The following is a 71812-nucleotide window of genomic DNA, read 5'->3' as shown; positions in this document are numbered from 1 at the left end:
GTCTCACCAACCAAATGCTCAAATGTAACCATTCCATTCCATCTATTGTCTCAACCAAACATAAGAACGGGACCGACCCATTCTAGTGGAATGGAATGTCATGGAACCGTTACATTCCATTCCACTTCGTTCCGCAACCAAACACACCCCAAATAGTTATTCTAATCCTGGGATTAGAATAGTGCCACTCACTCTCTCTCTCTCTCTCTCTCTCTATATATATATATATAGGAGTATATAGATATATAGATATATAGTAGAAAATAGAGATAAGAGTCGAGATAGATAGTAGAGATTAGTCAATATTCTCTTTAGGCTACTCATAGTAGAAAGTGTCAGATACTAGTATCATGTGCATGATACTAGTGTATGATACGGGACTACCTTTATAGTGCCATGTATGACACAAAGTAGCATAGTATTTAACATGATATAGTATCTACCTATGTTACTCTAACCCCCTCTCTTCTTTAATTCTTTGCCACATCGGTATGTTTGCTATTCCAGTATGTTTGCCACATCAGTACCACATTACCACCACTATGGTCAGCCTTAATCATCGCATGCAATAATTTAGTGCACCTTGAAATCTGAACGCCTGTTTGACTCTCATTCTCCCTCTGGTAGTCCCACCACTCCACCCCGTGTGGAAAAAATCTGCATGCATGACTCTCCTCCCCTAGCGCTCGTCCAATCTGTTGTGACAAGCAATATTTCCACCCCTTCCCTCCCCCGTAATTTACTCCAACAAATATGCCCACGTAGTTGTTACGTTAATCATGCAACATATCTTACGGGACGCTGCTTCAGTTACTTAACTGCAGGTGCATTGGGTCACTGACATGTGGGCCCAACAGGCATCTGGCCCACATGTCAGTGACGCAACTGGACCTGCAGTTAAGTCAGTGAAGCTCAGTCCATATCTTACGTAGGTGTGCCATTGCTCGCTATAAATACTGCGCCTCCCACGACATTCGGAAGAACGCTCACGTTCATCGCTATCTCCTCCCCTTCCCTCTCACGTCGACCACCATGGCATCGCCCCTCCCAAGCCGTAGGCGCCCCTCGCTGCACCGTGCGGACGGTCACGCGTCGCCGTTCCATTCCTCGCCGCCACTAGTCGAGGAGGATGCGTTGGCGTTCCGCTCCTCGCCGCGACGCGTCGAGGTGGACGCGTCGGCGTTCCCAATCTCGCCAGCATGCGCGTCGGAGGACGCGTCGGCTCCCCGCTACGAGGAGAACGCCGCACCGCCCGCTGAGCCCCCCAGCCTTGAGGAGCTTTCGAAAGAAATGGATGTTGCCTTGTGGGAGGCTTTGCCTCCGGCAGAGCGCGCCAAAATAGAGGCAGAGAAGAAGGCCGAGGAAGAGAAGCGCGCCGCGGGGCAAGCTGCCTGACAGGCCTATGTCGCGTCCGAGAGAGTCAAGCAATTGGCTCTTTGGCAGAAGGCTCGTGCGAGGGCCGTGAGGGTGGCGGAGGACGCCCGTGCCAAAGCCCTGAGTGCAGTCGGGCCCAAGCGCCTCATCTACGCATGGCAGTACGGGTGCACGCTTCCAGCGAGGAGGAGTACCTGATGGCGCCGGATCACCACACCGGTGAGATCGCGCTCCCCCGCCGGCAAGCCGCCAATCAGCACCTCACGAGTTGCGAGGATGAGGAAGAGGCATTGTGTCGGCGCGCTGGGAAACGGCCGCGCAACAGGGTGTTGGGGAACGTAGTAATTTCAAAAAAAATCCTACGCACACGCAAGATCATGGTGATGCATAGCAACGAGAGGGGAGAGTGTTGTCCACGTACCCTCGTAGACCGACAGCGGAAGCGTTATCACAACGCGGTTGATGTAGTCGTACGTCTTCACGATCCGACCGATCAAGTACCGAACGTACGGCACCTCCGAGTTCTACACACGTTCAGCTCGATGACGTCCCTCGAACTCCGATCCAGCCGAGTGTTGAGGGAGAGTTTCGTCAGCATGACGGCGTGGTGACGATGATGATGTTCCACCGACGCAGGGCTTCGCCTAAGCTCCGCAACGGTATTATCGAGGTGTAATATGGTGGAGGGAGGCACCGCACACGGCTAAGAGATCTCAAGGATCAATTGTTGTGTCTCTGGGGTGCCCCCTGCCCCCGTATATAAAGGAGCAAGGGGGAGGCAGCCGGCCAAGAGGAGAGGCGCGCCATAGGGGGGAGTCCTACTCCCACCGGGAGTTGGACTCCTCCTTTCCTTGTGGGAGTAGGAGAAGGGAAGGGGGAAGGAGAAAGAAGGAAGGGTGCGCCCCCCTTCCCTAGTCCAATTCGGACCAGACCATGGGGAGGGGTGCGGCCACCTTTTGAGGCCTTTCTCTCCTTTCCCGTATGGCCCATTAAGGCCCAATACGAATTCCCGTAACTCTCCGGTACTCCGAAAAATACCCGAATCACTCGGAACCTTTCCGAAGTCCGAATATAGTCGTCCAATATATCGATTTTTACGTCTCGACCATTTCGAGACTCCTCGTCATATCCCCGATCTCATCCGGGACTCCGAACTCCTTCGGTACATCAAAACTCAATAAAACTGTCATCGTAACGTTAAGCGTGCGGACCCTACGGGTTCGAGAACTATGTAGACATGACCGAGACACGTCTCCGGTCAATAACCAATAGCGGGACCTGGATGCCCATATTGGCTCCCACATATTCTACGAAGATCTTAATCGGCCAGACCGCATAACAACATACGTTGTTCCCTTTGTCACCGGTATGTTACTTGCCCGAGATTTGATCGTCGGTATCTCGATACCTAGTTCAATCTCGTTACCGGCAAGTCTCTTTACTCGTTCCGTAACACATCATCCCGCAACTAACTCATTAGTCACAATGCTTGCAAGGCTATAGTGATGTGCATTACCGAGTGGGCCCAGAGATACCTCTCCGACAATTGGAGTGACAAATCCTAATCTCGAAATACGTCAACCCAACAAGTACCTTTGAAGACACCTGTAGAGCACCTTTATAATCACCCATTTACGTTGTGACGTTTGGTAGCACACAAAGTGTTCCTCCGGTAAACGGGAGTTGCATAATCTCATAGTCATAGGAACATGTATAAGTCATGAAGAAAGCAATAGCAACATACAAAACGATCGAGTGCTAAGCTAACGGAATGGGTCAAGTCAATCACGTCATTCTCCTAATGAGGTGATCTCGTTAATCAAATGACAACTTATGTCTATGGCTAGGAAACATAACCATCTTTGATTAACGAGCTAGTCAAGTAGAGGCATACTAGTGACACTCTGTTTGTCTATATATTCACACATGTATTATGTTTCCGGTTAATACAATTCTAGCATGAATAATAAACATTTATCATGATATAAGGAAATATATAATACTTTATTATTGCCTCTAGGGCATATTTCCTTCAGTCTCCCACTTGCACTAGAGTCAATAATCTAGTTCACATCGCCATGTGATTTAACATCAATAATTCACATCACCATGTGATTAACAACCATAGTTCACATCTCTATGTGACCAACACTCAAAGGGTTTACTAGAGTCAATAATCTAGTTCACATCGCTATGTGATTAACACCCAAAGAGTACTAAGGTGTGATCATGTTTTGATTGTGAGATAATTTTAGTCAACGGGTCTGTCACATTCAGATCCGTAAGTATTTTGCAAATTTCTATGTCTACAATGCTCTGCACGGAGCTACTCTAGCTAATTGCTCCCACTTTCAATATGTATCTAGACCGAGACTTAGAGTCATCTAGATTTAGTGTCAAAACTTGCATCGACGTAACCCTTTACGGCGAACCTTTTGTCACTTCCATAATCGAGAAACATATCCTTATTCCACTAAGGATAATTTTGACCGCTGTCCAGTGATCTACTCCTAGATCACTATTGTACTCCCTTGCCAAAATCAGTGTAGGGTATACAATAGATCTGGTACACAGCATGGCATACTTTATAGAACCATGGCCGAGGCATAGGGAATGACTTTCATTCTTTTTCTATCTTCTGCTGTGGTCAGGCTTTGAGTCTTACTCAATTTCACACCATGTAACACAGGCAAGAACTTTTTCTTTGACTGTTCTATTTTGAACTACTTCAAAATCTTGTTAAGGTATGTACTCATTGAAAAAAAACTTATCAAGCGTCTTGATCTATCTCTATAGATCTTGATGCTCAATATGTAAGCAGCTTCACCGAGGTCTTTCTTTGAAAAACTTCTTTCAAACACTCCTTTATGCTTTCCAGAATAATTCTACATTATTTCTGATCAACAATATGTCATTCACATATACTTGTCAGAAATGCTGTAGTGCTCCCACTCACTTTCTTGTAAATACAGGCTTCACCGCAAGTCTGTATAACACTATAACCTTTGATCAACTTATCAAAGTGTATATTCCAACTCCGAGATGCTTGCACCAGTCCATAGATGGATCGCTGGAGCTTGCATATTTTGTTAGCACTTTTAGGATTGACAAAACCTCCTGGTTGCATCATATACAACTCTTCTTTAATAAATCCATTAAGGAATGTAGTTTTGTTTATCCATTTGCCATATTTCATAAAATGCGGCAATTGCTAACATGATTCAGACAGACTTAAGCATAGATACGAGTGAGAAACTCTCATCGTAGTCAACATCTTGAACTTGTCAAAAACCTTTTTGCGACAATTCTAGCTTTGTAGATAGTGACACTACTATCAGCGTCCGTCTTCCTCTTGAAGATCCATTTATTCTCAATGACTCGCCGATCATTGGGCAAGTCAATCAAAGTCCATACTTTGTTCTTATACATGGATCTCATCTCAGATTTCATGGCCTCAAGCCATTTTGCGGAATCTGGGCTCATCATCGCTTCCTCATAGTTCGTAGGTTTGTCATGGTCTAGTAACATAACCTCCAGAACAGGATTACCGTACCACTCTGGTGCGGATCTTACTCTGGTTTACCTACGATGTTTGGTAGTAACTTGATCTGAAGTTACATGATCATCATCATTAACTTCCTCACTAATTGGTGTAGGAGTCACAGGAACAGATTTCTGTGATGAACTACTTTCCAATAAGGGAGCAGGTACAGTTACCTCATCAAGTTCTACTTTCCTCCCACTCACTTCTTTCGAGAGAAACTCCTTCTCTAGAAAGGATCCATACTAAGCAACGAATGTCTTGCCTTCGGATCTGTGATAGAAGGTGTACCCAACTTTCTCCTTTGGGTATCCTATGAAGACACATTTCTCCGATTTGGGTTTGAGCTTATCAGGATGAAACTTTTTCACATAAGCATCGCAACCCCAAATTTTAAGAAACGACAACTTTGGTTTCTTGCAAAACCTCAGTTCATAAGGAGTCGTCTCAACGGATTTTGATGGTGCCCTATTTAACGTGAATGCAGCTGTCTCTAATGCATAACCCCAAAACGATAGTGGTAGATCGGTAAGATACATCACATATCGCTCCATATCTAATAAAGTACGATTACGACGTTATGACACACCATTACACCGTGGTGTTCCAGGTGGCGTGAATTTGTGAAACTATTCCACATTGTTTTAATTGAAGACCAAACTCGTAACTCAAATATTTGTCTCCGCGATCAAATCATAGAAACCTTATTTTCTCGTCACGATGATTTTCTACTTCACTCTGAAATTCTTTGAACTTTTCAAATGCTTCAGACTTATGTTTCATCAAGTAGATATACCCATATCTGCTCAAATCATCTGTGAAGGTCAGAAAATAATGATACCTGCTACGAGCCTCAATATTCATCGGACCACATACATCTGTATGTATGATTTCCAACAAATCCGTTGCTCTCTCCATAGTTCCGGAGAACGGCGTTTTTAGTCATCTTGCCCATGAGGCACGGTTCGCAAGCATCAAGTGATTCATAATCAAGTGATTCCAAAATCCCATCAGTATGGAGTTTCTTCATGCGCTTTACACCAATATGACCTAAACGGCAGTGCCACAAATAAGTTGCACTATCATTATTAACTTTGCATCTTTTGGCTTCAATATTATGATTATGTGTATCACTACGATCGAGATCCAACAAACCATTTTCGTTGGTGTGTATGACCATAGAAGGTTTTTATTCATGTAAACAGAACAACAATTGTTCTCTAACTTAAATGAATAACCGAATTGCAAAAAACATGATCAAATCATATTCATGCTCAACGCAAACACCAAATAACACTTATTTAGTTTCAACACTAATCCCGAAAGTACAGGGAGTGTGCGATGATGATCATATCAATATTGGAACTACTTCCAACATACATCGTCACCTCGCCTTTTACTAGTCTCTGTTTATTCTGCAACTCCCGTTTTCGAGTTACTACTCTTTAGCAACTGAACCAGTATCAAATACTGAGGGGTTGCTATAAACACTAGTAAGTACACATCAATAACATGTATATCCAATATACCTTTGTTCACTTTGCCATCCTTCATATCCACCAAATACTTGGGGCAGTTCCGCCTCCAGTGACCAGTCCCTTTGCATTAGAAGCACTTAGTCTCAGGCTTAGGTACAGACTTGGGCTTCTTCACTTGAGTAGCAACTTGCTTGCCGTTCTTTTTGAAGTTCCCCTTCTTCCCTTTGCCCTTTTCTTGAAACTAGTGGTCTCGTCAACCATCAACACTTGATGTTTTTCTTGATTTCTACCTTCGTCGATTTCAGCATCACGAAGAGCTCGGGAATTACTTTCGTCATCCCTTGCATACTATAGTTCATCACGAAGTTCTACTAACTTGGTGATGGTGACTAGAGAATTCTGTCAATCACTATTTTATCTGGAAGATAAACTCCCACTTGATTCAAGCGATTGTAGTACCCAGACAATCTGAGCACATGCTCACTAGTTGAGCGATTCTCCTCCATCTTTTAGCTATAGAACTTGTTGGAGACTTCATATCTCTCAACTCGGGTATTTGCTTGAAATATTAACTTCAACTCCTGGAACATCTCATATGGTCCATGACGTTCAAAACGTCTTTGAAGTCCCGATTCTAAGCCGTTAAGCATGGTGCACTAAACTATCAAGTAGTCATCATATTGAGCTAGCCAAACGTTCATAACGTCTGCATCTGCTCCTGCAATAGGTCTGTCACCTAGCGGTGCATCAAGGACATAATTCTTCTGTGCAGCAATGAGGATAATCCTCAGATCACGGATCCAATCCGCATCTTTGCTACTAACATCTTTCAACATAATTTTTCTCTAGGAACATATCAAAAATAAACACAGGGAAGCAACAACGCGAGCTATTGATCTACAACATAATTTGCAAAAATACTATCAGGACTAACTTCATGATAAATTTAAGTTCAATTAATCATATTACTTAAGAACTCCCACTTAGATAGATATCCCTCTAATCCTCTAAGTGATCATGTGATCCATATCAACTAAACCATGTCCAATCATCACGTGAGATGGAGTAGTTTCAATGGTGAACATCACTATGTTGATCATATCTACTATATGATTCACGCTCGACCTTTCGGTCTCCGTGTTCCAGGCCATATCTGTTATATGCTAGGCTCGTCAAGTTTAACCTGAGTATTCCGCGTGTGCAACTGTTTTGCACCCGTTGTATTTGAACGTAGAGCCTATCACACCCGATCATCACGTGGTGTCTCAGCACGAAGAACTTTCGCAACGGTGCATACTCAGGGAGAACACTTATACTTTGATAATTTAGTGAAGGATCATCTTATAATGCTACCGTCAAACAAAGCAAGATAAGATGCATAAAGGATTAACATCACATGCAATCAATATAAGTGATATGATATGGCCATCATCATCTTGTGCTTGTGATTTCCATCTCCGAAGCACCGTGCTTGTGATCTCCATCTCCGAAGCACCGTCATGATCACCATCGTCACCGGCGCGACACCTTGATCTCCATCGTAGCATCATTGTCGTCTCGTCAATCTTATGCTTCTACGACTATCGCTACCGCTTAGTGATAAAGTAAAGCATTACATGGCGATTGCATTGCATACAATAAAACGACAACCATATGGCTCCTGCCAGTTGCCAATAACTCGGTTACAAAACATGATCATCTCATACAACAAATTATATCACATCATGTCTTGACCATATCACATCACAACATGCCCTGCAAAAACAAGTTAGACGTCCTCTACTTTGTTGTTGCAAGTTTTACGTGGCTGCTACGGGCTTAGCAAGAACCGTTCTTACCTACGCATCAAAACCACAACGATAGTTTGTCAAGTTGGTGCTGTTTTAACCTTCGCAAGGACCGGGCGTAGCCACACTCGGTTCAACTAAAGTGAGAGAGACAGACACCCGCCAGTCACCTTTAAGCAACGAGTGCTCGCAACGGTGAAACCAGTCTCGCGTAAGCGTACGCGTAATGTCGGTCCGGGCCGCTTCATCTCACAATACCGCTGAACCAAAGTATGACATGCTGGTAAGCAGTATGACTTATATCGCCCACAACTCACTTGTGTTCTACTCGTGCATAGCATCAACGCATAAAACCAGGCTCGGATGCCACTGTTGGGGAACGTAGTAATTTCAAAAAAATTCCTACGCACACGCAAGATCATGGTGATGCATAGCAACGAGAGGGGAGAGTGTTGTCCACGTACCCTCGTAGACCGACAGCGGAAGCGTTATCACAACGCGGTTGATGTAGTCGTACGTCTTCACGATCCGACCGATCAAGTACCGAACGTACGGCACCTCCGAGTTCTACACACGTTTAGCTCGATGACGTCCCTCGAACTCCGATCCAGCCGAGTGTTGAGGGAGAGTTTCGTCAGCACGACGGCGTGGTGACGATGATGATGTTCCACCGACGCAGGGCTTCGCCTAAGCTCCGCAACGGTATTATCGAGGTGTAATATGGTGGAGGGGGGCACCGCACACGGCTAAGAGATCTCAAGGATCAATTGTTGTGTCTCTGGGGTGCCCCCCTGCCCCCGTATATAAAGGAGCAAGGGGGAGGCAGCCGGCCAAGAGGAGAGGCGCGCCATAGGGGGGAGTCCTACTCCCACCGGGAGTAGGACTCCTCCTTTCCTTGTGGGAGTAGGAGAAGGGAAGGGGGAAGGAGAAAGAAGGAAGGGTGCGCCCCCCTTCCCTAGTCCAATTCGGACCAGACCATGGGGAGGGGTGCGGCCACCTTTTGAGGCCTTTCTCTCCTTTCCCGTATGGCCCATTAAGGCCCAATACGAATTCCCGTAACTCTCCGGTACTCCGAAAAATACCCGAATCACTCGGAACCTTTCCGAAGTCCGAATATAGTCGTCCAATATATCGATTTTTACGTCTCGACCATTTCGAGACTCCTCGTCATATCCCCGATCTCATCCGGGACTCCGAACTCCTTCGGTACATCAAAACTCAATAAAACTGTCATCGTAACGTTAAGCGTGCGGACCCTACGGGTTCGAGAACTATGTAGACATGACCGAGACACGTCTCCGGTCAATAACCAATAGCGGGACCTGGATGCCCATATTGGCTCCCACACATTCTACGAAGATCTTAATCGGTCAGACCGCATAACAACATACGTTGTTCCCTTTGTCACCGGTATGTTACTTGCCCGAGATTTGATCGTCGGTATCTCGATACCTAGTTCAATCTCGTTACCGGCAAGTCTCTTTACTCGTTCCGTAACACATCATCCCGCAACTAACTCATTAGTCACAATGCTTGCAAGGCTTATAGTGATGTGCATTACCGAGTGGGCCCAGAGATACCTCTCCGACAATTGGAGTGACAAATCCTAATCTCGAAATACGCCAACCCAACAAGTACCTTTGGAGACACCTGTAGAGCACCTTTATAATCACCCATTTACGTTGTGACGTTTGGTAGCACACAAAGTGTTCCTCCGGTAAACGGGAGTTGCATAATCTCATAGTCATAGGAACATGTATAAGTCATGAAGAAAGCAATAGCAACATACTAAACGATCGAGTGCTAAGCTAACGGAATGGGTCAAGTCAATCACGTCATTCTCCTAATGAGGTGATCTCGTTAATCAAATGACAACTTATGTCTATGGCTAGGAAACATAACCATCTTTGATTAACGAGCTAGTCAAGTAGAGGCATACTAGTGACACTCTGTTTGTCTATATATTCACACATGTATTATGTTTCCGGTTAATACAATTCTAGCATGAATAATAAACATTTATCATGATATAAGGAAATATATAATACTTTATTATTTCCTCTAGGGCATATTTCCTTCACGGGGCACTCGTGGTGCGCCGTAAGCGCTCCTGCGAGCGTCGTGGCTTTTATTAGGAATATAATTTAGTTTCGTAAGGCGATCTCATTAGTTTTGGGACGCAAATGATAAATCCGGAACGTTCGGTAATTATTAGCGTCCTTAATTAAGTATGTAAAAGCAAAAATTTGGAAACCTTGTGTATCCGTACACATTTTCTAAGTACGTGCATATAGCACAAACTTTACTATATACTATCGCACTACACATCTCTCTCTATATATGCTTGCAGACTGTGCTACTCCCTCCGTCCAGGTGAATAAGTCATCTTTGGTTGTGCACCGTGACCAAGAAGGAGGGAAGACTTATAAACCTAGACGGAGGGATTACTACTATTACTTATGTACGTGCAAATGCATGTTTTAAAATTACGATGCGGTTTTTGTAAAAGTAAAAAAACAGCACTAGTCAAGCTTGTGAAATGATTCAATGCAAAACAAATGCAAAAATGCTCGTTTGATTGTTTACTTTTAGCTTCCTTCTCTGTGGTTATTTCTATCTTATTTTGTACGGAGTATCTCACTGGTCGGGAAGGCATGCAAATTCCCAAACCGCTTCCTACACCGTGTATCAAATTTTTTGCCTAACAAGTTGTGTCGTGCAATTGGAATTCCAACTTGAGTACTATTACTAGGAGTACCAGGGGCCAGTTCTTTTGGCTTCTAGATTACTTCCCATAACTACTACCTTCGTCCTAGTTTATTGGTCCCCATTGTAATCCGTGTCAAATTTTGACCATAAAATTAACTAATGAAATGTTTGTGCATGTCACATGTACTAACATTTTATCAGTTAAATCTTTGGTCAAAATTTAGCTCAAATTACAATGGTGATGAATAAACTAGGACGGAGGTACTAGTAGTTTAGAAGCCCAAATAAATGAGTGAGGCGCCTTAATGTTACTTTCCACTGTGACTAGTCTTATGAGAAAAGCTGGGGAAGAGACGGCTTATTTTTTAAGCCGCCAAAAGAACTGGCCCTAGGAGTAGTAGCTAGGGATACTAGGTGTAGTACTCCCTCCTTCCCAGTTTATAGGGATTATCTCAAAAAATTTGGTTTCCCGTTTTATAAGTCTCAGTTTGATTGTCTCCCATCACATGCTCAGATTTCAAGGTGCATTAATTCATTGCATGCAAGGATTATGAGAAACTTGACCAATGCATGTACTTCATGCATGCATGCATTGCAATTAATGCACCGGTAAACACAATTCTTTGAGGAAAACGAGGGCATTAATTGAGAGATTTTACAAACCACGAAAATTATTCCACCACTCATCATCTACCTTGGTTGGTGAGATTTTTGAATTGGGCCCTATAAGGGCATCTCCAACAGTTTGTATGTTAGCTTGTTGGTAAAATATGCCATGTCATCAACCAACACCTTAACATACAACAACTCCAATAGGTTGTATCTAGTTTGCCCAATAGGATGTGAGATAATAAATAAGGTGCTCTCTCATTCTACATTTGAGCTTGTGCAAGGGGTGTTGGTTCATGTACATACAACCTTCCTCTCTTTCCTCATTTATTGTATGACACATCATCAAAAATCATATGTGGCAAAATCTACCAACAACTATCTTACAACCATTGGAGATGCCCTAAACCGGAAAGGGGGTAGTAGCTAGGGATCGAGTGTGTGAGATGAACCGGAGAAAGTAAATGCAGAGAGATGAAATGCAAAAAAGACGGAGGGATGTGATGGTTGCTTGTCCATTTATTTTACCAAGCCATTTATTACTGGGAGTGGTGGGGTTTTCTGATATGATGTCTTTACTGCCGCGCCATGAGCGGGGTGAGACTCATGTGCAGCGCCGCCCTCTACACTAGTACTACATCGGTTGTGGTTTATTAGTTCCCCATTGAATTTGATTGAAGATTTAACTGACAAAATGTTAGTGCATGTCAACAAAAACTATATCGTTGGATTTGTATTTGAACATAGTTTTCAATGATATAATTTTAGATGACATGCATGAGCATTTATCGTACTATATATAATGTTAGTTAAATTTTTGGTCATACTAATATATAGTAAGGTGCCCGTGCGTTACACGGAACAGTGAAATGCATTGATCGGGGAGTTGTTTATTTTGACAAAGGATGTGCGGGTCATCTCATGTGTAACGGGTATCGATAGGTTTCTTCGGATATTATTTCATCTCTAGAGCTCACAAACATCCGGGTGAAATAGATAAAAAAGTATCTTTTGCAAACAAAAGCGTTCAACTATTCAACCTGTATCCAAAACTTGTGAAGAAATAACACTTATTGTGCTTTGAAAGAAATGATCTTTAAGAATTAGTTTTTGAGTATCGATCGTTATACATGTTGGCTACAGATGACATGGCACTTTCTTATAGTCAACAGTTGGCTATACTATTAAGTATTAACCATGCTCTTATACACCTAGACGGAGGGATTAAATCAGGATGACTTGGAAGGGGGCAGAGGAGATGTAAGAAATGGTTCATCATAAGTCTTTCACCAGTACTGTAGTAAAAATTCTCAGTTAATCTCATAAATGGCAAGCGAGAACTCCAATGGAGCAAAAGCATACATGGAAGATTCTAGACTAAACCATAAATGGATAAACTTTTATTCAAGTGCGATACTCTAATAGAGCAAGATCATGCATGGAAGGTTATATACTATATAAATAAGAAGTCTCCACATGCTTAGACAGGGGATTACATTGAGCGAAGACTAATGATCATCATTTAACTTGGTAATGCATATGTCCAGGTGAACCTCCTTGGAGTCCCCGTGCACCATGTTGGGGGGGGGGGGGGCATACCATGCGTCTTCCATGTCCACATCGGCGAGAAGGTCCCAGGTCGGCACAGTCCTAGTCAGCGTCATGGAGTTGGTGTGGGCGCCCACGTACCTCTGAGGGGCAGTAACAGTGAGCACGCACCCATACATTGGCCTCGTGTCAGTGTCAGCGTTAGTGGCGTTGCCCCTGACGCACACTACAGAGACGGGGCGGCGGCCTGCGCGGGCCTCGCCGATGCCCACGATCAAGAGGAAGACGATGTCGTCCTCCTCCGAGACTAGCAGGTGGCGGTGATCCTCCAGCGACTCCGGCATGGTGAACGGATAGCACGTCTCGTACTTGATGCTCTTCGCCGCGGGCCAGTAGTGATAGACGGACGCTTGCGTGAGGTGATGCACGATGCTCGCCGGCGAGCCCCAAAACGGCAATGGGCACTCATAGCAGTAGACGAAGGGCTCCTTGGTGGCATCGACCAAGCCATCCATGAAACGGGAGTGGCTATAGGGGACGTTGCGCTAGTTGAATATATGAGCAAGTTACTATGAGATTTAATCCGAATAAGCACAAAATAAATCATGACGGCTATAACAGAGATTAAACTAATCATGTGGACTAGCATAGTAGATTAACAGATCGAATCTAGGACACAGACTAGAAACATGAATTCTACGACGATTTCAACAAGGAAGGACATAAACACATATGGTGCAATGGGAGCAACACTATTGGCGTTGAGGTTGTCGCCCATGTCATTGAGGAAGAGGTTGGCGAGGTTGGGGAAGAAGTCATCATCATGAAGTCGTCGCTGCCAGCATTGCGCGAGTGCGCTCCCCAAATTTCAACAGCGCTCGCCGAATGGAGCGCAGGAGGGAGTGGCTGTAGGGGAGGTTGTGGCCGCCGAAGGGAGCGCAGGAGTAGCACACAAATCAGTAGATGGTGCTCCTCCCTAGTCTCTATCTTTACTCTTATCTCTATCTCTACTACTCATCTTTGTTTTTTATAATATACTAGTACCTATCAAATCGAATAGTACTGCGCCACCCGCTGCACGCCCGGCTGAACACGCCTCCTCGCCTCCGTTAAACCCGCATGCAAACCGAGAAACCTACTCCATCCCGCGGGAGGAAATTTTCCGGTTGCCGTTGGAGAATAATAGAGTCATGCACGTCCAATCCATTCGAGTTAATTGCATGTATGATTCTCCCTCTATAAAAAGTTAATTGCATCCTTAATCTTGTATTCTAAGTACTCTGTGGGTTCTACTGTCAGTACAGTGTACATGACTTGTAGGCTGGCTACAGATTCGTACAGAAAGTTAAAAAGAAACAAATCCATCCTTAATCTTGTATTCTAAGTACTCTATGGGTTCCACTGCCAATACAGTAGCGAAAGAAGTATATATTAAAAAAAATCTAAAGTTTAGGACAGAATTCGAACTCAAGTCATCGCGCTGCGAGCATCCGGCCCAGACCAGTACACCAAGTGTTCATTGCGGACGATGCAAGAGATAAACCTTTATAGCAATGAGCCCATTCGTTGCAACGGATCCAAAGTAGAATAATACATATTCACAAATTTGAAAGAAAACAGTTTAGTTTTGATATACATATCACTAAAAATATCTTATGTTTCACTCCAAATATGTTCTTTGGGCTGTTTTGATGAGGTAAGGGAGGAATGTGGTTGTTTTCAAGATACTAAGGGGTTATGTGTAAACTAGAGCAGAGAAGTGGGAATTGTTCCAAAAGGCCACAACTTACATCACAGTCGTTAGATGCAGATCTAATGGTCAGAAATGGCGGATGGCAGACACACCATCATCACCAACTGAGTCTTTTATAGGAGTAGGAGTAGAGAAAAAACCGAGTTGGTGATGATGGTGTGCCTGCCATCTTATAATATAGACCGTCCGATCTATATCTGACGGATAGAAAGCAAACTATGACAATTTTACAAAAGATACCCGCACCTCTCTCCATGTTTATCGATAAGGCCTTGCCTCGTTCATCCTTATCTCCCACAACCTCATTGATGAGCAATTAAAAAAGGAAGTCTCTGGAACAATCTAGCATGGTGGCCGCTGCCGGCGCCGTCCATCCCCATGCGTCCGCCCAGTCCGACCACCAGTCACCACCACGCCCCACTCCTCCTCACCTTATCTATCATCTTTCTCGAGATATCATTTTTTCGATGAAATGGTCGAGATACCATTTTTCTGATAAAATTCTCGAGATATCATTACTTTTTACACATGGGATTACTCCTGCATGGGTCAATCACAACAGGTGTTTTGTAAAAAAATGCATCTTGATGTTCTGTGCAATGCACGGGGATCTTGCTATTTTTTGCATATAATTCAAAACACCACGTAGACACGGCCTTTGACCATTTTACAACTATGTTAGTATCATTGTTAGTGGCCAGCCGGTGCAAGTTATAGCCCCGGGTGTTTTAACCTTTTTTTAGTAATGATATCTGGCGATTGTTCGCCACGAGCTCAATCCTGGCGAATCCCACGTAACTGTTAGATTTCCATCCGACGGTGGCCTATTTTTAAGCCATAGTATTTGACAAAACCGCCACCCTTACACACGTATTGTAACTGCGTCGCGGGCGTTTGCAACTGCCATGTCTCCCAGCGAACATTTGCTGGGGATTGGAGTTAGCACCGATGGCGGTTCGTAGTCATTCCATGCTCGGGCATTGAAGTTTGTAACTATTTTAGATTAGAATATACTACTCCTCCGGTGCTAGTAGTAGAGCAGAGTCCTACTCCACTACTACTCTACAATATGCAAACTAGGGCATAGTAGTAGGTACTGTAGGGAGTACCAGTACTGTGATCACTCAAGCAAGTTATCTGGCATCGATATGACCCTACGCTGCTGGTATGTGTCTAGTAAGTCAAGCGGCGTGCTGTAGTCATCATCACCTGTCCACTTCCCGCAGCACATATTCGCTTCTCCATCTTTGTCCGCACATAATCGTCCAATCTTCCATCCCCGCTAAGGCGCATCCGCCCTTGTCGGGGGGATGAACCCCAGGCAGGAAACGAAACCCGGATCCTTTTCAAAAACAACGGGGCCAGCACCGCACCTCGATCCGGCTCGCCCTTGGCCGGGTCGCTCGACGCGGATAGGCCTCGCGACCCGGCAGGATCAGCAACCCGGCCGGACTCCTCGACTCGGCCCCAACAACCAAGCTCAAGACTTCTCCAGCAAGCCAGCACCGCCCCTGGCGTGCTCTCCAAACCCGGCCAAGGGTCAGCGCCCGTCCCATCCCGGCCGTACGATGGGACGAGTCTCCACCAACCGATGACCGAAGCCATAGTGCCCCGCCCATGCCTCTGGTCAGTCGGACGAGGCAACAGTGCCCCCACCTACCTGCTGACCAGGGCTGGCGTGGCAACAGTGCCCCAGACGTCACCCATGACGCCAGCAAGCGGTGACCTGACGGAGCACCACTGTGGATCGACTCGACTCGGCCACACCCTGACGGTCGACAAGACGGTGCACAGTACCACGAGGCGCATGGGGCCCGCGCCCGAAGAACCTGGCGAGGCCTGGTACCCAGCGGGTCCCAGCGCCGGGTTCCCTGGACACTGACGACCCGGCCCTACGGCCTTGTAACATTACCATTGTACCTCTGGGGGTTGACCTATAAAACCCCCAGGAGCCCTCATGCATGGGGGCAACTCTTTCATTCGCACAGGCGACTCACTCATCACACACCCAGCAAGCAACACCCGAGGAGAGAGAGCAGCCTAAGCCTTGGCCCGATCTCCTTCTTCCTCCATACAGCTCTAGGAGCAACTCTGTACTGTTACGTATAAACCACACTCGGCAGGACTAGGAGTGTTATCTTTCCGGAGAGCCCCGAACCTGGGTATGTCTTGCGTCTCGCGCTCGCTCATGCCGACCTCGCCTCTGGAGCCCACCAGTGCCCTCGAGCCTCCTCCTATCTTCAGCCATCCCTTGGCATCTGCCGTGCACCCACCACAACAGTTGGCGCCCACCGTGGGGCAGCTCTAGGTCCTGGCTGGGAGCATGCTTCAGACGGGGATTTTCTCCGACTCTGACGAGCCCGTCGCACTGGCGGACAACGTCATCGACGCGCTCGCCGCCTCCTTCGCCACGTTGCGCCTCTCCGACGCGCCTACGGACGATGAGTACCCCCGCGAGGTACTTAGCTTTTCCGACTCCCCGCTCTCCATCAACGACGGCGCTCCTGCCGGAACGATGGACCTCTGCGTGGAGGTTTTCGTCACCGACACCGGTGCCTCTTCTTCGTCGAGCGCGGCGAGGAAGGCCGCCGAGGCCAAGGCCGTGGCAGAACGGGCCAGCCCGTCCAACCCGCTGCGCGCCATGATGCAGAGCCTCCGCGTCCCCATCGGCACCAACGTCAACGCTTCCAACATCGCTGAGGCCCGGACTCGCCTCGACGAGGACCGCCAGCGCCTGCTAGACCTCACCAAGACGCTCGCCGCCACGCAGCGCCGCCTCGACTCCACCCAGCTGGAGCGCGATGGCACCTACGGTTTCACGCCTGCCGCGCCTGAGCCCAGCCGGGTCGCCGACGTGCGAGCCCGGGGTGGCGCGATCGGGCGCGCCTTCGGCGCCCTCCCTCCCGTCTACGAGACTCCCGTGAAGAACATGCGCGCTGCCCAGGCGGCCGCGGTCGGCCTGGATCAGCTCGCGGGCGAGGAGCTGCAGGATCGCCTCAAGAGGGTGAACGACCTCCTCGTCGCGGCCAACGCGCGGCAGGACCGCCTCAACCAGCTCGCCAAGCCGGCCGGATCCGGCTCCGTCCGAGTCGCCGGGCCCGGCGACAACCAGCATACGGCGTCTTCACCACCCGGCGAGGTGCACTCTGGCCGCACCCGGACCCGACGCTACATCGCCCCGACGGCTGCTGGCGGCTTGGCGGACGAGCCGGCCTCGGAGGTCCGGCACCGCCTCGATCCCCTGCTCCAACCCGGCCGGCGTCCGGCTTCGGGCGACCCGGCCCCCCGCAGTGCAGTCACGGACCGACTGGGCCCGCGGGCCATCGACGACACCGACGCTCGCCACCGCCTCGACCGACTCACCCTCTCCCAAGAGCTGGAGGAGACCGGCCTCGTCGGACCGGCAAGCTTCGGGCCACGCATCCGGGGTGAGCCCTTCACCAAAGGGTTCACGCTCCCCCGCGACACCCCCAAGTACAACGGAACCGTGAAGCTGGAGGACTGGCTCACCGACTACACCACCGCCATCGGCATCGCCGGCGGTAACCACCGCATCACCGTACGTTACACGCCTCTCATGCTCCAGGGGTCGACCCGCACCTGGTTGAACAGCCTGCCGACCGGCAGCATCAACACGTGGGTCGACTTCGAGCAGGCCTTTGTGCACAACTTCACCGGCACCTACAAGCGACCCGACCGCCCCAGTCAGCTCGCCATGTGCGTGCAGGGGCCGACCGAAACCGGCCGCGAGTACCTCGCCCGCTGGACCGAGCTCCAGAATAGCTGCGAGGGCGTCCACGAAATCCAAGCCATCCAGTACTTCGTCAACGGGTGCCGAGACGGCACCCTCCTCAAGCACAAGCTCTTGCGCTCCGAGCCGGCCACCATGGCCGCGCTCATGGTGACGGCGGACAAGTACGCCAACGCCGACTCCGCCATGAAGATCCAGGTGGCACTGGACGAAGCCGGCAAGGCCAAGCCGGTGCCGCCTCCGAAGCCGGCCGGCGAGGGAAGCCAGCAGCAGCACAACCAGCAGAACAACAAGCGCAAGGCCAATCAACCGGCTCAGTGCTACGACAACCGGCTCGTCGCGGCCGCCGAGCAGGCACCCGCGGCCGAGCCGGCCGCCAAGCACCGGAACACCGGCAAAATGGCATGGTAGCCCGCCATGAGCTTCAAGGAGATGCTCGACGCTCCCTGCAAGCACCACAGTGGCACGAGGCCGTCCACGCTCACGCTGCGATAGTGCGCCATCACCAAGCGCATCGCGAGGGGCGACATCCCACCGCCTCCGGCTCCGGCTCCGGGAGCGGGGCAGCCGCGTCTGCCTCCGCCGCCGCCTCCAGCCGGCGGCGCGATGCGCGACGACCCCTACCCGGCCCAGAACGCGACTTACGTCGTCTTCACCAGCCTCGGTGACAACAAGCGCAGCGAGCGCCTCCTCCGGCAGGAGGTGAACACTGTCGTCCCGGCCAAGACGGAGTACATGCATTGGTCAGAGCGCCCGGTCACCTGGACGCGGGAGGACCACCCGGCCATCATGCCAAACCCGGGTGGTTACGCCCTCGTCCTCGACCCCACCATCATCGCACCCCGGCACACGTGCAAATTCTCCCGGGTTCTCGTTGACGGCGGTAGCAGCATCAACATCCTCTACCGCGACACCATGACCAAGCTCGGCCTCGAGGCCAAGGACCTGGAGCCGACCCGAACGATCTTCCACGGCATCGTTCCCGGCCTCTCCTGCTCTCCGATCGGCCGGATCCGCCTCGACGTCCTGTTCGGCGACAACAGCCACTTCCGACGCGAGCCGATCTGGTTCAAGGTGGTGGACCTGTCCAGCGCGTACCACGCACTGCTGGGCCGGCCCGCGCTCGCCAAGTTCATGGCAGTCCCCCACTATGCCTACCTGAAGATGAAGTTGCCGGGTCCGAAGGGCCTCATCACCGTCACCGGCGACTACCACAAGTCCCTGGACTGCGCCCAAGACGACGCCAAGCTGGCCGAGTCGCTGGTCATAGCCGAGGAGCGCCGCCAGGTCGACCGGATCGTCGCCCTGGCCCGAGAAGCATCGGTCGCCAAGATCCCAGCCGAGGAGCCAGCCGACGAGGCCGCGTTCAAGCCCTCCAAGGAGACCAAGAAGGTGAAGCTGAACCCGGAAGACCCCGGGTGCAGCAAGTACGTTGTCATAGGCACCCGCCTCAACAACAAATAGGAAGGCGAGCTCGTCGACTTCCTCCGTGAGAATCGGGATATCTTTGCATGGACCCCCAAGGACATGCCGGGTATCCCGAGGAAGTACACAGAGCACAAACTCCACGTCCGCAAGGATGCCAAGCCTGTCCGCCAACCCCTACGACGTTTTTCCGAAGAAAAGAGAAGGACCATCGGTGAAGAGGTCGCCAAGCTCTTGGCGGCCGGCTTCATCATGGAAGTGTTTCACCCCGAGTGGCTGGCCAACCCAGTCCTCGTCCTGAAGAAGAACAAGACTTGATGCATGTGCATCGACTACACCAGCCTGAACAAAGCCTGCCCCAAAGACCCGTTCGCCCTCCCGCGGATCGACCGAGTCATCGACTCCATGGCCGGGTGCGAGCTCCCATCCTTCCTGGATGCTTACTCCGGCTATCATCAGATCAAGCTGGACCCGGCCGACGCCTTGAAGACGTCCTTCATCACGCCCTTCGGGGCGTATTGCTACATCACCATGTCGTTTGGCTTGAAGAATTCCGGCGCCACTTTCCAGCGCTGCATGCAGAAATGCTTGCTGCTGCAACTCGGCCGCAACATCCACGTCTACATGGACGACATCGTGGTGAAGACCAAGCAGCGCCTCGCGCTCCTCGACGATCTAAAGGAAACCTTCGCCAACCTGCGCGAGTACAAGGTCAAGCTCAACCCGGAGAAATGCGTTTTCGGCGTCCCGGACGGAAAGCTACTCGGCTTCCTCGTCTCGGAGCGCGGCATTGAGGCAAACCCAGAGAAGATCAAGGCCATCGAGCGCATGCGCAAGCCGGTTCAGCTGTGCGACGTCCAGAAGTTCACCGGCTGCTTGGACTCGGTCAGCCAGTTTCTCAGCCGGCTGCGCGAGAGGGCCTTGCCCCTGTATCAGCTAATGAAGAAGACGGCGCCGTTCGAGTGGAACGACCAGGCGGACGAAGCTTTCCGGGATCTCAAGCGCATGCTCTCCACCGCACTAGTCCTGGCTGCACCGGCCGAGGAGCCGCTGTTGCTCTATATCACCGCAACCTCGCGGACGGTCATCATGGTGATGGTGGTCGAGCGACCAGAGAAGGACAAGGTCCAAGCCGTCCAGCGTCCCGTCTACTACCTGAGCGAGGTGCTCTCCGCCTCGAAGCAGAATTACCCGCACTACCAAAAATTATGTTACGGCGTGTACTTCACCGCCAAAAAGCTGAAGCAGTACTTCCAAGAGCATGTCATCACCATGGTCAGCACGGCTCCTCTCAGCGAGATCATCGGGTGTCGGGATGCCTCTGTCCGGATTGCCAAGTGGGCGCTCGAGCTAGCCGGTCACATCATCCTCTACAAGCCCCGCACCACGATCAAGTCTCAGGCCCTGGCCGACTTCCTCGTCGACTGGACCGAGACCCAGTACCTGTCGCCGCCGCCAGACTCGACGCACTGGCGCATGCACTTCGACAGCTCGAAGATGCGACTCGGCCTGGGGGCCGGCATCGTGCTGTCCTCCCCCAAGGGCGACCGGCTCAAATACGCGCTGCAGATCCACTTCGCCGCCTCCAACAACGTCGCCGGGTACGAAGCCCTTGTACATGGCCTCCGGCTTGCCAAGGAACTCGGCATCTGGCGCATCCTATGCTACGGCGATTCGGACCTGGTGGTGCAGTAGAGCTCCGGCGAGTGGGACAACCACGACTCCAACATGGCGAGCTACCGCTTCCTCGTCCAGAAGCTGTCCGGATTCTTCGCGGGCTGCGAGTTTCTCCACCTCCCGCGTGCAGAGAACGAAGCGGCCGACACACTCGCCAAAATCGCCTCGTCCCGGCAATCCCTCCCGTCCGGCGTCTCCCTCGAGCATCTGCACAAGCCGTCCATCAAACCGTCCCCGGACTCTGAGTCCATCCACGTCCCAACCGACCCGGCCGCACCTCAACCCAGCCCGGGGACTGCTCCGACCGACCCGGCCTCGCCTCAACCCGGCCCGGGGACTGTCCCAACCGACCCGTCCGCGCCTCAACCCGGCCCGGGGACTGCTCCGACCGACCCAGCCTCGCCTCAACCCGGCCCGGGGACTGCTCCAACCGACCCGGCCGCGCCTCAACCCGGCCTGGGGACTGCTTCAGCCAGCCCGACCACACCTCAACCCGGCCCTGGGGCCGCTGAACCCGGCTCGGGGGCTGCCACCCCGGAACCCGTCGTGATGGTCGTCCTCGCCGAGGTCGCGGCACCATCCTGGGCCCTTCCCGTCTCGGAGTTCCTGGAAAACGGGGTCCTTCCCATGGACGAGACCGAAGCCCGGCAAGTGCAGCGCCGGGCGTCCGCCTACAGCATCATCAACAACGAGCTCGTCAAACGCAGCTCTACCGGCATGTTCCAATGCTGCGTCGAGCAGGACAAGGGCATTGAGATCCTCCTCGACATACACCAGGGCGAGTGCGGGCACCACGCCGCCTCGCGGTCCCTGGTGGCCAAGGCTTTCCGCCATGGTTTCTACTAGCCCAAGGCCCTCGAAGACGCAGAGTCGCTCCTCCTTAAGTGTGAAGGATGCCAACGCTTCAGCAAGCGTAGTCACCAGCCGGTGTCGGCACTCCGGACCATCCCGATCGCCTAGCCCTTCGCGGTCTGGGGACTCGACATGGTGGGGCCTTTCAAGACCGCTCGAGGCGGCATGACGCATCTGCTGGTGGCAGTGGACAAGTTCACCAAGTGGATCGAGGCAAGGCCAATCAAGAAGCTGGACGGCCCGACGACCATCCGATTTATCAAGGACATCGCGGTGCGCTACAGCACGCCAAACAGTATCATCACAGACAACGGCACCAACTTCGTGAAGGGCGCGCTCGCGCAGTACTGCTCCGTCTCCGGCATCCGCCTCGACCTGGCTTCCGTGGCACACTCGCAGTCCAACGGCCAGGTCGAGCGAGCCAACGGTCTCATCCTGTCCGGCATCAAGCCGCGACTCGTCGAGCCACTTGTCCGGTCACCCGGCAGCTGGCTTGACGAGTTACCGGCCGTCCTCTGGAGTCTCCGCACCACGCCAAATAGGTCGACCGGGTTCACCCCGTTCTTCCTCGTCTACGGAGCAGAAGTCGTCATCCCAACCGACGTCGAGTTCGACTCGTCGCGTATCACGATGTACACAGAAGCCGAAGCAAAAGAAGCCCGTGAAGACGGTGTCGGCCTGCTCGAAGAAGCACGTCTCCTAGCGCTCAGTCGCTCAGCCATCTAACAGCAAGGCCTGAGGCATTACCACAGCAAGAAGATCAAGCCCCTCGCTTTCCGAGAGGGAGACCTCATCCTCTGACTCGTCCAAGAGCAGACTGGCCCAACACAAGCTGTCCTCCCCATGGGAGGGCCCCTTCATCGTCAGCAAGGCCTTATGCGACAGCAACGCGTACTACCTCATCGACGCCCGCAAGACAAACAAGCGCAAGAGGGATACCGTCGGCGAAGAAACGACCCGGCCATGGAACGCGGAGCTCCTCCGTCCGTTTTACAGTTAGCCGAGTGCACGTATATATAGCTGCCTTTTGTAACTATCTGAAACTATGGGGTCCCCGAACGGCGCTCGGGGGCTGCCCTTTCTGCGACCAAGCTATTGTGTCTCCTACATTTGTGCATCGCTTTACTATTAAGCCAAACCCGACCACTAGGTCGACTCGCTCAACCCGGGGGCTCGGGGGCTGGCCGGCTCGGCCACCCATCGTTTTTCCGTAAGCAATTCTCAAACGCGTTGGATCGCCATAAACCTCTCGCTTCGCCCTAAGCCGCGGATCCGGCACCGGCTGTCGGCTGGCAAGCACATGAGTCCAACGCACCAGCGCGCCACGAGCGCTAAGTCAAAAACCGCTGAGTCGTCCAACCCGGCCCCGCCACTATAAATTGTTGCACGATCGGCTGCTCGCCAACCCGGCCCTGCCGGATTGCCGCCAGCCGGCCCAGTGGGTGTTTCGCTCGCGCTCAACGTTTTGAAAGACTAAGTATTGAACACTCCTCTCAAAGGTCGAACCCCTTGTCACGACCAAAGCCCTGGCCGTCAGACTCGCGGGGGGGGGGGAGCCCAAAGGGGGGAGAATTACAAGAAAACGGCTCTAAAAACGAAAAGCAAAGGCGCCGGCACCCACGAAGTTTCTACATACCACCGGATCGCTCGACCCGGTCTCACCTTTTCAAGTTGCCGCACGACCGGCTGCTCGCCAACCCGGCCCTGCCGGATTGCCGCCAGCCGGCCCAGTGGGTGTTTCGCTCACGCTCAACGTTTTGAAAGGCTAAGTACTGAACGCTCCTCTCAAAGGTCGAACCCCTTGTCACGGACCAGAGCCTTGGCCGTCAGACTCGCGGGGGGGGGGGAGGGGGGCCCGAAGGGGGGAAGGTTGCAGGAAAACGTCTCCAAAAACAAAAAGCAAGGGCGAGGACATTCACGCAGCTCATGCATCATAAATTTAAAACAGGCCCAGGGCCAGAGTTCATTACACCCAGTCAACCCCCAGCGGGTGGGTGGACCTGCTACCTAACAGAAATCTGTGATAAGTTAAAAATCCAGGCGTCCCCATCACCGGATCGCGCAGCTCCCGGGTCCGCTGAGGTGCCGGTATCTTCCTCCCCGGCGTCCGCATCGCGGTAGAAGCCCGTCTCCTCAGAAGTGTCCTCCGGGTCGTCCAGAAGCAGGCTGTAGTCGTCAGCAGGCATGACTCCGCCGTCTTCCGCCCGCTCCGGCCGGAACTCGTCGTGGAAGGCAACCCGGCGATATAGCTGCCCCGAGCAGCGATCCGGCCAGCTTCCGCGTGCAGCTGGCTCTCCGAGCCGGCTCGCTGGCCCATCAGTGCGTCCAGCGACAAGTCCGGATGCCAAGACATCGCGAACCGGAGCGCCATCTCGGCGCCGGCACGGGCGGCAGAGACTCGCCAGTCATGGAGCCGCTCCGGACCCGCCTCCAGCCAGCGCGCCAGCCGCGTGAAGCTACTCGGCGCAACGGAACCCGGCCAAAGGGCCGCCATCATCGTCGTGCCGGCCTCAGAAAGCCTCCCCATCTGTTCGCTCAGCACTCGCAGACGGGCCTCGGCAGCTGCGACGATCTCCGGGAAGGTCCAGGCCACCCACGGGTCCGTCCCAGAGCCGACGATCCCTTGCGGGTCGCGCTGAAAGTGGACCGCCTCCTCTGCTAGCTGGCGCGTCTCCGGGAAGGCCCCTGCCAAGAACAAAAGCAAGTCAGAAGAAAGTTACTAAGGAAGAAAAGTCGGAGTACCAACCCGGCAACGACAAAATTCAAGAAAAAGCACTTACTAGAGAAGGACTCTTCTAGGTGCTATGCTTCAAGCAACGTACCGCGCCGCTCCCGGGCAATAATGCGGTCACGCTCCTCCAGCGCCTTCTCCAGGTCGGCGACCTTAGCAAGGGCCGCCTTCAGCTCGGCGTCCATGTCCTCAGCCGCCTTCACGGCCTCTTCGTGGAGCTGGGTCTCCTCCGCCGTGGTCACCAGCGCCTTCAGGCGCTCCACCTCGGTCTGGAGTTGCCCCTTGTCGTCGGCCAGCTTGCCACGCTGCTGGCCCGCCTCGGCAAGGGCCCGCTGCGCCTCCACGACCTTGGTGGCCTTCGCCTTAAGACGCTCCACCTCGGCCTCGAGGCGGCTCGTGTCGCCCGCCAGCTGCTCCCGCAGCCGGCCGGCTTCGTCGAGCGCCCGCCGGGCTCCCGCCGCCTCCGCCTTCGCCTTCTACACCTCGGTCCCAAGCCGGCCGACGTCTGCGACAAGCCGGTCATAATGAAAACCGGCCCGGATCAGCCGGGTCCTCCAAGACAGCACCTCGGTTGCAGAAGAAAAACTCAGCAATAAAGTACTGTTTTTAGATTCGACCCAACTGCTACGCATTTGGCCCGAATCTCGGGGGCTACACCCAGTGGGTGCGCTAGCGCGCCCCCACTAGAAAAGAGCATGAAGAAGAAGTACCTGCCGCAACAGGGAGCTCCTCCTCCTGGGCGGCAAGCTTCTCCTTGAGACGCCGGTGCGCCTCGAGGAGCCGGTTGAAGACGGTGACTCGGTAGGAGTCCAGTTGCTGCGAGAAACGACGATCAGCGCGAAACAGCAAGATAAGATTCGACCCAACTGCTGCGCAGTTGGCCCGAATCTCGGGGGCTACACCCAGTGGGTGCGTTGGCGCGCCCCCACAATGGAAAAAGCAATGAAAAGAAAAGCAGAACGCAAACGGAGACTTACGAAGACGGCGCGCTCCAGCTCCTACATCGCCTCAACCTCGGCCTCGGCAATGGCCTGGATCCGGTCCGTCCGCCCCCGCAGGCGGCGGGTCACGGCGGCCATCGTCGCCTCCTCCTGGGTCGGAGGACCGAAGAAGACCTCGCCGGTCCCGCTCCGCGAAAGCCATGGCTCAGCGACCCGGCGCCCTCCGGACCTAAGCACCAGGGCATGGTCTCCGTCGGCCGCCTCCTTCGAAGCCGGCGCCTTCTCCGGTGCCCTCTCCGACGCCAATGCCGGCTCGGCGGGCGGAGCGGCTTAAGGCTCCACCACCGGCGGCGCCTCGCTCGCCGGCGTCCGGGACGTCCCCTCCGGCGCCACCCGCGCCGCGTCCTCCAAGACGGCGTCGCCACCGCCTCCATCGGCCCTCTCCCGCTCGACAACGTCGGTCCGCGGTGGGGTGTCATCCCCGACGACCACGACCTCCCGGTCGAGGTCCATCAAATCCGCACGGCCGCTTTAGCCGTGCTCCCTGTCCGACGCTGGCACGAAGACCGTTGTTCCCACCACCGTCCCCGCCGGCATCTCCGGCCACGCCGGCCCCTCGCCGGCTTGCACCCACGCCGTCGCGGCGCTGACCCAGGCCTGGGTCGACGCCGCCTCCAGCTCCGCCTGATCCCGGTTCCGGTCCCGCCAGGCCAGGCCCTCGGCGTCGGCCGGGTCCAGACCAAGGTCCGGGTCCACCGGCGCCTCCTCCTCGTCCCGTTCGACGGTGCCGGATCGGCTCCTCTGGAATGCGGCGCCCTCGGCGGACGCGGCATCCGCCACCGCCAGTGCCAGCGAGATCGGCGACCTGAAGCACAAGACAAGAAACAATCACGCCGAGTCGAGCGGAGCCACTCATCAACTCGGCTCGGGCGAAGAGAGTTACTTACCCCGGCACCACCGGAACGGTGGGCCTTTCCGCCCTCTCCTGTGGAGCGCCGTGCCTCCTCTTGGCGGGCGGCTTCGCACCCCCAGCCGGGTCCGCCGCGCGCTTCGCGGTTGGGGCCCGCGGCGGGACGCTGTCCTTCCCGTGCGGGCGCCGCGCTGTCACCACCCCCCGAGACAACCCGGCTCCGGCCACGCCGCCTCCTCCTCCACCCGGCGCCGCTGCATCAACGACTCGCGTCAGCATTCCCAAAGTCGTCCCGCAACCGGCGACTCAAGCAACACAAACAAGACTCACCTACTCGGCGCCCTGCACCCGTGTCGGCGGCCGCCGCCTCCCCTCCGCCATGGGCCTCGGGCTCCTCCGAGGCGACCCGCACCACCTGCACCCACGCCCGGTCGTAAGGATGCCGGATGGTGTTCAGAAGCACCTCGCGCGTCGCGTCAGGACGAACAAGAAGATAAGCAGCAGCGAAGTACGGGGACCAGGGACTCACCAGCGGTGCCGGGTCCAAACGGCTGTACGGGGCCTTCCCGAACTCCCAGTTCACCCCCAAATTGGCCTTGGAGATGTCATTAACCCGGCGCGCAACTTGGTCCGCCGCCAACCGCGTGTTCGCCATGTGGTTGGGATCTTGGAGGCCAGTCATCTGACCGATGAGATGACTGCGCTACTGCAGCGGCAGCACCCGCCGGGAGATAAAGGCGGCGATGAGGTCGGTGCCGGTGAGCCTCTCCCGCTCCTTCATCACCGACACCCGCTTGCACAGGTTGAGCACCTCCTGCGACGGGCACTTAGGGTAATACCCCCAGTTCTGCTTCCCCCACGGAGGCGAGTTGATGAACGGCGGGAGGTTGATGCAGTCCTCGCCGAGGTTGCGGATGTAGAAGAAAGAATTCTGCCATTTCTTGGCAGAATCCTCCAGCGGCACCTTCGGGCAGTCGGCGCCCGACCGTTTGGAGATGACGGCCGCCCCGCACTCGGACATCTCCCCGGCCTTCGGCCCCTGCTGTTTCAAGGAGAAGAAGTGCACCTAGAGGTCGACCGAAGGCTCGACCCCAAGGTACCCGTCGCAGAGGGTAACGAAGCCGGACAGCTGCACGATGGCGTCGGCACCAAGATGGTGGGGCTGGAGCCCGAAGAACTCCAGAAAGTCGCGGAAGAAGCCGCTCGCCAGAAGCCCAAACCCGCGCTTGAAGTGCGGCGGGAAGACCACCCGCTCCGAGCCCTCGGGCCGCGGCTCCCGCTCGCCCTGCGGGAGGCGCACCTCGACCTCCTCCGCCCTCGGCAAGCGCCTGGTGTCGCGAAGGTAGGCAATGTCATCGGGGTGACGGTGGAACCCATCCACGATCCTGACGGCAGCGCCATCGACCCGAGCGCGGGGGAAGAGGGAGGAGCAAAGGAAGAAGATGGCGAGAAAGCTCTGCTCAAGACTGCGGGCGTCGCGGCTAGCGGCGGTCGTCGGAGGTAGAGAGAGGATGAAGAGGCAGGGGGCGCGAGCGTGAATGATCTCCGCCGCCCCTTTCGCCCCCAATTTATAAGCCACAGTTTGAAATGTGGGGAAGTGGGATCGTTTGCGCTCGCCCCTCCCACTTCCCCGCAATAAGTGCGCACGTACGCGTGCAGTAACTGCTTAGGGAATAGCAACCGACCCTCAGACACCGCAATAAATCCGCGCGCGTGGGCCAAGGGAGCGCGGCGGCGCCCCCCCCCCCCCCGGCCGTCGCCCAGTCCCGTCACGCGCGTTGCCTGTCAGGCCCCTCCGGCTCCCAGGCGCCACATGGCGACTGCGCGAAGCCCGAAAGATTGCCCAAGATTTGTCGAACTCCTCGGTTCCCGCCACGGGTGGGATGCTGCGATCCGGCTTCCGGAAGCCGGCACAGAGTGGGTGTTGCCGGACCCTACGCTCACCAAAATCCGCCTCTGCAAGGGGGGAAACTGCGAAGGCCCTCCCATCTGAAGATGTTGGACCTTCACAGCTTCGGGGACTACTGTCGGGGGGATGAACCCCAGGTAGGTAACGGAACCCGGATCCTTTTCAAAAACAACGGGGACAGCACCGCCCCTCGATCCGGCTCGCCCTTGGCCGGGTCGCTCGACCCGGCCAGGCCTCGCGACCCGGCAGGATCAGCAACCCAGCCGGACTCCTCGACTCGGCCCCAACAACCAAGCTCCAGACTTCTCCAGCAAGCCAGCACCGCCCCTGGCATGCTCTCCAAACCTGGCTGAGGGTCAGCGCCCGTCCCATCCCGGCCGTACATTGGGACGAGTCTCCACCAACTGATGACCGAAGCCACAGTGCCCCGCCCATGCCTCTAGTCAGCCGGACGAGGCAACAGTGCCCTCACCTACCTGCTGACCAGGGATGGTGTGGCAACAGTGCCCCAGACGTCACCCATGACGCCAGCAAGCGGTGACCTGACGGAGCACCACTGTGGATCGACTCGACTCGGCCACACCCTGACTTTCGACAAGAAGGCGCACAGTACCCCCAGGCGCATGGGGCCCGCGCCCGGAGAACCCGGCGAGGCCTGGTACCCGGCGGGTCCCAGCACCGGGTTCCCTGGACACTGACGACCCGGCCTACGACCTTGTACCATTACCATTGTAGCCCTAGGGGGTTGACCGATAAAACCCCCCAGGAGCCCTCATGCATGGGGGCAACTCTTTCATTCGCACAGGCGACTCACTCGTCACACACCCAGCAAGCAACACCCGAGGAGAGGGAGCAGCCTAAGCCTTGGCCCGATCTCCTTCTTCCTCCATACAGCTCTAGGAGCAACTCTGTACTGTTACGTATAAACCACACTCGGCAGGACTAGGGGTGTTATCTCTCCGGAGAGCCCCGAACCTGGGTATGTCTTGCATCTTGCGCTCGCTCATGCCGACCTCACCTCTGAAGCCCACCAGTGCCCTCGAGCCTCCTCCTATCTTCAGTCATCCCTTGGCATCTGTCGTGCGCCCACCACGACACCCCTCTTCCGAAACCCAAGCACTAACAATGGCGGAACCGACCAGCGTCCGCCGAAAGAGTGGCTAGAATTCGCTCCCCACAGAGGTAATCAAGCTCATTGTTTCGCGTGTGGACAATCTCAATACCATGCCGCTCGCCGCGTGCTCGTCGGGGCTGTACCGTTTACTCAAAGCCCTCAGGCCGGAGCTTTTTAAGCCAGCTCCTTGCTTGCTGATGCCGCCTGATCTTCAGAAACGACATGTCACGCATCATAACGATCGTAGGGTGGCGAGCATCAACCCCCCTGACTGTGATCCGATCCTCGTCACCCTCAACTACATTAACAGTATGTACTGGGTCAGCATGAACACGTCTTGGGTGGTGCTCGTCGACGGTCGCGGCAGCTGGATGCTCATGAAGGTCTACACCCGGCGATTGATCCCCTTTCCTTTGATTAACACTGCACTGCTTTGCAACCGCGGCCCAGAATACTCGGAATCTTACAGTAGCCAACATGATACCAAGTTTGATTTGCTCAAGGTTATAATCTGCCAAGTGCCCACAAGATCTGCGAATTATAAAGACTTCACGCTAATTGCGTTCTTCAACCGTGGTCTCGCCTATCTGACAGGTCACTACGGTAAGTGGATAAATCTGCGCGTCCATCGCAGGATCATACATCCTCCATGGTTCTCTGATGCCATTGAACACAAGGGCTTCATTTACGTTGTCGACTCCTTCTATGGCGGACGTATTGCTGGCCTACTCCAGTCATCGCTACAAACGGCTGTTACAGCAGTATGTTACTTTCCTATGATATCATGATGGCTTGCTTATATTACTGCCAACAGTTACTGAAAAAATATTCATGCTCATAACATGTTGTTCTTAAGATTGACTACATTAAGAGCCCTTTTTTATTTGACTCCAACTTGATATGATGTTGTAGGCCGCCTGGTGTCCCTACCCTTCCTAATCCCAGAACCTTTCAAAGAAAAGCGGCATGGCAGTTGCAGGTGGTTCCTGGATCGATCAGACGACGACGAACGATTGATGATCGTTCGCACGTACTGGACGTGTTGTTTCGCAGAATACAATCATAGTCACTGCAAGGTCTTTGAGCAGGATCCCAGCTACTCTGGGCCTTCAGGAATTTTTGACTGGAGGCTGGTAAGTAGCCTTGGTACACGCTCTCTGTTTCTCAGACTGAATTATCCGATTAACCAGGAGATAACCGACGGCAAGGATCAAGATGGCAGCGCGGTTTCGTTCATCAGGCAAAACTGTGTGTACACAACGTACCATGCGTCTCTGCATGCACCATACCCTGATATGTGCCGCCACGCTCTGCAGCCCAAAGTAGGAGAGAGGGTCGCAAGTATTAGACTTTGACCTGCTGGCTGGAGTTTCCCCCGTCAGGCACCCATTTGGTTCAAGCCGTCAGCCAGTCTCCATAGCTTAATAAATAGTAACGTCTAACTGAGCCAGTTAGTTAGATGCGTACACTTGGTGTAGTAGGATTTTTATTTAGTTTGATGCATACACTTGTTCTTTTTTGGTAGCCCTTTTGTAATGATGGCTGATGTTTGGTTTGGAAGAGAGAGTTGTGTCTTTACTCTTCTGGCCTGCTTACTGCTTCTGCTGCACCCCCAGCCCTGGTTGCTGCTGTTGTTTTCAATGTACAATCAGTAGTATATTTCGTCCATTGGTTGAATAAATGTGTTGTTAGAACGACAAAAACAATGTTTTGGAAGTCGTTGCACGGCCTTTAGTGCCCCGTACCGTATGTAGCGCATACTATTTTTGGTACGGAACACATTTTCCACTTGTCGATAACATGCAGCCCACTAATGAAGGCCCAATAGAGGAGCCCATAATTAACTGCAAGGGAGGCTCTCACATGAATCCGGCCCAGGTACATGCTTATGGTCCCCTAAACATAAATAAGTAAATAAATAAACAAAGCTAAATGCTCATGCACCAGTTCTTTAAATTCACGATTTAACAGGAGGATATTATTTCCTAGGATAGTGTCGTTACATTCAGTCGATATTATTCTTAGGCAAAGATAGCGACTAGTCTTCTTTCTCCCACCATTTTCTTCCTGCAACCAGCGGACCCATGCAAATCATAGTCAACGTCGTAAATAGTTCCGTTCTGTTTTTATTTTTCAATAAGAATGTCCAACCCAGCCCAGCACATTGGCGACATCACTTTATCCTCCGCCTTGGTGCACTCGCCGCGGCGCCGCCATCGGCCCTGTCAACATAGTGAATCGGGAGAGGACTGTAGTTGTGAGTATGACAGTATGGACCCACCAGGTCCACTCCCGAACACAAGCAAGCGCCTCTTTTACTACTCAGATGCACCCCTCGTTTTTTTACTCTAATCCACCCTGCTGATATCTGGGACCCACATCATTTTCAACGTATAGTCAATTAACCACAGAATTGCATAACTTTTTTTGACGATTTTTTCGGAAGAGCAGGCTATAAACTAGGTTGTGCAGTCTTTGTGGCCCGTCTAACAACATGACCAGCCCAACCATTTTTTCTTTGGGAAAATAGGTAGCCCACTATTTCTTTTTGAAGAATACCCAAGCTAGGCCTATTTGTTTTCTCCGACTTCTAGGCTGCAAATCTATCAAGACGAGGAGGGATGCATTCCGGCCTGGCCAAAGAGTATGGTCAGTATCTGTTAAAAGTAATATCAAAGGGGTTGAAAATTCCAAAAAAAAAATAGCAAATGGGAAATTAGTTTTTTTTTTGTTCTTCACTGATATTTTATATTTCATTGGATTTTAACATGACATAGTACTAATTTATTTTTAAATTTATTTTAGTATGGCTGCTAATTTTTGGATTAAGAATATTTTGTTCCCCAGCAAAAAATTGCGAATTTTCAAAATTTTGCACATTTTTTAGTTCAATTTTTTAACCCTGGTATTGACCAAAAAATGGGAAGGAATTCTAAAAACGGAAAATGGACTGCAATAAATTCCATATGAATTAGCAAATGAGTAAAAATTATTAAAAAAATAGCAAATGGGCTGTACACGCCACAGATTTTGAGGCTGACTTGTTTATCCAAGGCTTTGTCAGTCAACACACGATTTTTGCAGCAGTGATTCTTGGATCTCCATCCAATGGCCGACGTGCTTCTGCAATCACTGATCTTCCTGCTCCAGCCACCTAAACCAACGTCGGCGGGACTGCCTGCTCCCTCCTCTTGTGGCTCGCTGTGATGCCGCGCAGGCTTCACCGGCCCACCCTACTCCCTCCACTGGCCTGTCCGCACGCAATCAACTACCTCCTTATTACGCGAAAAACAATGATTCCTCCCACTGACATCTAGGGTGCACCGGTTCGGAGGCTGACCTGTGGGTCTACTAAGTTGACGCGTACGCAGGGCTTTGTCAACTTAGTCAACAAACGATTCTAGTAGCAGTGACTGTTGGATTTGAATCGAACGGTCCTGCTGCTTCTTCAATCGCTGCTCTTCTTGCACCAGCCGCCCAAACTAGCGCCGGCGAGACCGCCTGCTCCTGCCTCCAGTGGCCGGCTGTGCTGCCGCTGAGCCCTCACCGCCCCCTACTACTCCCACCGCTGGCCAGACCCTGCGGCGACGGCAGCCTCACACTGCAGCCGAACCAGTGAACCCTCGTACCACTCTCTGCGTGGGCATCCACTCCCGTGTCTTCCCCGGCTCCATGTCGTCCCCTTCCTAGGCCTCGCCGTCGTCCACCGCCCTGGTGCTCTCGGCGCGGCGTGGTCAACGTGGTCAACGAACGACATCCATCGAAAGTGGATTGTGCATGGAGAGGCTGACAGCTGGGTCCATGGCCGCACACAAGGAAATGCTTCCTTATTACGCGAAAAATAATGTTCCTCCACCTGACAGCTGGGACCCATCGGACGGGCCACCGTATTTCGCAAAAAAAAATGTTTCCCCCTGACTGCTGGGACGCACCAGCTACATCTTTGCACGCAAGAAAGTGCGTCCATATTATGGGCAAAAAAAATGATTCGCCCCCTGACTGCTGGGACCCACCAGCTACATCTTCGCACGCAAGGAGTGCCTCCTTATCCTCCCTGACAGTCAGGACCCACCTGGTCGAAGCGTACGTAGCGTTGTCATTCTGGTCATGAACGTGTACGTACATACTGGTCGATCGGTCAGTCTGCAGGCTGCAGCAATGAACCGTGGCCGAGTAAGGAAGGGCATGTGTCGTAGTAGAGGCGCGCACGTACATGTACACGTACATACAGCCAGGGTGCAAGAAAGTAAATACGGCCACGTACGTACATACGGGCGGGGTCTCGAACACCTACTCGCGCATACGTACGGCCAGGGCTTGTGTACATGGCTGGGTCGGAATGGAGAAACTGTGTCGTCGTGTTCATCGGGAGCCAACCGGCTTGGAAGGAACAGCCGATCGAAACGAGGCCTGGCGTACCGCAGAACGGAGGAAACGGCCTTGTGTTCGATCGGCCACGGTCGAAACAGGATCCTGTTCATCGGGAGGGGTCTGGCGTACTGCAAAACGGAGGAAACGGACTTCTCTTGGACCTCCTACAGTTGAAACGGGGTCATGTTGATTGGGAGGGGTGTGGCGTACCGCAAAACGGAGGAAACAGACTTGTGTTGGAGCGCTACGGTCGAAATGGGGGTCCTATTCATCGGGAGGGGTGTGGCATACTGCAAAAAGGGACTCCACGGGATACTATTCATCTCCACCATCGACTGCCTACACGGGCTATTGTTCATCCATCGTCGACCTCCTCCAGCCTCCACCTATGATTGTTCATCCACGGCGTCTCCCCTCCTGCCTCCACCAGCCACTGTTCATTCATGGGCTCCTGTTCATCTAGCCTCCACCACTCCTCCACCGGCTACTGTTCAACCAGCCCTCTCCACGGGGTCCTGTTCAACCACCCCTCCATGGGCTACTGTTCATCCAGCCCTCCACCGGCTACTGTTCAACCAGCCCTCCACGGGGTCCTGTTCATCCAGCCCTCCACGGGGTCCTGTTCGTCCACCCCCAACCGGCTCGATCGGGGTCCTGTTCATCCAGCGGCAACGGCCTCTACTACCACGGGGTCCTGTTCATCCACCCCCCCCCCCCACCGGGAACTGTTCATCCAACCCCCCAACAACGCTCACTGTTCATCAAGAGGCAGCATCGATCGGTTTCAGTTAGCAGCAGTAGCGAAGGAATCACTCGAGTTTAGTTAACAGCAAGGGATCGATCGGGGTTCAGTAACGTAGCTAGTGCAATCGCTCGGGTTCAGTTAGAGCCCAACGCCTCGCACACACGTGCGTATGTGTACGAGAGAAACACGCAAACCTCTGTGCATCGCTCGGCCCCGACCACCCACCGTAACCAGGAACTCCCTGATATTTTCCTCGCCCTCGCTTCTACCACGTTTTTTCCGTCATGGACGGCCCAAAGAATGTCATGCAGCTGCGTCTCCGGCCCGCCCAGGACGAAAAGCCCATTTTCTGTCATGATTTTTGGTCATAGAAGTAGGAGCCCACCACACCTATGATGATACCGGGTTTTGTCACAATTATCGTCATAGAAGTGTCATAAGCATGACAGAAAAAAATCGTTCGGCCCAAAATGTCACAGATGTGTCTTTTTTTTGTAGTGCAACATCGCAACCGACAACCTTGCTCGAATAGGGGCCTCAAGAAAACCTGTAAATGACGTGACGTTCTTAGAAATATTGCACAAGCCATCAGTCAAGATCCAATCACCAAGACATCTGAATTTTATCGTGAACAAGTTGTCCTTGATCTTACACTGGTGAACCTCTCTGGCGGGGTTCCAAGCTAATCTCATGTTCCAGTACAAAGCTAAAGGACTGAAGCTTTCTGAAGTGTGTGCCTTTGCAATTGCAAGCCACTTGTGCCCTACCAACTTGTCCTCGAATTATTCCTCCCAAAAAAGATTCGCCTCTTCATCCTCATGTAGATCCAACAGACTCAGCAAGTCCTTCACGTGTTCTTTCCCACGATTTGATTCTAGAGATGGTCAGGCAGAGACATATAATATTGAGGTAGATAAAGTTCATATTGATGTTAACTTCAATAGTTCACCTGGTATCGATATTGATGATTTTTTCAGTCTGATATATTTGATCCAAGAATCTGGGATTCTCTTGATTCTAAAGATATTGATATCTTAGCACAAAGGGTCCAAGAAGAGACTCATTAGTTAAGATAGGTCCTAAAGATAGATATCGTAAAAGTTTTACTGCATTATTCTATACAAGATTTGTCAAATGGGGAGCATTGTGATAGAGATTGACTTGTCTGTTATAAGGAACTTGATAGAGTCTTTTGCTTTGGATGTAAATTATTTACAAAAGGTCATCGGAAAGGTTAGTTAGAAAATGATGGTTGTAATGATTGGTCACATATGACCAATAGACTAAAAGATCACGAGACAAGTGTGGATCATGTTTTGAGTATGACTAATTGATACGTCTCCAACGTATCTATAATTTATGAAGTTTCATGCCATGTTTATTATAGTTTTGTATGATTTTGGTGCACTTTTATATGGCTTTTATATGGTTTTTATGGACTAACATATTGACCTAGTGCTTAGTGCCAGTTGTTGTTTTCTGCTTGTTTTTTGTTTTCCAGAAAATACATATCAAATGAAGTCCAAATGCAGCAAAACTTTTTGATGATTTTTTTTGGAACAAAAGAGACCCCCAAAGCTTCGTGGGAGGGCCAGAAGAGCCACGAGGTGGCCACCACCCATCAGGGTGCACCAGGGGCCAAAGTGGTGGGCTGGTGGGTAGTTGGCACCTCGTGGCCCATCTTCGCGTGATTCTAATGCCAAAAATTCTTATAAATACAGTAAGCTGCAGAAATAACCCTAGAACTTTGACTCCGATGCTGCAAGCCTATGTACCTCCATGATCCAATCTAGAGCCCTTTTTCGGCACTCTGCCGGAGGGGGAATCATCACCGGAGGCCATCTTCATCATCACGGCGGTCTCCATGATGAGGAGGGAGTAGTTCACCCTCGGGGCTGAGGGTTTTTACTAGTAGTTATGTGTTTGATATCTCTCTCTCTCTCTCGTGTTCTTGATTTGGCACGATCTTGATGTACACGAGCTTTGTTAATATAGTTGGATCATATGGTTTTTCCCCTCTCTATCTTGTTGCGATGAATTGAGTTTTTACCTTTGAGGTTTTACTTTTATCGGATTGAATACTTTATTGGATCTGAGAACACTTGATGTATGTCTTGCATATGAATACCCGTGGTGACAATGGGGTATTATATTGATCCACTTGGTTTATGTTTTAGCACTCAACTCACGGATTCCTGAGGTGATATTGGGGCAATCTATGCATAGGGGTTGATGCACATTTTCGTCCTACTTTCTCCGGTAGAAATCTTGGGGCACTCTTTGAAGTTCTTTATGTTGGATTGAATATTATGAATCTGAAGTTGTTTGATGCATATCGTATAATCAACTCACGGATACTTGTGGTGACATTGGAGTATCTAGGTGACATTAGAGTTGGTTGATGTGTATCATATGGTGTTATTTTAGTACGAACTCTAGGGCGGTTTGTGACACTTATAGGAATAGCTCAATAGATTGATCGGAAAGGATAACTTTGACGTGGTTTCATACCCTACATACAATTTCATCTTATGTTCTCCGCTAGATAAGAACTTTGGAGTGATCCTTGTCGCACGCTGAGGGTTTGTTATATGATTCAACTATGTTTGCACTGTTGAGAGATTGCACTAGTGAAAGTATGAACCCTAGGCCTTATTTTCAAGCATTGCAATACCATTTGTGCTCACTTTTGTTACTTTCTACCTTGATGCTTTTTATTGTTCCTATTACAAAAATTAATATCTACTATCATTACTACACTTGTATCACCATCTCTTCGCTGAACTAGTGCACCTATACAATTTACCATTATATTTGGTGTGTTGGGGACACAAGAGACTCTTTGTTATTTGGTTGCAGGGTCGTTTGAGAGAGACCATCTTCATCCTACGCCTCCCACGGATTTATAAACCTTAGGTCAACCACTTGAGGGAAAATTGCTACTGTCCTGCAAAACTCTACGTTTGGAGGCCCAACACGAGTCTACAAGAATAAAGTTGCGTAGTAGACATCACTAATTGGTATAAGTTGCGTAGTAGATTGGAAAAACATCGAACTGTTGATAAAGCTTCTCAACGACAATGTGAGAAAGAGAAGGCCCATTGGAGAAAGGTTGGGGAGCCCCTAGCGTATCGAATCTAATCTCATCTAAAGAATAACAACTCTCGGTGGCAATCTCCATCCTCATTGTAGTCCCCCGCATGAGTAACCGTATCACCGTGAGTAACAAGAAAAGGCAGGATGTAGGGTATTACTCTCCGGAGGCCTAAACCCGGGTAAATTGTGCGTGCAGGATCCATCCTGGTTCTTCCAACCCTGCTAGGAACCCTACCGACGGATCTCACGGGAATTCGCACCGTTAGTTGGAGCTCCTTGTAGGGTCAGTGATGGTCGGAGATCTAACCCGGGGTGCAGATCCAGAAGGCGTGGACAAATTCACCGGGGGCAGACCTTCATGTTCGGCTCTTTCGAGCTAGATGTCGATGGTTCAGGAAAACTTTTCAACGTTTCTCCACCACCCTACGTGGACTACATGCAGTTCGGAGCGATTGAGTTCACATTAAATGAGCAAGGGAAGACAGAAGTAATCTGCCCCTGCTTGTTTCGCATCGTGAGGAGATATGCACGGATTGTCCCAGAGAGGGAGAGGGCTGGAACTTCCTCCATGGGGCTAGAACTTCCTCGATGTCAGTATCGATATACTGACCATAGTGCCCAAGCAGAGCGAGAGACGTAATCCAAGGGAGAAGGCGGGAACAAGGATAGCGCGGGAAGAATGAATGGAAGGTGGGCCGCGAGCGTGAGTGTGTGGGCCTAAGGCCGAGTGATGTATTGGGCCGGGTGTAGCAAGAGTCCAGAGTGCACTGTTATAAGCACGGTGGTGTGTGTAGTGAGAGGCATGTTGAATTTGAATCTGATTATTCTCTACTCTCTGTGATGACTCTCTCCTGCTGTCTTCTACCTTCTATCCATCCCAATTCCCCTTCTTCATTGCGTCAAACCCTAGACTCGGGCCCCAAATCCATCGGCAGAACTCTTTTGCCCAGCAGTCTATGGAACAATCAGTTTTATGTCAAAGCCAGCAAGTGCTCTTTTGCCCAGCAGTCTATGGAATATTTAGGGCATATCATTTCTGACCAGGGAGTAGCAACAGATCCTACAAAGACTTCTGTTATTGAGAGGGTTTCTGGGTCTAACTGGATACTATAGAAAATTTGTCCAGAAGTATGGTCTGTTGGCAAAACCACTTACAAATCTCCTAAAGAAACAGAGCTTTCAGTGGAGTGAAGAGGCTCAAACAGCTTTCCTCTTATTAAAGAAGGCAATGTCCAGTACACCAGTGGTGCAACTTCCAGATTTCTCCAAGACTTTTTGTGTGGAAACTGATGCATGTGACACTGGTGTGGGAGCTGTGCTCACACAAGAAGGGCACCCTATAGCCTTCTACAGTAAAGCCTTGGGCATCAAAACAAGAAAATTTCTATATATGAAAAGGAGTTTCTAGCAATCATGATGGTTGTTGATAAGTGGAGGCAGTACTTATCTAGAGGTCCTTTTGTAATTAAAACTGACCATCAGAGTCTCTATCATCTGGGAGATCAGCATCTGACATCTGATTTACAGAGAAAGTCAATGACAAAGCTGGTGGGTCTGCAGTTTACCATTCAATACAAGAGGGGAGTGGAAAATACTGTGGCAGATGCTTTCTCGAGGGTAGCACATCTATTTTCTGTGACTGCAGTTTCTGCTGGACAACCAGTCTGGATTCAGGAAATACTGAACTCCTATACTATAGACCCTGTAGCACAGGAAATGCTCCAGAAACTGGCAGTAGACCCTCAGTCAGTACCAGGATTTGTGTTACAGGACCACCTGATAAAGCACAATGAAAAGATCTGGATAGGAGCTAATGTAGGGTTACAGACCAGATTGATTCAGGCTTTCCATTCAACTCCAGTGGGAGGGCATTCTTGCATTCTGCCCACTTACCATAGAGTGAAACAACTGTTCAGTTGGCCCAACATGAAAGTAGATGTAGAGAACTTTGTCAAGCAGTGTGGCATATGTCAACAAGCAAAGAGAGATGTGCAAGTCTCCAGGTTTACTTCAACCTCTTCCTATTCCTGATGGGCCTTGGCAATGCATTAGCATGGATTTTGTCGAGGGACTACCCAAATCAGAGGGCTACAGTGCAATTCTGGTGGTGGTGGACAGGTTCTCTAAGGTAGCTCACTTTACTCCTCTCAAACATCCGTTTACTGCAGCTACTGTTGCCAAAGCTTTTCTCAACAATGTGGTCAGACTACATGAATTGCCCCTGTTCATTGTATCTGATTGGGACAAAGTGTTTACAAGTGCATTTTGGAGAGAACTATTCAAGGTTTGGGGCAAAGAGCTGCAAATGAGCACAGCGTATCATCCTCAAACCGATGGTCAAACGGAGCGAGTAAACCAGTGTCTCGAAATGTATTTGCGGTGTGCAGTTCATGATGCTCCTGCAAAATGGGCAGCCTGGCTTCCTCAAGCTGAGTTTTGGTATAACACCTCCTTTCACTCAGCTATTGGGTGCAGTCCGTTCAAAGCTCTTTATGGTCATGATCCAAAGATTGGACAACTACCAGCGGCAAATTCCTCACTGAATCCGGACGTTCAAGCATGGATCACTGATCAAACGCAACACACGGCACTTCTGAAAGTACGCTTGGCCCGAGCTCAGTTCAAATATAAACAGTATGCAGACAAAAATCGGTCACCCAAAGAGTTCTCAGAAGGAGAAATGGTATATTTACGTCTCCAGCACTATGCCCAGTCGTCAGTGGGCAATTACCCATGCGCGAAACAAGCTCTGAAGTTTTTTGGGCCTTATAAGATCATCAACAAAGTGGGCAGTGCGGCGTACAGACTGGAATTACCAAAAGGAAGCATGGTGCATCCAGTGTTCCATGTGTCTCAGCTCAAGACACACATACCAGATCATACTCCTGTGTTTCACACGCTACCAGTCCCGTTAGATCTGTTAGTGGCAGGGGTGGTACCTGAGGAGATCTTGGATCGACACCTGGTGAAGAAGTGGAACTCAGCTCTGTTGCAGGTTCTCATCAAGTGGTCTTCGGTGCCATCTTCATCAGCAACTTGGGAAGATTACCAAGTGATCAAGGCAAGATATCCGGATGCACCAGTCTGGGGACCAGCTGGTTCTCAAGAAGGGGGCAATGTCATTATGGATACACTGACCATAGCGCCCAAGCAGAGCGAGAGACGTAACCTAAGGGAGAAGGCGGGAACAAGGATAGCGCGGGAAGAATGAATGGAAGGTGGGCCGTGAGCGTAAGTGTGTGGGCCTAAGGCCGAGTGATGTATTGGGCCGGGTGTAGCAAGAGTCCAGAGTGCACTGTTATAAGCACAGTGGGGTGTGTAGTGAGAGACATGTTGAATTTGAATTTGATTATTCTCTTCTCTCTGTGACGACTCTCTCCTGCCGTCTTCTACCTTCTATCCGTCCCAATTCCCCTTCTTCATTGCGTCAAACCCTAGACTCGGGCCCCAAATCCATCGGCGGAACTCGCCGACGGCAAGGGCGTGACACCCGATCGGCCTCCATGGGGATCTGTCGCCTCATATGTAGAGGCGAATCCGACCTCATGGTATAGCAAGTCATGAAGACATTTGTCGTGGATATGGGACACGGGTACCCTCACGGAGGTAGAACGTGGCCCAACATGGGGGTGGCCCAGAAGGCCGGCTCCAACTATTTGGATAAGACCCAGACTAATATCTGGCTTGTAATAAAGGTGAGACTAGCTAGTTTGTATCCTACTAGGACTCTACATGTAAACTGGCCCCTTCAACTTATACAAAGAGGGGCAAGGCGCCTAAGAGAGAAGAAGAACAGAGAGAATCTCTAAGGCTAGACATAACTAGAGGGGAGCCAACTCATAACGGCGACTCCCCCATGAGCATACGGAATAAGACCTAGCCACAAACAACACGTATGGCTATTATCGGATGATGCTTTCCGGGGCCCGAAGTTGTCTAAATCTTATCTCTGTGTGCTAACCCACCTCGACGGTCTCCACATGTTCTAATCCCCACAACTATCATCGGATGATACCATTGATCAATAACATCGACAACATTCGACATAAAAGATCACAAAATGGCAGCATACCGTGGAGCTGTCCGAGGGCTCGAAGAAAAGTTTGATGGAGTCGAGTTGCACCGCATCAAGAGAAACAACAGCATCACAACCAACAACCTTGCTCGAATAGTGGCCTCAAAAAAACATGTACCCAACAAGAACGTTCTTAGAAATACTGCACAAACCATCAGTCAAGATCCAATCTCCAAGACATCTGAATTGGATCGTAAACAAGTTGTCGTTGATCTTACGCCAGCGGACCTCTCTGGCAGGGTTTCAAGCTGATCTCTTGTCTGAGTACAAAGCTGAAGGACTAAAGCTTTCTGAAGCGCGTGCCTTTGCAATTGCAAGCCACTTGGTCTACCACTTCGTCCTTGAATTCTTTCCCCCAAACAAAATTCTCCTCTTCATCCTCATGGAGGTCCAACCGACTCAGCAAGTTCTCCTCGTGTTCTTTCCCACATTTCGATCCTTCCGATTCATCCTGATTAGCCATCACGACCCTCTCCCCAGAAACCTTAGGCTTCCGCAAGACAGACGAAGAACCCTAGCGCCACAGAGCATCCAGAAGGAGTGCAGCGCATCGTGGTGGGTGGTCTTGACCTAGGAGATTGAAGGAGCCAGAAGATCTCTTCATGTGGAGTATACATTGGCCTCGAAGAAGAAAACATTATTACACAGCTACGCAGAATCATAAGAGGACCGGACTCACCACCATAGGCACATGGTAGTACAGTGTGGTAGTCCCCCATGAGCCCCTTCGTTTGCACTCTACTCTTCCCCGATACACCCCTTCTCCCGCGGAAGCCCGCGCCTTTCAAACGCGCTACAACCATCCGATGCCGCGCCGCGCCGCCCCAGGGAGACGCCGCTCTCCGCGCCTTCCGCGTGCACCACGTCGCCGGGCACTCCCTCGGCGCCAACCCCGCCCTGCTGCCCGCCCTCGCGGCCTGCGCGCGGCTGCTGACGGCCGCGGCCGAAGCCGAGCAGATCCACGCACTCCTCGTCAAGTCCGGGCTCCCTAGTTCCGTCTCCGGCGTCTACGCCTCCACCTCCCTCGCCCGTGCCTACGCTCGGCTCGGCCGCCTGGGTGACGCGCGGAAGGTGTTTGATGGAATGCCTGAGAGGACGTTGGTTTCTTGGAACGTGCTTCTTGATGGTCTTGTCAGAGCCGGCGATTTGGATGCCGCCTGGGAGGTGTTTGTGGAAATGCCGGAGTGGAATGTGTCTTCTTGGAATACTGTTATGGCTGGCTTCGTGAGGCATGGGTGGGCTCAAGAGGCAGTGGAGTTGTTTGTTGAGATGACGGAGGTTTATGGTTTGATGCCAGATGAGGCCACGATGGTTGGCCTTGTATCAGCTGTTCGCAGCCTCGGTCTGCTTGGATTTGGGAGGAGCGCACACGGTTATATAATCCGGCGGGAGTTCTCACTGGATGGTGCTCTTGGTGTTGCTCTGATCAACATGTACACAAGGTGTGGGTGCATGGGTGCGGCATACCAATGCTTCTCAAGCGTCATCAGCAAGAATGTGGAGCACTGGACCTCTGTCGTTGGGGGTTTCGCAGCACATGGTCACCCAGAGATGGCACTGAAATTGTTTGCCGAGATGAGGCAATTGGGCGTCAAGCCGAATGGTGTCACCTTCGTGGCCGTCTTGAATGCCTGCAGCCATGGGGGTCTTGTTGATGAAGGTTTTAGGTACTTCAACCTAATGCGCAGCATGGGTATCAGCCCATCGATCCAGCACTATGGCTGCTTGGTGGATCTTCTTGGTCGTGCTGGGTTCTTGGAAGAAGCCTTCAACCTCGCTAGCAGTCTACCAGTAGAGCAGGGCTTTGTGATGTGGAGCTCAATACTAGCTGCTTGCCAAACCCATGGCAATGTCGACATGGCAGAGGTTGCTGCCCAGAAGTTGGCAGACACAGAGCCAAACCATGGCAGCTCATACGTTTTGTTATCAAACGCCTATGCACGTGCTGGTCAATGGGACGACTTGAAGAGGACAAGAAGCAGGATGGAGGAGCATAGGGTGGTGAAGAAGCCTGGGCTCAGCTGGATCGAGGTTGATGGCAGTGTACATTCCTTTGTCACTGCAGACAAGTTACACACAGAAAGCGAAGATATTTATCATATGTTGGAAGACTTGAAACTTAATTTGATATCAGCTGGTTCCGAACCTGAAACATTTGATCTTCCTGAAGTTTGATTCAGTAAGTTATTGTTGTTTATATTGAATATATCATTTTTCTTTTTTGGAAGGTTACATTTATTTGTTGATAGAAATACATCACATGAGAGGTCTGTTCATGATCATATGGACAATGGGGCATCGGAATATATCATATTGATTTGGTAAAATTTCAGGTTGTTTTACGCTTGAACTGTATGTACATGTCTTTGTGGAGTGCCCTAGCCGCCAGTCACGAGAGGGAAAGAGTCACGATATGATTGTGTTCCTTTCATAAGTACAAATATAACAGCATTTAAAACAGTAAAAGCTCTACTACTTAAAACACGTCGACCTTCGAGTTAACTGACATTTCCTTCTACTTAGCGGGCATAAAGGTTTTCAACAGTAAATTCAGCAAAGTCGTTGCATATCACAAATCAAAGAATAAATGGTGGTTGGGTAGTCGTGGAAGAGTAGAGGACTGCGAGAAGGGAACACAAGAATGGGTGGGAAGTGGGAACAATGGGGGACAGTAGAAGAGAGCAGTACCTGTCCCTGTCTAAATAGGTGGACATGACATAATAATGGGTAAATTCAAGCATCATTAAAGTGGTACTCACTGCGTTGGAAGGAGATTATTGGCTGAGCATACGACCCCGCATAGCGTCAGTGTAGAACTGCATTTTGGTATTAAATCGTCGATACCGGCACCAATATGCACCTGTACAACCATCAATATGGAAGAAGAAAAAATCTATCATGAACAGTCAGGCTTTACGGATGTGGTCGGATACATACGAGTTTTCATTTCCGTGGCCATATTCACAATTATATAGGGATATTCCTGAAACCAATGCGAATGCAGAAATTGTTGCTAACAGATTATGACTGATTCAGTCAGATATTGATATCATTTGTAATTATCCAATATTTTTATATTTTTATCAGTTCAGTGAAACAAGCTCCAATTCGCCTTCAACTAAAGAAGTTTCATTAAGAAAAAAAATGTCTTGCGGATTCGGATAACTGGGATGCTGCAGCTACCTATATATGGATACCAATTTGGATAGAGAAGTAAGTTGTTTTCCCCCGAACAACCCTCTAGTTCGTATTTGTCTTGTCAGGTCCAATAACACATTTATTTCCTGATAGGATGGTCGATCCATCTATATCCGTACCATTTACACCTGAACAAATTGACGAAATGAAATTTAGCTTTGCAGTGCACAGCGTTGTTAAGTTACATGTATATATCCGAAAAAGAAAATGGAATAATCACAAACTTTGGAGATAGTGTGAGTGTGCAAAGCGATCGGCCTTCAAAACTAATGGAGCATTTTACAACTTCGGTTTAGCTCTTTCGTCCAAGGAGTAGCATATATGCTCAAGCGCCGCGACGTGATCCTCGGCGACGGCCATGTGGACGTCGACGCTGCCCTCGGCTGAGCACGACGGCACAAATGTCATGAGCCCCTCGACGGGCAAGTCCGGCATGAGGAACGCGGATGGCGGCCCACTGCCGAGGTCAATCTGGTGGAACCTGAAACCCAGACTGCTGTCCACCTCCAGGTCCGGACAGAGCATCGCGCCGGAGGTTGGCGCCGTCGCCGCGAGCTCCGCCCAGTTCGCGTCCGCCACGCTCCCGAAGTCCACGAACGACTGGATGTACGCGGCATCGACACGCCCAATGGCGTCGCGGATGGCGCCTACCACGCTGCCGTAGGTCCAGCCCAGGACGTCCCGGACTTGGAGCCTCGGGAATGCCCACAGCACCATGTTCCCGAAGAAGTCCGGCGGGACGGCACGGTTGGCCCTGCCCCGGCAGTCCACGGCCACCCTGACCTGCGTGAACTCGTCGGGCTTCAGGCCGCGCGCCGCCGTGATCTTCTTCCACACGTGCGCGAGAAGGCACTGGAACGTGCTGCATGGGGTGCCGACGCGGGCCTTGAGCTCTGTGACGAACTGGGCCGTGAAGCGCAACGTGAGATTCTTGATCTTGCACGTGGGGTGGGAGTAGGAGGAGCTACGGCAGCCGTCTTCTTCTCCGCTGAACTCGGTGCACCGGTGGTCGAACGCCGGCGTCGGCACGCTCCGAGGCACGGCGGTCGCCGCGCGGTCGAGGGAAGGCGACGGGGCGGTGAATTCGCTGGCTTGGCGAACTGCGCTGGCCCACGTGGTGAGGAAGTTGCTGAAGGAGCGGCCATCGGCTGCGTGGTGGTGGTGGATGATGCCGATCACGAGGCCGCCGCACTTGTACCGGTTCAGCTTGATCTGCAGCAGCGCCGCCCCGACGTTCTCCTGCTTGTCCCAGACATGCCAACCGTTAGTTAGCCGGTTCCCAACGTCGCCGTCCTATTGATGAAGCTAATTACCTCCGGCGGTGGCAGTGCAGGGTACAGGCCCTCGGTGGCGGCGGTAAAGCAGCCATCGGCGACCACGCTCGTCATATCGACAGGGACCTCGGCGTCCAGGACAAGCACGCCGTGGTTGTTGAGGTGGATGGAACGCCGGCCTGAGTGGTCGACGGCGAGCCGTCCGGCCAGGTGAGGGTACGGGGCGACAGCCCTGCGCAGGCCCTCCACGAGCGCCCCGTTGGACGGAGTCGGCGCGGGGTACACGAGGATGAGGGAGACAAAGATGTCCATGGCGGCGCGGTCGAAGAGTGTCAGCGGGACCATCTCGCCTGCGAGCGGGTGCGGCGCCGAGTACACCGGCTTCAGCATCTTGCTACCGGTCGTCTCCATTTCAACACACGTTATAATAGAAGTTGGCTTTGTTGAGATATATAGATGGTTCTGCGACTTCCATCTGGAATATCTGGCGTGAACACTGCGCCTAACTAGTGCTACTACTATTAGCTTACAGATACAGATTGATCTGTAGCACGATCAGTAGGTTGCAACAGGATTGAAGTTGAGGGGCACGATTAGCTAGATGTATGCCATCAAGGACCGGCTGGGCTTCCGCTGAAGCAGCATCAAGAGCGAAAGGGATGACCTTTGCCGCCAAAAACCGTCCCTTGTCATCTCTGATCACCACCCCCGAAGCTCCTGATCCCAAGTTTACATCATGCTGTATTTAGCATCAATATTGACAGCAACATAGCCTTCCGACGCCCTACACCAGGTGCTCGTTTTTGGTCTCTGCATGAACTTTTTGCCATTTCCTCCACCATATATACCAGGCCGACGTTGGAATTGTCCCTCTGATGGGCATCACTCTCTCGTTAATTGGTCGCAAGAAACTTATCATATGTTGGAAGACTTGAAACTTAATTCGATAGCAGCAGGATCAGAACCTGAAACATTTGATCTTCCTGAAGTTTGATTCAGGAAGTTAGTGCTGTTTATATTGAATGTATCATATGTTTTTGGAAGATTACATTTATTTATCAATAGAAATACATCACATGAGATGTCTGCTCATGATGATATGGACAATGCAGTAACTGAAGTTATCATATTGCTTTGGTAAATATCAGGTACTTTTACAATTGAACTGTATCTACATATCTTCTTGGAGAGCACCTCGTACTAAAGGGAAGTCACTATCATCTCCCTCAACTATCACAAAAGCATTTCACATGAAAATACAGGCTCGGATCAAGAAACTGTGGCATCAAACCTACTACTAGTCACTTAATCTCTAATAAACCCCATTTTTGAAAATAGAAATTCAATTTAAAGGGGTACCCAAGCTAAATAAGTAGCTGTCAAATTGTGTAAACGAGAGCTTCATCTAGAGTGAAAACGTGGCCGAAAACTAGAAGTGCCAAATGGGGTCTTTTGGTCTCTTGATTTGGTTTTAGCAATGTCAACAACTATCATCCAGCCATTTATTATCTGCACATAGAATTATAGACGTAAGCTTAATAGATAAATCATACTCCCTCCGTCCGGAATTACTTGTCGCAGAAATGGATAAAAATGGATGTATCTAGAACGAAAATACATCTAGATGCATCCATTTCTCCGACAAGTATTTCCAGACGGAAGGAGGATTATTAAAGGCTATCCGAAAACAGAATTTTGTCAGCTACCTCTCCATTCATTGCCTTCAGAGCTGCACCACCAGCTTCTTCTGTGGTGTATTCTATGAAGGCATACCCTTTTGATCTTCTTGATATCCTGTCCATTATTATCTTGACTGCAATAAAGTAGTTCCTTGATATTCAGTATCCAAAAAATGGGTAATGGCTAGGCACAAACATTTCTTGATAGTATCACAAACCTTCAACCAGCTCGCCAAATGGCTCAAAGGCTTCCCTCAGAGTTTTCTCAGATGTATAAAATGAAAGCCCTGTCATACTAGACCAAATTAGTGACACCGAAATCAAAATATAACTGATTTTCTACCACTGTATATACTTATTATGTTTAACTGTTATTTGTGTTACAAACAGGAGCAACAGAAGTTTGTGATCTCAGCGCATGTCCAAAACTCACTTGTTCCAATCTAGCTTTGCTTTATATTGAATGAAAAGTGGCACTTAGCACTTTTAAATATCAACACTAAATCACAAATAGGGTCGAATTGTCTGATCTACACTACTTATATTTCTACAGTACAGAAAATTGGACATACAATTTACTGATTGATTGAACTTCCCTTTGAAAGAAAAGACACAAAAGACTACTTCAGAACAAGGCAGAGGGCATCGTACATGTGTAAGGTTTAAGTGATCAAACAAACAAGCTAAATACATAGATAATATTCCCTCCGTCCCAAAATAAGTTACTCAATTTTGTACTAACTTTAGTACAAAGTTAGTGTAAAGTTGAGTCACTTATTTTGGGATGGAGGGAGTATATCGGATGCCCTTTACCTGTAACAAAGAGCCTTTTAGTTTTGACATCAGCCACCTGAGTAGCTTCTGAGGGTTTCGAGCTATCATCACCTGAAACCACAAAAGTCCTTACAATCTGACTCTTTTCACGAAGCTTGCTTAGAAGCATGGAAAGAAAAATCAAGTTCTGTAAATGTACTCCAGAGTCCAGACTTACTAGATATGCTCTTGGTGAGCATAATATGTAAAAGAATCAAGAGACATCAAGTTTATATCAGATTAAGAAATCAGGCTAATAAATAGCATGAAACAAGAAATGATGTCTTATAGTTGTAGCATCCCTCGTTTTCAAGTAAAACAACAGAAAACAAAAAGGGATAAGAACGAGAAGGGTAGAAGGATCATGTCTGACCATGAATCTCAGAAAAGACTTGCTCATCCAAAATTTAGATGGTTTGAACTTTAGAGTTAAGAGTAAACTGACAGCAGTGCACTTTGCTATCAAAGAACTACCAGAGGAATGAGAACAAAAAGAATAAACATTATAAGTACTTTGTATGCAAAGCTTGAATTGCATCAAGGGATGTCTGCTTGGCAATGGAACTCACAATATTCACACAAATCAATAACAAGATGCCAGAATTTAAGTACCAGCATAAATAAATGAATGTGAGGTCATTAGAAACAGAAGGATTGATACAGACCTCTGTAATCTTTTTTGTCTGATCCAAAATTTGAATCTGGTAAAACAGATATGACTCCAGGAACATCTGGCACGCAAAGCTAAATTGCTGGTATTTCTAGGCAGAATTGCCAATAAATAAAATACTGAAAGAATTATCTACCCAGGAGGACAAAGCTTATGATGCTCACCAGCTAGCTCCTTTGCACATTCTTCGTCAATATGACAGCAGAACCCATAATTCTCTTCCCACGACACGTGATATATGCTAACTTGTGCGTCCTTTTCACTAGGAAGTTGAAAATATACGATTTCTTATCATTCACAGAGCACATAGATGGCAAAGTAATAGGGAGATTGCCAATGAGACTCTACATACTTCCCCACCACTTTCATCAGGATCTGCGTATAGTGGTCTACCATTTGTGCTTTTGTCACAACTTCAACCCCGGGCTTCTCCATTCGGACAAGCCAAAACTCACTTTTCTCACTAGAAGAGTGGTTACAAGCAGCATCACTGAAGCTTGCAAGGTTAGCTGGTGAGAGGCTCGAGCTAAGATTATCCTTCTCTGACACATCATCCTTAACCATCGTAACAGCTAATACCCCAGGCATCTCTGCAAATTCAAAAGATCATAAGAAGATAACATATAAGAGTCCAAAGCATGTATACTTCAAGATTTGCTTTCATGAGTACCTTATTTTCAACTTAAGGGGTCGCCCCCCCCCCCCCCCCCCCCCCCCCCCCAATTTCATTGCTGAAATTGATAACACAAGGTTGCGCATAATTCAAGTTTTACAGCAACATGCTTTCATGAGTACTAGTCATTCGCTATTCAAAGTTGCTAATTTCTCAGTGAATCAGTCATACTTACGTCACAATCTGACACTGCAGAACTTATTATCAAAATGTACTAGTCTACTACCAGACTACCACCACATGTTTGATGTCTAAAACATACACAAATCTGAATTATTCAGAAAATGGAACAGTAAGCACGACTCCAGCCATCATCAAACTTGTACCATTGTCACTCGTGTTGCCCTATTATCATTACAATCCAGCAGAATCGATTGCTACATTATTAACTGAAAGCAACTATCAACCTAGAATTCGAGCTTCCATTGAGAAAATTGCTACATGGCAATTCAGTAACATACTTGCAAGCTTCTTCGACGCTTCCTCATCGATCTCGCAGCAGAATTCGTAGCTCCTGTCCCACGACGCGTCATATATGCACATTTGCGCCTCCTGCTCACTGCATACATTTTTTTCTTTTGGGTATCAGAGATTGCAGTAGAAACAAGAGATCATCTAACCTACTACCACTGGATACGGGAGGGAAAACTGGTAGAGTCACCTTCCCAGCACTCTGGCCAGTGTGGCGACGTAGTAGTCGACGGCCTCCGCGCGGGACACCTCGCCGCCGCCCTCCGGCTCAGGCGGGTCGTCCATGACCACCACCCACCTGGAGCAACGCGGGCGGGTCGAGGAAGCGGGGAGCTGCGAGTGAGGTGACGCGGCCGCGGCGAGGCGGTGGAAGCGGCGGCGAGTGGCCCAAGGGAGAGAAGAAGGGGAGATGTGTGGGATAGAGGTGGTCTGAGCCGTGGCGCCGGTGGCGGTGGAGACAGTGAGGCCGCCGCCTAGGAGGAAGGAGCGGACGGCGTCCATTACCAGAGGTGGGAGCTCGCGGGGATGGCTGGTTACCGGGGGACGGCTAGCAAGGAGATGACGAACTTCGTGGTGGGCCGAGAAAGAAAGAAATATCTCGAGCTGAGGTCCGTATGCGAGCAGTGACCCAATGGGCCTCAAGAGGGGGCTTACGAGCTGAGGGGCCGTATGCGAGCAGTGAGCCAATGAGCTGAGGGGCCGTATGTCTCAAAAAAAAAAACTCGTATTTGCTCCCAAAAAAAGAGTGCTCGTTTAACCGATCAGCCCCCAAAAAAAACTCAGAAAAAAAGGGGGTGCCATCCCGCCGGGCGGGTGGAGCGAGCACACATCACACGGCGCGGCCGCGTGGGAGCAGCGAACCGGCCGTCGGGGCACCGGCGCGAGCCACGACGGCCGACGGAAAGCGTACGTCCCGTCCCGCCCCGACCGGCGTCGGCGAGAAACGTCGCATGGCAGGCACTCTCCGCAACGGCGACGCCCAACGGTGCGCGACGCTGCGTGCGTCCACTCCACCCTAGGAAGGTCCCCTCTCCTCCGGGTTTCCGGCTCGGTCGCGCTCCGCGACACTGTGCGCGACGCATGGCCGCGGGGGGCTCGTCCAACGGCGCGAGGACGCGTGCCCGTCCGCTGGACAGGACCACTCGGTCGCTTTCTCGACGACGAGCCGGTCGTCGCTAGTACCTACGAGTCGGCAATCACTGAGGTTGCCCGCAGCACCTGTCAGCGTACAGCACAGCAAGCGATGGACAGACAGACAGATAGACTCGGGGAGACGAACCGAGCTCCGAAGTGATGCGTTCCGACTTCTCCTCGCCCCAACAAACAGATCGTCGATCGATCTCGATCCTCAGGCCGAGCAAACGACGGCTCGATACCGTATCCTGGCTAGTCCTAGTCATACATTACAGGCCCTGTACCAGGCTCAGAACTTCAGATCGAGGCAACCGGAAGCTAATCAATTCCCTGGACCTAGTTTAGTAGCTTTCGCATCAACATAGATGCACCATGATTCAGTTTTCCAACTTAGGAGAAACACATGCATGATTCCGTTATGAATTATTGGGTTGGGTGGATGGCCCTTCAGCTCCGTTCAGGGAGGCACGTACCTACACGGCTACACGTACCCATCTTGAATGATATTCCACGAGTTTGTCCACTGTTCGGGTCGGGCCAACGCCCCGGCGCCAGGCAGCCGGATGTTGTGGGCAGCTGGCGTCAGTACAACTGCTGGTGACTGATTATTGAGATGAGACCATGCATGCATTATTACTCCTACTGATCTGAATAACTCGATTATGTGGAGTAGTTTCCTCTTGCACAGGCTCTCCTGACAGTGATTCGCCATAATTACATCTTACATGACCATGACTCCACGATGATTATCGACGAGTACTGTGCCGCCCATGACCATGCATGAATCCTGAATCTATTTAATCTATGACTGCGAATTGATGGGTGTGGGTTAGTTGGATTTAAATCATGCTAGTACCGAATTAAGCAACACGACCAATCTGCATGCTGCTAGTGTGACGGCACGATATTGTTTCCGTCGCGGGAATGAGCTTATTCCGACGGTGCAACTTAAGATGAAATTAAGCCAAGTGTTGCACTCCCGTGACAGCAAAATTGACGAGTGCCGTTACCGGATTAAGCAACACCTTGTGTGATACGTATCACTTCCATGTCCTCGGCCCAACCCAACCGTTTCCCTCCCAAGACCAGGCTTAGAGCATCTCCAGCCGTTCGGCCCCCCAGGGCGCCGAAAAAGAGCCCCCTAAGAGCGAGCCGGTGCTAGATTGGCGCGTGGGGGCGACCTAGCTCCCAGTCGTCGGCCCACTGGTCGCCCCGGGTGCGGCGATGTTGTGTACAAAATATATGCAAACTCGGCGACATTTGCACGAACTCGGTGAAACTTCATTCAAATTTGTACATAAAACATGAAAACATGCAAACTACGACTGAACTACGCCTAGCCGCCACCGTCCGCCGCCGCCGCCGCCGCCGTCTACATGCCGAGAAGCCTATAGAAGCGGGTGTAGTCGCCGCCGTCACCGTCATCGTCGTCGTCGTCATCGTCGCGCGGCTGGCTTGGGCCGGCGACGTCGCTGCTGCAGCCCTGCACTAGTGCAAAACCGGGATGTATCACCGGTTCGTAAGGGCCTTTAGTGTCGGTTCCGCAACCGGCACTAAAGAGTGGGGACTAAAGGTCCCCCCCTTTAGTACCGGTTAGGCACGAACCAGCACTAAAGCGCACCCACGTGGCACGAGCCAGCGCTGGGACGGGGAGCCCTTTAGTACCGGTTAGTAACACCAACCGGTACTAAAATATTTGAGGGGGTTTTGGTTTTATTTTTTATTTTTCCTTCAATTTTGTTTTTTCCATTTAATATTTTTTTTGTTTGCTGGTATTTTACGATACTACATATTGTACACGTTATGCATATATATATATATATATATATACAAGTCTCACAACACCACCATTATAATTCACACATATACACATGCATGTATATATTTATACAATTAGGTATATATACAATTTCTCCTACATATTGCCTTGGTGCCTTCGGAGCACGATGACAAGTGGTTCATGGGGCGGTAGCGGGTAATAGTATTCTCCTTTCGGATCTATGACCTGGTCGAGCAAAAATCCCGTTATTTCCTCTTGAAGTGCTCGTATGCGCTCCGTTGGTAGGAGCTTCTCCCGCACGTCATGGAACTGTTAAGAAGGAGATCAATATCGATAATCATGTAAAAATTGTGAATAGTGTTCTGTGAAACGTACCCATTGCTGTCTATCAGATCTGCTCCTTTCGGACGCCATCATGCGAATGTTCTTGCAAACATAGAATGCACACACATCAGTCCCCGGCGCCTGCTTCAGGGCCTTTACGAGAATTGAATTTAATCAGGTAATAATTAATCAAGCATGATAATTAATTAATGGTATTGAAACAAGAATTAAAGAGATGGTAGCTAGCTAGCTAGTACTACTTAATTGCTTACCTTGGGTCGATACCAAAACAGCTTTTCTGCCCATTTTCCTGGAGTCACCTTGATGAACTTTGCCCAAGCCCTGCCCGCCGATAAAGAAAATTAATAAAGGGGTTATTAAATAGTTCATATCAGGAAATGATGAACTAAATAGGCCGAGATATAGTTAATAATGATTGAAATTACCTGTTGACTATCCCCTTCAAGATGGTGTAGTCACTTTCTTTTTTAAGTAGTGAGTCTAGTACTTCAACTTTTCCTTCGTCAACTTTAATGTCTAACAAGATCCGGTGAAAACTGCATGCGCACACGTTTGCATGTCTTAATTAAGCGGGCATGTGCATAACACTAATCAACTACCCTAAACCATATACACTTAATTATTAACATCTAGCTAGCTAGTAAGCAAAAACAGAATTTGTAGTACAAGACAGTGTGACTCACAGAAAGTTGTAAGGAAGTAGTATATTTTCATTGGTATTGAGGCGCTTCAAGAACTCTAGCATGCTTTCCTCTAAACTTGCTCGACAACTTGCAATTTTTCATGTGTATTCATTAACGGTATTTGGGTCAATGAACCCAATGCCATAGCGTCCAGATTTTTTCATTTCATACATCTTCATCCTGCATAATACCACAGAAAAGAATATAGTGAGGATAATTACAGGTAATGATTGATCAAAATGATCACTACAGCTAGCTTGAGACTTAAGTTACAGAAAGAAATCACTTACAGACAATAGAAACTGACGATAAATTTGTCGAGTGCATCTTGATTGAATAACTGAAATAGTTCTGAATACTCAACAGACATAGCTTTCTCATGGAAGTAATGCTCCTCCTTGACATTCACCATGAGGGACTCTCGATTGGAACTCTTGGTAATGTTCATGTACCACTGATGCAATTCATACATTCTCGTTGGGAGGTTATTGACCTCGTCTGGCTCGACCAAAGGTTGGCCCCAGACATATTTCCGTTTTATTTCCTCCTCTCTAAGCGGAGACATGGGCTCGATCTCGAGGAGTTGTCCAACAGTGATCTTGAGCATTTCAGCCTACATTATATGCTCCTCGGTTATTACCACATTGCCCAGCTGGGGAACGTTAACGGTTGGCCCACAATAATATTGGACGTGCGTACTCTCATGTGTTGTTGGCACAACAAGCGGGGGGATCGATTGCGCCGCCTGTTCTCCCAGCTGGGGAACGGTTTTCCCGTATTTTTTGACAGCTGCTTGTTGGCTCGAGCTCGAGCTCGCTTCTTTCTGTAGTCGTGCTCGATGTGCTTACCTGATTTGGCGCTCATAGTCTGAGTCAACAGGCTTGGGAGCTGGTTTTCTTGCCATATGAATAAAGTGGTCAATAACTTTCTCAGGCACTTTCTCCCTTGGCGGCGGTGCCGGTTTTGGTCCAAAATGGGCGTCCACTTGGGCCCGCACTATGGCATCGTTTTGCTCCTCGGTCATGTCGTAAGGCCTCTGAGGAAGAGGAGCGAGGCTTGGACCATATTTATATCGCTTGCCTCCGCCTGTACCTCATGTACTACCTCGACTCGTACCGCTACGCACCATAGCTGCGGCGTGTCTCTTCTGCGATTGCTGAGGCGGCGGAGACGGCTGACGTGGCTGAGTTGGAGCAGGAGTCTGCTCACGCATTGGTGAACTTGGAGGAGCGGGAGTCTGCTGACACAGTGGCGGACTTCGAGGAGGAGTCGGCTCACGCGTTCGTGGACTTGGAGGAGCGGGAGTCTGCTGACACGGTGGCGGACTTCGAGGAGGAGTCGGCTCACGCGTTCGTGGACTTGGAGGAGCGGGAGTCTGCTGACTCGATGGTGGACTTTGAGGAGGAGTCGGCTGACGCGGTGTCGGTGGCCTTCGAAAGATGATGCAATCCTTTCTCCATAGGATGATACGATGTATGGCCTCTCCCAGTGTGTGCTCGTCGTCACCTCCAGGAATGTCAAGTTCTAGCCCCGAATATTGGTCCACCACCTCATCAACCAAGACACGAGCATAGCCCGCTGGAATCGCGTTGCAATGGAAGGTTGCTTCGGGGGGATTTGTAAAATCAACGGTGTCCGCCACCTTCATGGATATGTTCTTCATTTTGAAGTGTAGCTCACAGTTAGTGTTCTCTATGATGTCATCCACAGGGTATCTATCCAGCAGTGCGTCGCCCGGGGCGGAACCAACGCTGCTTCTCGGCATGGATGGGACGGTGCTATCCAATGTTGGACGATCATCCGCTAGCTGCTGCCACTGCTGAGACCCCCTTTCCTGGCTAAGTGAGTCGACCTGCTGCTGCTGCCGCTGGAATTTGAGTGCCAAGTCCGCGTGCCTTGCTTCTAGGCCTTGAAGGTGTTCTACGTCCTGCTTCCTATGCTCCTCCTCCAGCTTCCTCTTCTTCTCCTCCTCCATCTTCTTTCTTGCACGGCACCTGTAGTCGTCGTTCCATTTCGAAAAGCCCTCATACCAGGGAATAACGCCCTTGCCTCGTGTTCTTCCCGGGTGTTAAGGATTTCCCAGGGCGCGCGTAAGCTCGTCGTTCTCTCTGTTGGGCGTGAACACCCCCTTTCGAGCATCTTCTATTGCGTCAAGTAACTTTTGTTCAGCTCCTTTTAGACTTGCCTTCTTCAAAACCAGGCCTGTCTTCAGGTCCAACGCCCCCCCATGCGCATAGAACCAAGTTCTGCACCTGGGGGGCCAACTCCTAGTAACCGGAGTGACCCCTGCATCCTCCATCTCTTGCTCAGACTTATCCCACTTAGGCATTGCCACCGCGTAGCCACCTGGCCCCAGCCTATGGAACTGCGTCTTTTTTGCGGCATTGGCCTTGTTTTTTCTCGACCGTTCCTTAGATAATTCTGATTCCTTGAATTTCACGAAAGCGGGCCAGTGTTCTCTTTGCTTCTCCAGTGTTCCCTTGAATTCTGGAGTCTTCCTTTCTGCATCGACGTAGTTGGCCCATACAGTTTTCTTGTGGGTGTTGAATGCAATTGCCATCTTCTTAAGAGCAGCGTCCTTGACTTTCTACACATCTGCATCAGTGAAATAATCTGGTAGGGTGAAATGTTCCATCAAAGATTCCCAAAGCTTTTCTTTCGCTCTGTCGTCGACCCAAGTAACATCTGGACATTTAGTTTTTGGCTCTTTCCATTCTTGAATGGAGATCGTCAGTTGGTCCTTCACAAGAACTCCGCACTGACGAACGAACTTGTTCGCAATGATCTTAGGCGTGAGGGGTTCGCCACTAGCTTTGATGGAATCGATGTTGTACTTTACACCCTCCTTCAACTTTTTGCCCGGGCCTCGCTTTTTCCTGCTGTCTGTAGAAGCAGATTTGCTCGATCCGGAGGGCTGAAAGAAGAAAGATCAATTCGTTAATATATCTTCAAATCAAAAAAACATGTGATGATCACTAGATGCCTGCTTATATAAATATACCTCGCCGGTAGTCTTTGTTATTTCAAGATCAACATTGTATTCGTCATCATAATCATTGTCTGCGTCATCATAATCATAATCATAGTTCATGACTTCATCAGCTCGGTCGTCGAGATCGAATATCTTATCATCACCCTCCCGGTATTGTTCAGATATTGGGAGCCGTCATCTCCTTCATTCAGATCATCTGGCCTGTTAGGGCCGCGTACGATCTCGAACAGGGCCTCTTCTCCCTCTCTGCCAGTATTGTCCGCCATAGCTTTTATTTAACTAATCCAGAAGAAATATAAAACAATTTAGTATTCAAATTACAATGCATGGATGCAATCAATAAGGAAAAACTGAATCATATAGTACATAATATGCATCGTCTCGAATAATATATAATCTCGAATACATCGTCTCGAATAATATATAATCTCGAATACATCATCTCGAATATTATATATCGAATACATCACTGGCTAGGTAGCTAATAAAGATCGAATACTACAGAAGAATCTAGGCCACTCGCGGTTCCTCGGGCGCGGGCGGTGGACACCCAAAGAGAAGGAACCATCATAGGATCATATCTCTGGTCATCTGCCCAAAGAACCTGCCAGGTATTGGAGAACCTGACGTCCATAGCAGCCATGTAGCGATGGACGTGCTCGTCCTCCTCCCTGACACGGCGACGCACCACCTCCGGCGGGGCCGGCTCCCTCTGCATCGAATGTGGCCCACGCGAACGCCACCAAAGGAGATCAGGGTCGACGACGGGATCCGAGGCCGGGTTCCTCACCAAGCGGCGCGCCCCTCCAGGTAGCACCTCCCAGTGCCAGCCCGGCGGAGCCCAGTCCCGGACATGGGTCAGCCGGACGTCGTCGCGAATGGGTCGACGGCGAGGATGCGGGCCGGGCATCGTCGAGAACAAATACTATATGCCCGCAAAAAGTAACATTTTTTAAATGATTGGATTGTGATAACTAAAATTCTATATGCAAATTCTAAATTTTTCTATAACTAAAATTATAACATCGATCATCGTCTAACAATTTGACATTAATCTAATTCATCTAGCTAAAACTAATTCTAAAATTTCTAACATTTCTATATAACTAACATTTCTATCACATTTCTAATATTTCTATAACTAAAAAACATAAAAATTGCTAACATTTCTATAAATATTTCTATAACTAAAAAACATAAAAATTTATAACATTTCTAATATTCCTATAACTAAAAAACAGAAAAATTTCTAACATTTCTATAGATATTTCTATAACTAAAAAACAGAAAAATTTCTATAACTAAAATTTATAACTAAAAAACAAAAAACAATGTGTGTGTGTGGACATGGCGGCGGGCAGGAGCTCACCGCGGCGAGGCGACGGGGGGCGGCGACGGGGACGGCGACGGGCGATGGCGACGGGGATGGAGACGGGGCGTCGATGACGGGGACGGGGCCGGGCTGGGCGGGGACGACGCGCGGGACGACGGGGCGGGGGCGCGGCGACGGGACGACGGGGATAGGGACGCGGCCGGGGCGGCGACTGCGACGGACGGCGACGGGGACGGCGACGAGGGGTGGCGGCGACGGGGCAGAGGAGAAGAAGCAGAGGGAGAGATGAGAAACTGATTTTTTTGAAGTGTTTTCTTATATAGAACCCCCCTTTAGTACCGGTTGGTGCCACCACCCGGTACTAAAGGTGTGCGTTTCCCGCCGCTTGGCCTGGCCAAAATAGACCTTTAGTACCGGTTGGTGGCTCCAACCGGTACTAAAGACCCACCCTTTAGTACCGGTTGGAGCCACGACCCGGTACTAAAGGGGTGCGCTGGCGCAGGTGCTGTGCGGTAAGTATAGTCCCACCTCGCTAGCCGAGGGGCGTCCGCACTGGTTTATAAGCCCCAGTGCGGTAGCTCTCTCGAGCTCCTCTCCAAAGCAGGCCTACTGGGCCTACCTGTTTTGTGCTGCCCTATGGGCCTACTGGGCCTTTGCGGGCCTGCATCCTGGCCCAACAACACGTTCGGTTTCTAGTCGTATGCAGGCCGCTCTGGCCCAGTAGGCGGGCTTTTCTATTTTCTTATTTTTTTTTCTTTATTTATTTTTGAGTTGTTTTTTGCTGTATTTAGAGTTTCTTTGTGAATATTTTTGCTTTACGTACAAAAAATTACAAACTTTCTGTTAGTGCTGGTAGTTTTCAAATTTGAATAGTTTAAATTTTGAATTATTTAAAATTTGTGTGAATCACTAGTTTGTGAATAAATTAACTTTGAAAATAGATTTTTCAGTGATTCTTTTTCTTATGTTTAATATTAGTGTGTTTTATCATTATATTCAATTTGATAATGCTTAGGTTATTTAAAAAATGAAATGCCTTTGTAAGAGATGAGTTTTCGTCCGAAACTCTAATACTTCGAAAGAGATTGTCCATTTTGTAACGAAGTGCATCCAGTTTTTGCGGTAACCCTCTCTACTTTTTTGCACATGCTATGTGGGTGAAATTATGATACCATGCCAACTTTCAACCTTTTCTGAGTTCATTTGAAATGCTTTTCAATTTCAGGGTCATTTAGCTGAAAAAATCAGTAAATGCATGAAAGAATTTGTTTGCACATAAAATTTCTTCGCGTTTCACATGCCAAAACACATAACTACCCTAACTATTACAGAGATTCCCTCCTGGGTGTGAAACACAGAAGAAAGTGATGATAGTGAAGCCGATCACATCCCAGATCTTTGGGTGTGAAACTTTTTCTTCGCGTGTGTCCCTTTGCGCTGTAGCCATGGAAAATCTTCATCATTTAACTGGATACTCGGGTCAATATTCACTGTGAATGAAGCAATTCCATCAAACTTTTCATAATCTTCTGACATGTCTGTCTTGTCATCCACTCCCGCGATGTTTCTCTTCCCAGAAAGAACTATGTGGCGCTTTGGCTCATCGTATGATGCATTCGCTTTCTTATCTTTTTTTCTCGGCTTGGTAGACATGTCCTTCACATAGAAAACCTGTGCCACATCATTGGCTAGGACGAATGGTTTGTCTGCATACGCAAGATTGTTGAGATCCACTGTTGTCATTCTGTACTGCGGGTCTTCCATTACCCCGCCTCGTGTCATATTGACCCATTTGCACCGAAACAAAGGGACCTTCAAACCACGTCCATAGTCAAGTTCCCATATGTCTTCTATGTAACCACAATATGTTTCCTTTCCCGTCTTGGTTGTTGCATCAAAGCGGACACCACAGTTTTGGTTGGTGCTCTTCTTATCTTGGGCGATCGTGTAAAATGTATTACCATTTATCTCGTACCCTTTGAAAGTCATTATATTCGAAGATGGTAACTAGGACAGAGAGTACAGGTCATCTTCAATAGAGGCATCATGCATGGTACGTGTCTGCAACCAGCCGGCGAAACTCCTGGTTTGTTCACGTGTAATCCTGTCATCAGACTGCTCCGGGTGTTTGGAGCGTAGAAAATTCTTGTGTTCGTCCATATACGGAGCCACCAAGGCGGAATTCTGTAGAACTGTGTAGTGTGCTTCAGTGAGAGAATGTCCGTCCATACATATTAGTTGATTCCCTCCTAGCGTGCCTTTTCCATCCAGTCTGCCCTTCTGCCGCGATTCAGGAACACCAATCGGCTTAAGGTCAGGAATAAAGTCAATACAAAACTCAATGACCTCCTCATTGTCATGTCCCTTGGAGATGCTTCCTTCTGGCCTAGCACGGTTATGAACATATTTCTTTAAGACTCCCATGAACCTCTCAAAGGGGAACATATTGTTGGAAATATGCCCTAGAGGCAATAATAAATTGGTTATTATTATATTTCCTTATTCATGATAATCGTTTATTATCCATGCTAGAATTGTATTGATAGGAAACTCAGATACATGTGTGGATACATAGACAACACCATGTCCCTAGTAAGCCTCTAGTTGACTAGCTCGTTGATCAATAGATGGTTACGGTTTCCTGACCATGGACATTGGATGTCGTTGATAACGGGATCACATCATTAGGATAATGATGTGATGGACAAGACCTAATCCTAAGCATAGCATAAAAGATCGTGTAGTTTCGTTTGCTAGAGCTTTTTCAATGTCAAGTATCTTTTCCTTAGACCATGAGATCGTGCAACTCCCGGATACCGTAGGAGTGCTTTGGGTGTGCCAAACGTCACAGCGTAACTGGGTGACTATAAAGGTGCACTACGGGTATCTCTGAAAGTGTCTGTTGGGTTGGCATGGATCGAGACTGGGATTTGTCACTCCGTGTGACGGAGAGGTATCTCTGGGCCCACTCGGTAATGCATCATCATAATGAGCTCAATGTGACTAAGGCGTTAGTCACGGGATCATGCATTGCGGTACGAGTAAAGAGACTTGCCGGTAACGAGATTGAACAAGGTATTGGGATACCGACGATCGAATCTCGGGCAAGTAACATACCGTTTGACAAAGGGAATTGCATACGGGATTGACTGAATCCTCGACATCGTGGTTCATCCGATGAGATCATCGTGGAACATGTGGGAGCCAACATGGGTATCCAGATCCCGCTGTTGGTTATTGACCGGAGAGGCGTCTCGGTCATGTCTGCATGTCTCCCGAACCCGTAGGGTCTACACACTTAAGGTCCGGTGACGCTAGGGTTGTAGAGATATATGTATGCGGAAACCCGAAAGTTGTTCGGAGTCCCAGATGAGATCCCGGACGTCACGAGAGGTTCCGGAATGGTCCGGAGGTGAAGAATTATATATAGGAAGTCAAGTTTCGGCCACCGGGAAAGTTTCGGGGGTTACCGGTATTGTACCGGGACCACCGGAAGGGTCCCGGGGGTCCACCGGGTGGGGCCACCTATCCCGGAGGGCCCCGTGGGCTGAAAGTGGAAGGGAACCAGCCCTTAGTGGGCTGGGGCGCCCCCCTTGGGCCTCCCCCCATGCGCCTAGGGTTGGGAACCCTAGGGGGGAGCTTCTCCTTGCCTTGGGGGGCAAGGCACCCCTTCCCCCCCACTTGGCCGCCGCCCCCCTTGGAGATCTGATCTCCCAAGGGCTGGCGCTCCCCCAGGGGTCCTATAAATAGTGGGGGGGAGGGAGGGCAGCAAACACACAGCCTTGGGCGCCTCCCTCCTCCCCTGCAACACCTCTCTCTCTCTCGCAGAAGCTTGGCGAAGCCCTGCCAGAGACCCTCTACATCCACCACCACGCCGTCGTGCTGCTGGATCTCCATCAACCTCTCCTTCCCCCTTGCTGGATCAAGAAGGAGGAGACGTCGCTGCACCGTACGTGTGTTGAACGCGGAGGTGCCGTCCGTTCGGCACTCGGTCATCGGTGATTTGGATCACGGCGAGTACGACTCCGTCATCCACGTTCATTGGAACGCTTCCGCTCGCGATCTACAAGGGTATGTAGATGCACTCCTTTCCCCTCGTTGCTAGTAGACTCCATAGATGCATCTTGGTGAGCGTAGGAAAATTTTAAATTATGCTACGATTCCCAACAGTGGCATCATGAGCCAGGTCTATGCGTAGTTACTATGCACGAGTAGAACACAAAGCAGTTGTGGGCGTTGAGTTTGCCAATTCTTCTTGCCGCTACTAGTCGTTTCTTGTTTCGGCGGCATTGTAGGATGAAGCGGCCCGGACCGACCTTACACGTACGCTTACGTGAGACAGGTTCCACCGACTGACATGCACAAGTTGCATAAGGTGGCTAGCGGGTGTCTGTCTCTCCTACTTTAGTCGGAACGGATTCGATGAAAAGGGTCCTTATGAAGGGTAAATAGAAATTGGCAAATCACGTTGTGGTCATACGTAGGTAAGAAACGTTCTTGCTAGAAACCTACAAACCACGTAAAAAACTTGCAACAACAATTAGAGGACGTCTAACTTGTTTTTGCAGCAAGTGCTATGTGATGTGATATGGCCAGAAGATGTGATGAATGATATATGTGATGTATGAGATTGATCATATTCTTGTAATAGGAATCACGACTTGCATGTCGATGAGTATGACAACTGGCAGGAGCCATAGGAGTTGTCTTTATTATTTTGCATGACCTGCGTGTCATTGAATAACGCCATGTAAATTACTTTACTTTGTTACTAAACGCGTTAGCTATAGAAGTAGAAGTAATCGTTGGCGTGACGACTTCATGAAGACACAATGATGGAGATCATGATGATGGAGATCATGGTGTCATGCCGGTGACGAAGATGATCATGGTGCCCCGAAGATGGAGATCAAAGGAGCATGATGATATTGGCCATATCATGTCACTATTTGATTGCATGTGATGTTTATCATGTTTTTGCATCTTATTTGCTTAGAACGACGGTAGTAAGTAAGATGATCCCTTATAATAATTTCAAGAAAGTGTTCACCCTAACTGTGCACCGTTGCGAAGGTTCGTTGTTTCGAAGCACCACGTGATGATCGGGTGTGATAGATTCTAACGTTCGAATACAACGGGTGTTGACGAGCCTAGCATGTACAGACATGGCCTCGGAACACACGCAATACACTTAGGTTGACTTGACGAGCCTAGCATGTACAGACATGGCCTCGGAACACGGAGGACCGAAAGGTCGAGCATGAGTCGTATAGAAGATACGATCAACATGGAGATGTTCACCGATCTTGACTAGTCCGTCTCACGTGATGATCGGACACGGCCTAGTTAAACTCGGATCATGTTTCACTTAGATGACTAGAGGGATGTCTATCTGAGTGGGAGTTCATAATCAGATGAACTTCATTATCATGAACATAGTCAAAAGGTCTTTGCGAATTATGTCATACGCTTTAGTTCTACTGTTTAAAATATGGTCCTAGAGAAAATTTAGTTGAAAGTTGGTAGTAGCAATTATGCGGACTGGGTCCGTAAACTGAGGATTGTCCTCATTGCTGCACAGAAGGCTTATGTCCTTAATGCACCGCTCGGTTTGCTGAACCTCAGCATCGTCTGTAGATGTTGCGAAACATCTGACATACACGTTTTGATGACTACGTGATAGTTCAGTGAGTAATGCTAACGGTTTAGAATTGTGGCACGAGAGACGTTTTTGAAACGTCGCAGAACATATGAGATGTTCCGAAGATTGAAATTGGGATTTCAGACTAGTGCCCACGTCAAGAGGTATGAGACCTCTGACAAGTTTCTTAAACCTGCAAACTAAGGGAGAAAAGCTCAATCGTTGAGCATGTGCTCAGATTGTCTGAGTACTACAATCACTTGAATCAAGTGGGAGTTAATCTCCCAGATGAGATAGTGATAGTTATCCATGGTCACTGCCACCAAGCTAGTAGAGCTTCGTGACGAACTATAACATATCAAGGATAGTTATGATGATCCTTGAGCTATTCGCGATGTTTGACACCGCGAGAGTAGAAATCAAGAAGGAGCATCAATTGTTGATGGTTAGTAAAACCACTAGTTAAAGAAGGGCAAGGGCAAAAGGGATACTTCATGAAACAGCAAGTCGTTTGCTGCTCTAGTGAAGAATCCCAAGGTTGAACCCAAACCCGAGACTAAGTGCTTCTGTAATGAGAGGAACGGTCACTGAATCGGTACTACCCTAGATATTTGGTAGATGAGAAGGCAGGCAAGGTCGACAGAAGTATATTGGATATACATTATATGAATGTGTACTTTACTAGTACTCCTAGCAGCACCAGGGTATTAGATACCGGTTCGGTTGCTAAGTGTTAGTAACTCGAAATAAAAGCTGCGGAATAAACGGAGACTAGCTAAAGGGGAGATGACGATATGTGTTGGAAGTGTTTCCAAAGTTGATGTGATCAAGCATCGCATGCTCCCTCTGCCATCGAGGTTTGGTGTTTGCGTTGAGCATGATTGGATTATGTTTATCGCAATTCGGTTATTCATTTAAGGAGAATAATGGTTACTCTGTTTATTTGAATAATACCTTCAATGGTCTTGCACCTAAAATGAATCTCGATCGCAGTGATACACATGTTCGTGCCAAAAGATATAAGATAGTAATGATAGTACCACATACTTGTGGCACTGCCACTTGAGTCATATTGGTATAAAACGCATGAAGAAGCTCCATATAGATGGATCTTTGGACTCACTCGTTTTGAAAAGATTGAGACATGCGAACCATGTCTATTGGTATATATGCATGAAGAAACTCCATGCAGATGGATCGTTTGGACTCACTTGATTATGAATCACTTGAGACATGCAAATCATACCACATGTGCAAGATGACTGAAAGTCCTCGTTTTCAGTAAGATGGAACAAGAGAGCAACTTATTGGAAGTAATACATTTTGATGTACGCAGTCCAATGAGTGCTGAGGCATGCAGTGGATATCGTTATGTTCTTACTTCACAGATGATTTGAGTAGATGCTGAGTGTATTTACTTGATGAAACACAAGTCTGAATTATTGAAAGGTTCAAGTAATTTCAGAGTGAAGTTGAAGATCGTCGTGACAAGAGGATAAAATGTCTGTGATATGATCATAGAGATGAGTATCTGAGATACGAGTTTGGCACACAATTGAGACATTGTGGAAAGTGTTTCACAATTAATACCGCCTGGAACACCATAGTGTGATGGTGTGTCCGAACATCATAACTGCACCCTATTGGATATGGTGCATACCATGATGTTTCTTATCAAATTACCACTATCATTTATGGGTTAGGCATTAGAGACAACCGCATTCACTTTAAAAGGGGCACCACGCAATTCCGTTGAGACGACACCGTTTATAGAAACCTAAGTTGTCGTTTCTTAAAAGTTTGGGGCTGCGATGCTTATGTGAAAAAGTTTCAGGCTGATAAGCTCGAACCCAAAGCGGATAAATGCATCTTCATAGAATACCCAAAAACAGTTGGGTATACCTCCTATTTTAGATCTGGAAGCAAAAGTAATTGCTTCTAGAAACGAGTCCTTTCTCGAGGAAAAGTTTCACTCAAAAGAATTGAGTGGGAGGATGGTGGAGACTTGATAAGGTTATTGAACCGTCGCTTCAACTAGTGTGTAGCAGGGCACAGGAAGTTGTTCCTGTGGCACCTACACCAATTGAAGTGGAAGCCTATGATAGTGATCATGAAACTTCGGATCAAGTCACTACCAAACCTCGTAGGACGACGAGGATGCGCACTACTTCAGATTAATGCGTGATCCTGTCTTGGAAGTCATGTTGCTAGACAACAATGAACCTACGAGCTATGGAGAAGCGATGGTGGGCCCATATTCCGACGAATGGCTCGAGGCCATGAAATCCGAGATAGAATCCATGTATCAGAACAAAGCATGGACTTTGGTGAACTTGCCCGATGATCGGCAAGCCAATGAGATAAATGGATCTTTAAGAAGAAGACGGACATGGATGGTATTGTTACCGTCTATGAAGCTCGACTTGTGGCAAAGAGTATTTTCACAAGTTCAAGGAGTTGACTACGATGAGTTTTTCTCATCCGTAGCGATGCTTAGGTCCGTCGGAATCATGTTAGCATTAGCTACATTTATGAAATCTGGCAGATGGATGTCAAAACAAGTTTCCTTACCAGTTTTCGTAAGGAAAGGTTGTATGTGATACAATCAGAAAGGTTTTGTCGATCCTAAGGATGCTAAAAGGTATGCTACCTCCAGCGATCCTTCCATGGATTAGAGCAAGCATCTCGGAGTCAGAATATACGCTTTGATGGAGTGATCAAAGTTTTTGGGTTTATACAAATTTTGTTAGAAACTTTACAATAAAGTGAGTGGGAGCCCTACAACATTTCTGATAAGTATATGTGAATGACATATTGTTGATCCGAAATGATGTAAAATTTCTGGAAAGCATAAAGGGTTGTTTGAAAGGAGTTTTTCAAAGGAAGACCTGGATAAAGCTACTTACATATTGGGCATCAAGATCCATAGAGATGGATCAAGACGCCTGATGATACTTTCAAAAGACAGCACACCTTGACATGATTTTGAAAGAGTTCAAAATAGATCAGCAAAGAAGGAGTTCTTGGCTGTGTTACAAGGTGTGAGTATTGAGTGAGACTCAAGACCTGACCACAGCGAAAGATAGAGAAAGGACGAAGGTCGTCCCCTATGCTTTAGACATAGGCTCTATAGTATGCTATGCTGTGTACCGCACATGTAGTGTGCCTTGCCATGAGTTGGTCAAGAGGGTACAATGGTGATCCGGGAAAGGATCTCATGACAGCGGTCGAACTTCTCCTTAGTACCTAGTGGATTAAGGAATTTTCTCGATTATGGAGGTGGAAAGGAGTTCGTCGTAAAGGGTTACGTCGATGCGAACTTTGACACTAATCCAGATGACTCTGAGTAGTAAACCGGATTCGTATAGTAGAGCAATTATTTGAAATGGCTCCAAATAGCGCGTGGTAGCATCCACAAGATGACATAGATATTCGTAAAGCACACGGTTCTGAAAGGTTCAGACCCGTTGACTAATAACCTCTCTCACAAGCATAACATGATCAAACCAGAACACATTGAGTGTTAATCACATAGTGATGTGAACTAGATAGTTGACTCTAGTAAACTCTTTAGATGTTGGTCACATGGTGATGTGACCAGTGAGTGTTAATCACATGGTGATGTGAACTAGATTATTGACTCTAGTGCAAGTGGGAGACTGTTGGAAATATGCCCTAGAGGCAATAATAAATTGGTTATTATTATATTTCCTTATTCATGATAATCGTTTATTATCCATGCTAGAATTGTATTGATAGGAAACTCAGATACATGTGTGGATACATAGACAACACCATGTCCCTAGTAAGCCTCTAGTTGACTAGCTCGTTGATCAACAGATGGTTACGGTTTCCTGACCATGGACATTGGATGTCGTTGATAACGGGATCACATCATTAGGAGAATGATGTGATGGACAAGATCCAATCCTAAGCATAGCATAAAAGATCGTGTAGTTTCGTTTGCTAGAGCTTTTCCAATGTCAAGTATCTTTTCCTTAGACCATGAGATCGTGCAACTCCCGGATACCGTAGGAGTGCTTTGGGTGTGCCAAACGTCACAACGTAACTGGGTGACTATAAAGGTGCACTACGGGTATCTCCGAAAGTGTCTGTTGGGTTGGCACGGATCGAGACTGGGATTTGTCACTCCGTGTGACGGAGAGGTATCTCTGGGCCCACTCGGTAATGCATCATCATAATGAGCTCAATGTGACTAAGGCGTTAGTCACGGGATCATGCATTGCGGTACGAGTAAAGAGACTTGCCGGTAACGAGATTGAACAAGGTATTGGGATACCGACGATCGAATCTCGGGCAAGTAACATACCGTTTGACAAAGGGAATTGCATACGGGATTGACTGAATCCTCGACATTGTGGTTCATCCGATGAGATCATCGTGGAACATGTGGGAGCCAACATGGGTATCCAGATCCCGCTGTTGGTTATTGACCGGAGAGGCGTCTCGGTCATGTCTGCATGTCTCCCGAACCCGTAGGGTCTACACACTTAAGGTCCGGTGACGCTAGGGTTGTAGAGATATATGTATGCGGAAACCCGAAAGTTGTTTGGAGTCCCGGATGAGATCCCGGACGTCACGAGAGGTTCCGGAATGGTCCGGAGGTGAAGAATTATATATAGGAAGTCAAGTTTCGACCACCGGGAAAGTTTTGGGGGTTACCGGTATTGTACCGGGACCACCGGAAGGTCCCGGGGGTCCACCGGGTGGGGCCACCTATCCCGGAGGGCCCCGTGGGCTGAAAGTGGAAGGGAACCAGCCCTTAGTGGGCTGGGGCGCCCCCCTTGGGCCTCCCCCCATGCGCCTAGGGTTGGGAACCCTAGGGGGGAGCTTCCCCCTTGCCTTGGGGGGCAAGGCACCCCTTCCCCCCCACTTGGCCGTCGCCCCCCTTGGAGATCTGATCTCCCAAGGGCTGGCGCCCCTCAGGGGTCCTATAAATAGTGGGGGGAGGGAGGGCAGCAAACACACAGCCTTGGGCGCCTCCCTCCTCCCCTGCAACACCTCTCTCTCTCTCGCAGAAGCTTGGCGAAGCCCTGCCAGAGACCCGCTACATCCACCACCACGCCGTCGTGCTGCTGGATCTCCATCAACCTCTCCTTCCCCCTTGCTGGATCAAGAAGGAGGAGACATCGCTGCACCGTACGTGTGTTGAACGCGGAGGTGCCGTCCGTTCGGCACTCGGTCATCGGTGATTTGGATCACGGCGAGTACGACTCCGTCATCCACGTTCATTGGAACGCTTCCGCTCGCGATCTACAAGGGTATGTAGATGCACTCCTTTCCCCTCGTTGCTAGTAGACTCCATAGATGCATCTTGGTGAGCGTAGGAAAATTTTAAATTATGCTACGATTCCCAACACATATTGTGTAGAAATACAGGACCCAAAACGTTAATGTCTTTGCATAGGTGAACTAGGACGTGCGTCATGATGTTGAAGAAGGATGGTGGGAACACCAACTCGAAACTGACAAGACATTGCACCAAATCATTCTCTAACCTTGGTATGATTTCTGGATCGATTACCTTCTGAGAGATTGCATTGAGGAATGCACATAGCTTCACAATGGCTAATCGAATGCTATCCGATAGAAGCCCCCTCAATGCAACCGGAAGCAGTTGCGTCATAATCACATGGCAGTCATGAGACTTTAGGTTCTGGAACTTTTTCTCTGCCATGTTTATTATTCCCTTTATATTCGACGAGAAGCCAGACGGTACCTTAATACTGAGCAGGCATTCAAAGATTTCCTTCTCTTCTTTGGTAAGAGCGTAGCTGGCATGACCCTGATGTATGCCGTCTTTTCCGTGCATACGTTGCTGGTCCTCCCGTGCCTCAGGTGTATCTTTTGTCTTCCCATACACGCCCAAGAAGCCAAGCAGGGTCACACAAAGATTCTTCATCACGTGCATCACGTCGATTGCGGAGCGGACCTCTAGGTCTTTCCAATAGGGCAGTTCCCAAAATATAGATTTCTTCTTCCACATGGGTGCGCGTCCGTCAGTGTCATTCGGAACAGGTTGTCCGCCAGGACCCTTTCCAAAGACTACCTTCAAATCCTTGACCATATCATGTACATCAGCACCAGTACGGTGGCGAGGCTTCGTCCGGTGATCCGCCTCACCTTTGAAATGCTTGCCTTTCTTTCTTACGGGATGCCTGCTCGGAAGAAATCGACGATGTCCCAGGTACACATTCTTCCTACAATTGTCCAAATATATACTGTCGGTATCATCCAAATAGTGCGTGCATGCGCGGTATCCCTTGTTTGTCTGTCCTGAAAGGTTACTGAGAGCAGGCCAATCATTGATGGTCACGAACAGCAACGCCTTTAGGTCAAATTCTTCCTGTCGGTGCTCACCCATGCACGTACACCCGTTCCATTCCACAGCTGTAAGAGTTCTTCAACTAATGGCCTTAGGTACACATCAATGTCGTTGCCGGGTTGCTTAGGGCCTTGGATGAGCACTGGTATCATAATGAACTTCCGCTTCATGCACAACCCAGGAGGAAGGTTATACAAACATAGAGTCAGAGGCCAGGTGCTATGGTTGCTGCTCTGCTCCCCAAAAGGATTAATGCCATCTGCGCTTAGACCAAACCATATGTTCCTTGCGTCATCTGCAAACTCCTTCCCGTACTTTCTCTCGATTTTTCTCCACTGCGACCCGTCAGCGGGTACTCTCAACTTTCCGTCTTTCTTACGGTCT

The 71812-nt window shown here is 49.8% G+C and overlaps 3 protein-coding genes across 6 annotated transcripts; 1 reads left to right on the top strand and 2 right to left on the bottom strand.

The window, feature by feature from the left end:
- The first annotated feature begins 43113 nt into the window (after positions 1–43113).
- LOC109746902 (pentatricopeptide repeat-containing protein At3g22690) lies at positions 43114–44571 on the top strand. Its single transcript, XM_020305998.1, has one exon. It carries the CDS (start codon positions 43114–43116, stop codon positions 44569–44571), a length of 1458 nt encoding a protein of 485 aa, XP_020161587.1.
- Positions 44572–45731: 1160 nt separating this feature from the next.
- LOC109746904 (tryptamine benzoyltransferase 1) lies at positions 45732–47364 on the bottom strand. Its single transcript, XM_020306000.4, has 2 exons — positions 46908–47364; positions 45732–46833 (listed from the first exon to the last, which is right to left on the bottom strand). Exons 1-2 carry the CDS (start codon positions 47277–47279, stop codon positions 45874–45876), a joined length of 1332 nt encoding a protein of 443 aa, XP_020161589.1. The 5' UTR covers positions 47280–47364; the 3' UTR covers positions 45732–45873.
- A 616-nt stretch (positions 47365–47980) lies between these two features.
- On the bottom strand, positions 47981–52507 carry LOC109746905 (organelle RRM domain-containing protein 1, chloroplastic). 4 transcript variants are annotated; one of them, XM_073502291.1, is made up of 10 exons: positions 51365–51944; positions 51165–51262; positions 50383–50620; positions 50195–50292; positions 50026–50091; positions 49361–49432; positions 48766–48834; positions 48575–48681; positions 48228–48377; positions 47981–48180 (listed from the first exon to the last, which is right to left on the bottom strand). In XM_073502291.1, exons 1-9 carry the CDS (start codon positions 51673–51675, stop codon positions 48270–48272), a joined length of 1167 nt encoding a protein of 388 aa, XP_073358392.1. In that variant the 5' UTR covers positions 51676–51944; the 3' UTR covers positions 47981–48180; positions 48228–48269. The 4 variants fall into 4 exon arrangements, with proteins under 4 accessions (XP_073358392.1, XP_020161591.1, XP_073358391.1 ...); XM_020306002.4 differs by having other exon boundaries at positions 47981–48377; XM_073502290.1 differs by having other exon boundaries at positions 47981–48377; positions 49361–49439; positions 50027–50091.
- Between the last annotated feature and the right edge of the window lie 19305 nt (positions 52508–71812).

This window comes from Aegilops tauschii, chromosome 6 (assembly GCF_002575655.3).
Source record: "Aegilops tauschii subsp. strangulata cultivar AL8/78 chromosome 6, Aet v6.0, whole genome shotgun sequence".
NCBI lineage: Eukaryota > Viridiplantae > Streptophyta > Magnoliopsida > Poales > Poaceae > Aegilops > Aegilops tauschii.
Note: the sequence above shows the minus strand (reverse complement) of the source record. Positions and strands in the feature narration are given on the sequence as shown.

Bases quoted from the DNA above. Each gene is read 5' to 3' on its own strand.
- LOC109746905 (XM_073502290.1), bottom strand. From the start codon at position 51,675: ATGGACGCCGTCCGCTCCTTCCTCCTAGGCGGCGGCCTCACTGTCTCC. The intron at 50,621-51,164 runs GTATGTTACTGA...TTGAATTTGCAG, and splicing joins AGCGTCGAAGAAGCTTGCAA to AGATGCCTGGGGTATTAGCT. The intron at 48,835-49,360 runs GTAAAGGGCATC...CTAGTATGACAG, and splicing joins TAAAAGGCTCTTTGTTACAG to GGCTTTCATTTTATACATCT.
- LOC109746902 (XM_020305998.1), top strand. From the start codon at position 43,114: ATGAGCCCCTTCGTTTGCACTCTACTCTTCCCCGATACACCCCTTCTC.
- LOC109746904 (XM_020306000.4), bottom strand. From the start codon at position 47,279: ATGGAGACGACCGGTAGCAAGATGCTGAAGCCGGTGTACTCGGCGCCG. The intron at 46,834-46,907 runs GTAATTAGCTTC...TGGGACAAGCAG, and splicing joins CTGCACTGCCACCGCCGGAG to GAGAACGTCGGGGCGGCGCT.